A 72,089-nucleotide genomic window follows, 5' to 3' on the forward strand; every position below is an offset into this window, starting at 1 on the left:
GAAAGAGAAGGATCAAACAAGACACAAAACTAACAGAAAGCAAGATATAAAATGGCAATAGGGAACTCACAAGTATCAATAATTACACTAAATATAAACGGATTAAACTCACCAATAAAAAGGCACAGAGTAGCAGAATGGATTAAAAAAGAAAATCCAACTGTATGCTGCCTACAGGAAACTCATCTAAGTAACAAGGATAAAAACAAATTCAAAGTGAAAGGCTGGAAAACAATACTCCAAGCAAATAACATCCAAAAAAAAGCAGGTGTAGCAATACTCATATCGGATAATGCTGACTACAAGACAGGAAAAGTACTCAGAGACAAAAATGGCCATTTCATAATGGCTAAGGGGACACTGAATCAAGAAGACATAACAATTCTTAATATATATGCACCAAACCAAGGAGCACCAAAATATATAAGACAGCTACTTATTGATCTTAAAACAAAAACTGACAAAAATACAATCATACTTGGAGACCTCAATACACCGCTGATGGCTCTAGATCGGTCATCCAAACAGAGAATCAACAAAGACATAGTGGCCTTAAACAAAACACTAGAGCACCTGGATATGATAGACATCTACAGGACATTTCATCCCAAAGTGACTGAGTATACATTTTTCTACAGTGTACATGGATCATTCTCAAGAATTGACCATATGTTGGGCCACAAAAACAACATCAGCAAATTCAGAAAAATTGAGGTTGTACCAAGCATATTTTCTGATCATAAAGCCTTGAAACTAGAATTCAACTGCAAAAAAGAGGAAAAAAAATCCCACAAAAATGTGGAAACTAAACAACATACTTTTAAAAAATGAATGGGTCAAAGAAGAAATAAGTGCAGAGATCAAAAGATATATACAGACTAATGAAAATGACAATACGACATATCAGAATCTATGGGATGCAGCAAAAGCAGTGATAAGAGGGAAGTTCATATCGCTTCAGGCATATATGAACAAACAAGAGAGAGCCCAAGTGAACCACTTAACTTCTCACCTTAAGGAACTAGAAAAAGAAGAACAAAGACAACCCAAAACCAGCCGAAGAAAGGAGATAATAAAAATCAGAGCAGAAATAAATGAATTAGAGAACAGAAAAACTATAGAAAAAATTAATAGAACAAGGAGCTGGTTCTTTGAAAAGATCAACAAAATTGACAAACCCTTGGCAAGACTTACCAAGGAAAAAAGAGAAAGAACTCATATAAACAAAATCCAAAATGAAAGAGGAGAAATCACCACGGACACCGTAGATATACAAAGAATTATTGTAGAATACTATGAAAAACTTTATGCCACTAAATTCAACAACCTAGAAAAAATGGATAAATTCCTAGAAAAATACAACCTTCCTAGACTGAGTCAAGAAGAAGCAGAAAGCCTAAACAGACCTATCAGTAGAGAAGAAATAGAAAAAACCATTAAAAACCTCCCCAAAAATAAAAGTCCAGGCCCTGACGGCTATACCAGCGAATTTTATCAAACATTCAAAGAAGACTTGGTTCCTATTCTACTCAAAGTCTTCCAAAAAATTGAAGAAGAAGCAATACTTCCAAACACATTTTATGAGGCCAACATAACCCTCATACCAAAACCAGGCAAGGATGGCACAAAAAAAGAAAACTACAGACCAATATCTCTAATGAATACAGATGCTAAAATACTAAACAAAATACTAGCAAATCGAATACAACAACATATTAAAAAAATAATACATCATGATCAAGTGGGATTCATCCCAGAATCTCAAGGATGGTTCAACATACGTAAAACGGTTAATGTAATACACCATATCAACAAAACAAAGAACAAAAACCACATGATCTTATCAATAGATGCAGAAAAGGCTTTCGATAAAATACAACACAATTTTATGTTTAAGACTCTCAACAAAATGGGTATAGAAGGAAAATATCTCAACATGATAAAGGCCATATATGATAAACCATCAGCTAACATCATATTAAATGGAACTAAACTGAAGGCTTTCCCCCTTAAATCAGGAACAAGACAGGGTTGTCCACTCTCTCCACTCTTATTTAATGTGGTACTAGAGGTTCTAGCCACAGCAATCAGACAAGACATAGAAATAAAAGGCATCCATATCGGAAAAGAAGAAGTAAAGGTATCACTTTTTGCAGATGATATGATCCTATACATCGAAAACCCCAAAGAATCCACAAAAAGACTACTAGAAACAATAAGCCAATACAGTAAGGTCGCAGGATACAAAATTAACATACAGAAGTCAATAGCCTTTCTATATGCCAACAATGAAACAACTGGGAAGGAACTCAAAAGAATAATCCCCTTCACGATTGCAACAAAAAAATAAAATACTTAGGAATAAACATAACAAAGAATGTAAAGGACTTATATAATGAAAACTATAAACCATTGTTAAGGGAAATTGAAAAAGATATAATGAGATGGAAGAATATACCTTGTTCTTGGCTAGGAAGAATAAATATAATCAAGATGGCTATATTACCCAAAGCAATATACAAATTTAATGCAATTCCCATCAAACTTCCAATGACATTTTTTAAAGAAATAGAGCAAAAAATCATCAGATTTATATGGAACTATAAAAAACCCCGAATAGCCAAAGCAATCCTAAAGAAAAAGAATGAAGCTGGGGGCATAACAATACCTGACTTCAAACTCTATTATAGGGCCACGACAATCAAAACAGCATGGTATTGGCAGAAAAATAGACACTCAGACCAATGGAACAGAATAGAAAGTCCAGAAATAAAACCACATATATATAGTCAAATAATTTTTGATAAAGGGGCCAACAACACACAATGGAGAAAAGAAAGCCTCTTCAATAAATGGTGCTGGGAAAACTGGAAAGCCACATGCAAAAGAATGAAACTGGACTACAGTCTCTCCCCCTGTACAAAAATTAACTCAAAATGGATCAAAGATCTAAACATAAGACCTGAAACAATTAAGTACATAGAAGAAGACATAGGTACTCAACTCATGGACCTGGGTTTTAAAGAGCATTTTATGAATTTGACTCCACAGGCAAGAGAAGTGAAGGCAAAAATTAATGAATGGGACTACATCAGACTAGGAAGTTTTTGCTCAGCAAGAGAAACTGATAACAAAATAAACAGAAAGCCAACTAAATGGGAAATGATATTTTCAAACAACAGCTCAGATAAGGGTTTAATATCCAAAATATACAAAGAACTCATAAAACTCAACAACAAACAAACAAACGATCCAATAAAAAAATGGGAAGAGGATATGAATAGACACTTCTCCCAGGAAGAAATACAAATGGCCAACAGATATATGAAAAGATGCTCATCTTCTTTAGCTATTAGAGAAATGCAAATCAAAACAGCAATGAGATACCACCTCACACCTGTTCGATTAGCTGTTATTAGCAAGTCAGGTAATAGCAAATGTTGGAGAGGCTGTGGAGAAAAAGGAACCCTCATCCACTGTTGGTGGGAATGTAAAGTAGTACAACCATTATGGAAGAAAGTATGGTGGTTCCTCAAAAAACTGAAAATAGAACTACCTTATGACCCAGCAATTCCTCTACTGGGTATATATCCCCAAAACTCAGAAACATTGATACATAAAGACACATGCAGCCCTATGTTTATTGCAGCATTGTTCACAGTGGCCAGGACATGGAAACAACCAAAAAGCCCATCAATAGATGACTGGATAAAGAAGATGTGGCACATATACACTATGGAATACTACTCAGCCATAAGAAATGATGACATCGGAACATTTACAGCAAAATGGTGGGATCTTGATAACATGATACGAAGCGAAATAAGTAAATCAGAAAAAAACAGGAACTGTATTATTCCATACGTAGGTGGGACATAATAGTGAAACTAAGAGACATTGATAAGAGTGTGGTGGTTACGGGGGGGAGGGGGAATGGGAGAGGGAAAGGGGGAGGGGGAGGGGCACAGAGAGAACAAGATAGAGGGTGACGGAGGACAATCTGACTTTGGGTGGTGGGTATGCAACATAATTGAACGACAAGATAACCTGGACTTGTTATCTTTGAATATATGTATCCTGATTTATTGATGTCACCCCATTGAAAAAATAAAATTATAAAAAAAAAAAAAAAGAAGTGCTTGTAAACTGTTAAATTTTCTATCTATTAATAGTGTATAAAATTTGACTTTTAATATTTCATTATGTCTCATTATTCCTGATGCTGTTGGATTATATGGCACATGAAAATTTTAATCTATATTATTTATAGCAGCAAAAGATTGTACTCAGCTGGCTGTAAAATGAGTTCTATGATTTTAGAAGTTGCAAAGAATGTTTTCCACATATTTAATGTCTTAATTATAGTGGCTGTTGATGGTTGTTTTGCTGCCAAGGTGAACATTATTCCTGTATGTACGTCAATGATGGTACATGCAAACTTTTGTTGGAAAGGTCATGACAAGGGTCCAATAAAATCAATTTGGGCTTGAAAATTTGGTATTTGGGGTCTAACCCTGGTGGCTCTGTTGTCTAGAATGTATATATATTTTTACAGGTTATACATCTATTAATGCCTCCTTTTATGTCTTCTATTTTTGCCTTTAAATTTCAGGTTCTAAACTATTCCATCATTGCTGTTTGTCTTGGATGTCCTAATTGTATATGAATTTCCTTTGTAAACCCTGGCAAAAAATCTATGTATTCCTCTTGAATTTCACATTTATCTCTTTCCCTTTTTAACTTGATTGTAGGTATTGGAGGTATTTTATTATCTTCATCTTTTTCTAACTTTAACTTTATTCCACATGTTTTTTTGCTGTATCCTTAATATTAATTTCTTTGGCCTGACCTGTGGTGGCACAGTGGATAAAGCGTCGACCTGGAAATGCTGAGGTCGCCGGTTCGAAACCCTGAGCTTGCCTGGTCAAGGCACATATGGGAGTTGATGCTTCCTGCTCCTCCCCCCTGTCTCCCTCTCTCCTCTCTCTCTCTCTCTCTCTCTCTCTCTCTCTCTCTCTCCCTCCTCTAAAAATGAAGAAATAAAATAAAAAAATTTAAAAAAAAATATTAATTTCTTTGCCTACCTTAATTCCTCTTGCTAGCTTATTTGCTATTTGATTCCCTAGTGTGGTTGGAGAATTATCTGTGGCATGAGCTGATATGTGGGTTACATAGAGCTTTATGTGTAATGTTAATTCATCTAGTTTCTCCCAGTGTTCTCTGGACCAGAGGTCCCTTCCATTAATTTGTCAATTATTTTGTTTCCATAATTCCTTATATTCCTGTTATTCCCTCATATACTGCTGTTGAATCAGTAAAAACATACTTTGGGTAGCCCCCTCTTCATAGCATATTCCACTGCCAGAGGACTCCTATTAGCTCTGCATGTTGAGCCATGTCAGTCTTACCTTCCCTTGTGAGTGAGTGCTTTATTTTTCACCGGACTGAAAGCTGCTGCTCTCTATTTGGTTGAGTCATGGGCTATGGAGGCTGATCTGTCTGTAAACCAGGCATTTTTCAATGAGGGTCTATATTTAGGCCTTATCACCCCTAGATCCTTGGGTACTCTTTGGTTCTTGACAATCTGTTTTGGGGGGATCTTCAGTTTGGAGACCTCTTCTGTGAGAAGGGCTGGTTCGCCAGTGCTCGTTATTTCTCTGGAGTTTATGTACCATTTCCATGCCAGTACGTTCTCCTCAATTTGGTTGACATTTTAAGCCATGCTTTGAGGGACAGTAAGGATCTATTAATGGTTTTTGTCTTGTTAGTGGCTCTGTATGGAGAAGCACTGCATATAGTACCAATATATGTTTTTCATAGGGTGAATATTTATTGTGGCAGTATGGGAATCTTTGGGACCAGAAACCTACTGGTGTTCTTTGTTTATCACTTGGTCCTTTTTTATATAGGCCCTAACATCCGTGAGTTCCAGTGAATATTATATCTAATGTGATTGTGTCTCTTGGTTTTGGTGCTGCTAATTTTTGATGATGCTCTAAATATTCTAATAATTGTTCTAATGCTTCTTGTTGCTTTTTCTTCTATGTAAAATCTATTGCCTTCCTAGTCACTTTATATATTGGCTCTGGTAATACTGATAAGAATGGGATGTAATTTCTCCAGTATGCAAATAATCCCATTAACTGTAGTGACTCCTTTTTATTGCTGGGGGCCTTAATGCTAAGTATACTGTTTACTACCTTTTCTGGTATTTTCCTATCATCTGAGCTCTATTGAATTCTTAAAAATTTTACTTCTATTCCTGGGTGTTGTGATTTTTCTGGATTTATTGTCCAGCCTCTCCTTTCAATTGTGCTACCAGTTTGTTTAAATATTTCTGGAGGTTTGTTTTTTTTTTTTACTATATATTATTATATCATTAATATATTTAATAAGTTTGGATTGGTAATCCTTTGGATTTATGCTAGATGCTAATAAGTTATGGGCAATTGTTGGTGAATTTTTGTATTCTTGTGGCAGCCTTTTCAATTGATACTGCTTTCTTTGCCATGTGAAAGTTGTAATTGGTCTGGAATCTTCATGAATGGGTATTGCAAAACACATATCTGAGAGACCAATTGCTGCCATAAATTTTGGGTTGTTCTTTGTAAAATGTTAATTACTTCTTGTGCATCAGGTAAAGTTTCATCTATACTAGGAGAATATTTTCGATCTTTCTATAGTCTGTGGTAATTCTATAGGTTCCATTTGGCTTTTTTACTGGCCACACTGGACTATAATATAAATATGTGATCTTCCTACCTCAGTTATGTCTTCATCTATTAATTTAATTTTGGCCTCTGTCACCTCTTGATGTCCACCTTTTAATGGGTATTGTGGGGTAAAGGAGGCTCTTAAAGGTTGTGGTGAAAATATGAGTTTTATTTGCAACTGTGATAAATTTGTTTGAAATTTATGTTATCTTGGTGTATATATTTTAATTCTAATAAATTTTTACACTTAAATCATAATAATTTATTCTAATAGCTTTTACAAAATTCTTTATGAAAATTATACATATATAGGAAGTACAGTATAATTTAACAACTTATATTCTAATTAAAACATTGTTGTAAAGCATATCTGTGACCAATTTCATGAAGCATTATAAGAAAAACAGAATCTTATATATGCAATTTTATATATATTGTTCCTACAAAATACAGGCTTGAGACCTACCTTAGGGGAAAATCAATCCCTAAACTAAATTCCACCTCTGGCCAGTGGGTGACACCAAAGCACATTTGAGACTGTTTTAACACCAGGAAAAGAGAAAACAGTTTCTCAAAACAGAAAATACATGCAGTTAATTCAGCTCCATTGGCCTAATAAGGAATTTCATATTTTAATAAAGATTACAAAGAAAATAGTTTTCTTAAGGTCAAATTCTTTATCATCACTGATATTTTGCCTTTTTTCCCCATATAGGAGTATCTTTCTATCATCTTTTTTCCCATAACCTACATATTGACAGTGCCTGTAAGGGATTGTTTTTTTGAGGAGTTGTATGAATTTTATTTTATTTTTTATCTTATTTTTATTAATTTTAATGCAGTGACATTGATAAATCAGGGTATATATGTTCCGAGAAAACATTTCAGATTATTTTCACCTTTGATTATGCTGCATACCCTTCACCCAAAGTCAAATCATCCTCTGTCACCTTCTATCTGGTTTTCTTTGTGCCCTTACCCTCCCCCACCCCCTCCCTCTCCTTCCTCGCCCCCTCCCCACCCTTCCACCCTACTCCCTGTTACCATCACATTCTTGTCCATGTCTCTGAGGTAATATATCCATTCCTATAATATTTTGAAAATTTGGGTTTACATACAAAGTTACTTCCTTTTTTAATCCTTTATAATATATAATTCCATTTCTTGCTGCTATTAATGAATCTTCTGCTATTTCTTCAACTCCAATTAATCTTTTAAAATTTTATATTTCCCTTAATAAGAAGACTTGGGAACCTGTGTCTATGAGGAATTTTGTTTGAAAATTTTTACCACTATCTGGAATTTTTTTTCAAGGGTAATTAATATAAGGTCTGTTATCTTCTGGTTTATGTATAGTTGTACTGCTTAATTTCTTTGCCATTGCTTGTATTTGCCCTCCTTGTTGTTCCTTGGGGGGCCATTTCCAATTTTTTTTTACTGTATTTGCTAAAATGGGTTATCTATATTTTCATTTTGATCAGAGAAAAAATTATTCTTATTGTTTCTCCAATTCTGGTTTTGATTTTTCTGTTTTTCCCTAAGTTATTTTGATTTTGTTGATTAAATGAATTATTTTTTTTCCAATAAGGGCTTTGGTTTGTTAAATAGTTGGGGTTTCCCTGTTTAATAGGGCCCCTGTATGATTATTTAAAGTTATTATTATTTTTATTATTTATTCTCTTATATTGGAACCTATTTGTGTTTCTTCTCCCTAGGTTTGGCATGGCTGTGTAATATGTAAATTGATTTTTCATTTAAGTCCTTATGTAATTGTATCCTTTCTCTAATGTCCTCTGCTGTGGATGTCATTTGTAACAAGTTTTGTAAAGGTATTTTATAATTTGGGGGAGCTCCAGGTATGAGTGCTCTGATAATTCCTGATGTATTTTTATTTTCCCATGGGTTTTCTAAATGATCTTCATATATAGTTAGTAAATGTACTAGCTTTCTTAACTGAATCTTTAAATATCTTATTTTTGTCCATCTAGCTGTTATTGCTCCTGATGTTAGGTCTATTGTAGAATATGATGTTTTCCATGCTTTCCTAACCCAGTTTCATAATAATTCTATTCTGTTCTTATTTTTGTCTACTAGCAATCCAAGTTGATGTTTAATTTTGGGGTTTTTAATTGCATCTATAACTGCTTTTAATTCATCTGTGAATAGAATTGTTGTATTTCCTCCCTGTTCATAAATTTTTATTAGCCAGTCTACATCTGTATTATTTTTGTGAATTAATGTTTTTCTTAAATCTGCTAGCTCTGTTCAGGTGTATGGATTAAATTCAATAGTTTCCTCATTATTAGCATCTTCTTGTTTAATAGTTTTTTTTTTCTTATTACTCTTGGGTCTGCTTTGACTCTTGCTAATACTTTCCCTGCTAATTCCTTGCCTTTGTGTCTATCTGCATTTATTTGTTTGATGGTTTGAAGGAGAAATTCTGTAATTTCCTTTCCTTCTGCCCTCTCTACAATAGGTTTTAAGTCATTTGGGTTTTTAAGGTTGCATGAGATATTTTCTGCGACTGGAATCGTAAACCTTTTCCTTAGGAAGTCCTCTGTCATCTTCCAAGGACTTTCTGAAGTGGTGTTATAGGGGTTCTATTTTTTCTTAAAAATTTTTCTAAAGAAAGTTCTAATCTTTTCCATTTTCCTTCTAAGTGTTAATTCCTACTCTGTATCTTTCCAATGGGTAAAACATTTTTGGATTATGTGTGGATTTGTGAAACTAGTTTACTCTATACTCCCTCCAGCACTTTCTTAGGCCTTTAGTTAGCTTTAGCTTTAAGCAATATAATATTTTATGAATTTGCTCTGGAGCTTATTTTGTAGATCTTCTTTTCAATAATTTTTATAATTTGTGGACTTTAGAACAGTTTTAGAGTTGTCTATTCAAGAGTGACAACCATCTGCTGAGTCCACCTTGAGATATTCTCTTTTCCTAGTATAGGTGGGTCAGTAAAAATCCCTGAATAGGTCAGACCCAGAGATGGAAGAGGTTTCCCTCAGCTTGCAGCAGATGGCTACTAAACCATATGAAGTTTATGAACATCCCTTTACTTCTGCCTTCTGGTTTTAAGCCAGAAATTTCTAATTGAGACTGCCTTTTTAAGGTTGAGTGACAACTATGCCAGTTTTCCCAGTGGAGCCCAAGCTCTATGTCAATGAGGCATTCTTGATTTGACTTCCCTGTGCAGTGGGGCACTCCTGCTTGTCAGCAGGGCTGTTTGCCTCTTTGAGACTACTCTTGAGGTGGCTATGAGGATACTAATGATAAGTGCCAACACTAACTGCCACCAGAAGAAAGACATGACTGACACAGAGTTAGTTGCAATAATTACACAGGCAATTACAAATCCTTTAGGCATGCCTGGGTACAGCTTAAGGGGGCTCTGATAATGTGCTCCTCTTGACTGTTTTGGGTCAGAGCTCAGAGTGACATGGAGACAGACCACATCAATGTTGGAGTCTGGGTAACTACTTCAGCGGGGGGCCACTCAGCTTTAGTACATTTTCTGGCCAACACCTTCTAACAGGTGTCAATCTACAGGCTTTTCACCTCAAATCACCTTTTTTGGAGTTCCTCACAGAGAATCCCCTCTATGTCAATCTACTGAAATGTTTACATCAAACCACTTTTTAAGATGTTCTTATTTAGAGTAACTTACAAAATTAATGTAAATAACACCAAACCACTTCTTATCTAGGTAAAATTTCACACACATACTAACTGGGCCCTGTTTGAAAGTCAGAGTCTCTTCACATCAGAGAAATGGTGCCATAAGGAGTGATACCAATAAATTTCCCCCCAAATTCAACAAGATCTTCAACCAGAGACAGAAAAATCTATCCTTGGAGCCTCCAGAAGTTCCACACTAAACGTGAAGGTATGATTGAGCAAAAAATTGACTAAGTATATAATCAACTCCGAAGGAAATAAGGAGGAAGAAACACTCTGCTTTCCTCACTAACCTGAATAAGGGCTGCTTTCACTGGGAACTGAGAGTATAGGAACTAAGGCGGGCATAGGAGGTGAATAGAACCAGACTGCAGCACAAATGTCTGAACCAGGCTGTGGCATAGACATCCAAGCCAAGAAAAAACTGTGCTTGTGGTAACCCAGTCAAGACAAGCTAATGTTAGCGCCAAATCCAGACAAAGACACTTGGCACAGCCATCCGCCCCAATCTCCTGGAAAGTGTGCACAGATAGTGGGTGAGAGATTTCTCCTCGAGCCCTGGGAGTAGGTGCCCGTGTTACCAGAGGGGCAGGGTCAGAGGCCTATGTGTGGGCTGTAACCAGAATCTCAGGGTTGCCACTGCACCCCAAAAAGCAGTGCATGAAAAAGGAGGGAGCTGGAGCAAAATTTCTTATGCTCAAACTTTTCTGTGCAGGCAGGGTGCATCATTCAGAGTGAGAGTTATCTGGCCTCATATCCTGGTCAGCGAGCATGGAGAGTGGGTGCCCGTGTTCCTGGACAGAGGGTCAGAGTCAGAGGCCTTTCTGTGGGCCAAAACCGGAGTCTTGAGGTCACCCCTGCACCCCAAAAAAAAGCACACGGTGAGTAAATGGGAGCAAAATTCCCTATGCTGAAATTTTACATGCAGGCAGGGTGCCTCACTGGGAGTGAGAGGCAGCTGGCCGGATATCTTGGCTGCCAAGAGCAGATAGTGAGCAAGAGATTCCCCCAGGAGTGGGCACCCATGTTCCCAGACAGAGGGGCAGAGTCAGAGGTCTTTGTGTGGGCCAAAGCCCTGCCTGATTATACTAGCAGCTCTGACTGACAGAGCCTTACCTAGAGTCCTGTGCTGAGTGGGAATAGGGTGGGGATTTGCCAGGTCTTTGAGCCTCTTACTCTCCAGGCAGAGGCAGCAGCAACCCCATAGCTGGATCATCAGGCTACTAATTCAGAAAGGAAAGACTGGGAGAGAGGCTCAAGGAACATGGACTCTTTCATTGGCAGAGCCTGCAAATGCTAATCAGCCTCAACTGCCAATGAGACTGAAGCCCAATATTTGACATCACCATAGAGACTTATCAGCTGCAAACCTATACCTAAGTGTGCCACAGGAGCAGAACCTGGGGTACAAAGTCACTGACCAGGAAGAGGGAGAGAAAAGAAAAAGCAAAAAGGTAACCTCTCAAAATCAAGAATAATCCACAGTCTTTATAACCTATCCCATTTTATTATATTTGTTCCTTTATTTCTCTTATCTTCTTGTCTCAATTATTTTCTTCCTCTTCCAATTTGGTCATTTAATTCTCTGCTCCTCTTACTCTCTCCTTTCCTTGAACTACACTACCCATAAGTGTTACATCTCCCATTATTTTTTCTTTCCTCTTCCTTTCTCTCTATGAGGGTTACCCTCCAAAACCCTTAACTCTCTCATTCTCTCTCCTTTTTTTTTGTATTTTTCTGAAGTTGGAAATGGGGAGGCAGTCAGACAGACTCCAGCATGCGCCAGGATCCGCCTGGCATGCCCACCAGGGGCAATGCTCTGCCCATCTGGGGTGTCACTCTGCCGCAATCAGAGTCATTCTAGCTCCTGAGGCAGAGGTCGCAGAGCCATCCTCAGCACCCGGGTAAACTTTGTTCCAATGGAGCATTAGCTGCAGAAGGAAAAGAGAGAGACAGAGAGAAAGGAGAGGGGGAGGGGTGGAGAAGCAGATGGGCGCTTCTCCTGTGTGCCCTGGCTGAGAATCAAACCCAGGACTCCCGCACACCAGGCTGATGCTCTACCACTGAGCCAACCGGCCAGGGCCTCTTTCTCTCCTTTTATTCTTTTTTTCTTTTTGTGTTTACCTCTTTCTTTTTTTCCTCTCCCTCTATATTAGTTTCTTCTTTTCTCCTTTTACTTTTCCTCTCATTTAATCCTCAATCATGAAAAAATTACTTTATCTGGGATTCAAATTTTTCTTTGTGGTGCTCTGGGGTTTTTTTACTTCACTTTTTTAACTCACTAGTAGTGCTCCCAACCCTGGCTCTCCATTTTATCTAGTTCTTGCTCCACTACATACAGTAGTAATTTTTTTAATTTTTTCCCCTTTTTCCTGTTTCACTCTTATTCCTCTCATATCTCTTAGTCAACCATGACCTAAAATCATTTTATTCTTGACCCAAATTTTTTTCTTTTCTGCATTTTGTGGGTCCATAAACCCTTTTTGCCCCTTTATCAGTTCTACCCAACTCAGGCTCTCCATTATATGTAGTTTTTGTTCTATTTAGCACAATATACTTCACAGTTCACAAGATTTTCACAAGAAGGAAGGGAGAGGAGAGGAGAGGAAAAAAAAGAAGGGGAAAATAATAATTGTTTAAATTCATTTTTATTTTTATTTTTTAACTTTTTATTCTTTATTAATTCTCATTAATACTATCAACAAAACTACCCTCAGATGCCATTAAAGAAAAAGAAATTGAATATCATGGATACAAAAGACAGAGAGGTACCACAGATAGATGAGGAAAAATCTATGGAGAAAAAATTTAATATATTAAAACCTTGAAGCTAAATGACAGAGAATTTAAAATAGAAATTCTAAAAATACTCAGAAATATACAAAAAAACACAGAAAGGCAATTAAAAGCTCAAAACAAAACTCAATGAACACAAAGAATATATTACCAAGGAAATTGAAACTATAAAAACAAACCAAACAGAGATGAAAAACTCAACTGACAAGCTGAATAATGAGGTAACCAGCTTTGCTAATAATAGAACAGGCCAGATAGAAGGTAGGATTAGTGAAATAAAAGACAAGCAACTTGAGGCACAACAGAGAGAAGAAGAAAGAGACCCAAAAATTTTTAAAAAATGAGAAAGTCCTACAGGAATTTTTTGACTCCATCAAAAAGAGTAACATAAAAAACTAGGTATATCAGAGGGAGAAGAGAGAGAAAATGGAATGTAGAACATATTCAAACAAATAATAGATGAGAACTTCCCAAGTCTGTGGAAAAAACTAAAGCCTCAAATTCAAGAAGCAAACAGAACTCTGAGTTTTCTTAACCACAACAAACCTACTCCAAGGCACATCATAATGAAATTGGCACAAACCAATGACAAAGAAAAAATTCTCAAGGCAGCCAGGGAAAAGAAGAATACAACATATAAAGGAAGGCCCATTAGATTATCATCAGATTTCTCAACAGAAACTCTACAAGCTAGAAGACAGTGCACTCCAATATTTAAAGTCCTGATAGAGAGGAACTTTCAGCCATGAATACTATACCCACCAAAGCTATCCTTCAAATATGAAGGAGAAATAAAAATATTCACAGATACAGAAAAGATGAGAAAATTTATCATCAGAAAACCAACACTCCAGAAATTACTAAGGGGGATTTTCCACCAGATAATAAGAACACAACAAACAAAACCACAAGTAAAAGCTCCACCAAGAACACAATAAAACCAAATTTAAACTGTGACAACAAAAAAAAGGAGGGGAAGGAGAGGATGGAGGTTAACAGTAGTAAAGGTCGATGGAGTGCAAAAGTACTCACAAGATAGTGTACTACAATGAACAGGGTAGGAACCCTTTTCTTTACTTAATGGTAACCACCCTTAAAAAAACCACCACAGAAGCACATGATTTAAAAAAGATAGCAACAGAGGAAAGATGTATGGAATACAACCAAATAAAAACAAAAGATAGAAAAATGAAAGAGAAGAATCAAACAAGACAGAAAACTAACAGAAAGCAATGTATAAAATGGCAATAGGGAACCCACAAGTGTCAATAATTACACTAAATGTAAATGGATTAAACTCACCAATAAAAAGGCACAGAGTAGCAGAATGGATTAAAAAAGAAAATCCAATTGTATGCTGCCTACAAGAAACTCATCTAAGCAACAAGGGTAAAAAAAAATTCAAAGTGAAAGTCTGGAAAACAATACTCCAAGCAAATAAAATCCAAAAAAAAGCAGGCAGAGCAATACTCATATCTGATAATGCTGACTACAAGATAGCAAAAGTACTCAAAGACAAAAATGGTCATTTCATAATGATTAAGGGGATGCTGAATCAAGAAGACATAACAATTCTTAATATATATGTTCCAAACCAAGGAGCACCAACATATATAAAACAGCTACTTATTGACCTTAAAACAAAGACTGACAAAAATACAATCATATTTGGAGACCTCAATACACCACTGACAGCTCTAGATCAGTCATCAAAACAGAGAATCAATAAAGAAATATTGGCCTTAAAACGCTACAGCACCTGGAAATAATAAACATCTACAGGACATTTCATCACAAAGTGACAGAGTATACATTTTTCTCCAGTGTACATGAATCATTCTCAAGAATTGACCATATACATGAATCATTCTCAAGAATTGACCATATGTTGGGCCACAAAAACAACATCAGCAAATTCAGAAAAATCGAAGAAGTACCAAGCATATTTTCTGATCACAAAGCCTTGAAACTAGAATTCAACTGCAAAAAAGAGGAAAAAAACCCACAAAAATGTGAAAACTAAACAACATACTTTTAAAAAATGAATGGGTCAAAGAAGAAATAAGTGCAGAGATCAAAAGATGTATACAGACTAATGAAAATGACAATACAACATATCAGAATCTATGGGATGCTGCAAAAGCAGTGATAAGAGGGAAGTTCATATCACTTCAGTCTTATATGAACAAACAAGAGAGAGCCCAAGTGAACCACTTAACTTCACACCTTAAGGAACTAGAAAAAAAAGAACAAAGACAACCCAAACCAGCCGAAGAAAGGAGATAATAAAAACCTAAGCAGAAATAAATGAAATAGAGACCAGAAAAACTATAGAAAAAATTAATAGAACAAGGAGCTGGTTCTTTGAAAAAATCAACAAAATTGAAAAACCCTTGGCAAGACTTACCAAGGAAAAAAGAGAAAGAACTCATATAAACAAAATCCAAAATGAAAGAGGAGAAATCACCACGGACATTATAGATATACAAAGAATTATTACAGAATACTATGAAAAACTTTATGCCACTATATTCAACAATCTAGAAGAAATGGATAAATTCCTAGAACAACACAACCTTCCTAGATTGAATCATGAAGAAGCAGAAAGCCTAAATATACCAATTAGCAGGGAGGAAATAAAAAAAACTATTAAAAACCTTCCAAGGCCCAGACGGTTATACTAGTGAATTCTATCAAACATTCAAAGAAGACTTGGTTCTTATTCTACTCAAAGTCTTCCAAAGAATTAAAGAAGATGCTATACTTCCGAACACATTTTATGAGGCAAACATAACCCTTATACCAAAACCAGGCAAGGATGGCACAAAAAAAGAAAACTACAGACCAATATCTCTAATGAATACAGATGCTAAAATACTAAACAAAATACTAGCAAATTGAATACAACATATTAAAAAAAATACATCATGATCAAGTGGGATTCATCCCAGAATCTCAAGGATGGTTCAACCGTAAAACGGTTAATGTAAGAGACCATATCAAAAAAACAAAGAACAAAAACCACATGATCTTATCAATAGATGCAGAAAAGGCTTTTGATAAAATACAACACAATTTTATGTTTAAGACTCTCAACAAAATGGGTATAGAAGGAAAATATCTCAACATGATAAAGGCCATATATGATAAACCATCAGCCAACATCATATTAAACGGCCTAAAACTGAGGATTTTCTACCTTAAATCAGGAACAAGACAGGGTTGTCCACTCTCTCCACTCTTATTTCATGTGGTGCTCTCTAGCAGAGAGCAATTAGACAAGACAAAGAAATTAAAGGCATCCATATCGGAAAAGAAAAAGTAAAGGTATCACTTTTTGCAGATGATATGATCCTATACATCAAAAACCCCAAAGAATCCACAAAAAGACTACTAGAAACAATAAGCCAATACAGTAAGGTCACAGGATACAAAATTAACATACAGAAGTCCATAGCCTTTCTATATGCCAACACTGAAACATTTAAGAATGAACTCAGAAAAATAATCCCCTTCACGATTGCAACAAAAAAAATAAAATACCTAGGACTAAATATAACAAAGAATGTAATAAATGTATTTCACTTATGTAATGAAAAATACAAACCATTGTTAAGGGAAATCGAAAAAGATACAATGAGATAGAATAATATTCCTTGCTCTTGGATAGGCAGAATAAACGTAATCAAAATGGCCATATTACCTAAAGCAATATACAAATTCAATGCAATTCCCAGCAAAATTCCAATGACATTTTTTAAAGAAATAAAACAAAAAATCATCAGATTTATATGTAACTATAAAAAACCCCTAATAGCCAAAGCAATCCTAAAGAAAAAGAACAAAGCTAGAGGCATTACAATACCTGACTGCAAACTAAATTATAGAGCCACGACAATAAAAACAGCATGGTATTGGCAGAAAAATAGACATTCAGACCAATGGAACAGAATAGAAAGTCCAGAAATAAAACCACATATATATGGTCAAATAATTTTTGATAAAGGAACCAACAACACACAATGGAGAAAAGAAAGCCTCTTCAACAAATGGTGCTAGAAAAACTGGAAAGCCACATGCAAAAGAATAAAACTCAACTACAGTTTATCTCCTTGTACTAAAATTAATTCAAAATGGATCAAAGACCTAAATATAAGACCTGAAACAATGAAGTACATAGAAGAAGACATAGGTTTTAAACCCATGGACCTTGGTTTTAAAGAGCATTTTATGAATTTGACTCCAAAGGCAAGGGAAGTGAAGGCAAAAATAAATGAATGGGACTACATCAGACTAAAAAGTTTTTGCTCAGCAAGAGAAACTAACAACAAAATAAACAGACAGCCAACTAAATGGGAAAAGATATTTTCAAACAAAAGCTCAGATAAGGGCCTAATATCCAAAATTTACAAAGAACTCATAAAACTCAACAACAAACAAACAATCAAATAAAAAAATGGGAAGAGGACATGAACAGACACTTCTTTCAGGAAGAAATACAAATGGCCAACAGATATATGAAAAGATGCTCATCCTCATTAGTTATTAGAGAAATGCAAATCAAAACGGCAATGAGATACCACCTCACACCTGTTAGATTAGCTGTTATTAGCAAGACAGGTAATAGCAAATGTTGGAGAGGCTGTGGAGAAAAAGGAACCCTCATCCACTGTTGGTGGGAATGTAAAGTAGTACAACCATTATGGAAGAAAGTATGGTGGTTCCTCAAAAAACTGAAAATAGAACTACCTTATGACCCAGTAATCCCTCTACTGGGTATATACCCCCAAATCTCAGAAACATTGATATGTAAAGACACATGCAGCCCCATGTTCGTTGCAGCATTGTTCACAGTGGCCAAGACATGGAAACAACCAAAAAGCCCTTCAATAGAAGACTGGATAAAGAAGATATGGCATACTACTCAGCCATAAGAAATGATGACATCGGATCATTTACAACAAAATGGTGGGATCTTGATAACATTATACGAAGTGAAATAAGCAAATCAGAAAAAACAAGAACTACATTATTCTATATGTAGGTGGAACATAAAAACGAGACTGAGAGACATATATAAGAGTGTGGTGGTTACAAGGATGGGGGAGGGAGAGGAAAAGGGGGAGGGGGAGGGGCACAAAGAAAACTAGATAGAAGGTGACAGAGGACAATCTGACTTTGGGTGATGGGTATGCAACATATTTGATTGATAAGATAATCTGGACATGTTTTCTTTGAACATATGTACCCTGATTTATTTATGTCACCCTAGTAAAATAAAAAGAAAAAGAAAAAAAAAAGTCAGTCTATTTTATACATTACAGAATTATGGCACAAAGCCACTATATTAATTCCTATCCAAATGGCATAAATTTATTTAATTTTAATAATTATTTTAATATCATTTTAATTATTTTTACATAACTCATATTTTTATATTTCTATATATTTAATTACTACAAACTTATATTACTACAACACTATTACTGAACACTTTGTGTGCTAAGCTCTTTACAGGTACAATTCTTATTAAGTCCTCACAGTGTTGAAACAACTTTAAAGTTAATACTCTTTCTGCACTTAAAAGGTAATATACATGTTCTATTATTGGATTTCCTAAACTGGTTAAACTGACAATGCTCCTGCATATGGAGCAAAAGCATTTACTGTATTTTGTCAAACCTTTCGAATTATGTGTATTTCTTACAATCTTTAAAGTCAAGGTATTATTAAAGTGTACTCAGCAAATACTTTAAGATCAATTTAAAAAAATTTAAAAGGGGGGAGTCATATCCTGAAACTCTTACAGGTCTACTGTATCATGCTTTTTACTGAAAAAATTTTTAATTTCCTTTGAATGCTGATGAATAGGAGACACTAAATCTTTTTCTCCTGCAAACTACTACCTTCTTTTATTTGATCCAGCTAATAACACTGTTTTGTCTTTTTCCAAATAGCTCCAGATATATGGAAAAGATTTATATAGGCATATGGGGATCCTCAAACCCCTCAGCGAGATCTTCTGAGCATGGCTTTAAGGATACCAAGAGGCAGAAAAAGCCCAATAGAGATCAGGGGAACTACCAGCTTTTAGGATATGCCATTAAAGGCTCCAATGCCTCAAAGGGGTCTCATAGGATGCCATCTGGATCCTGCTTCAATAGTGGAAAGGAAGGTCATTGAGTTAAAGACTGCCAGACTTACATGCCTCTGCTGTGAGGAAACAGGGACACTGGAAGGTAGGCTTCCCCCTCGCTCCTCTAAGGGAGGGTTCAGTCTCTTCCAGCCCTGCTCCAGCCACCTATGACCTAACCTTGCCCAGAATGCTGGGGTTTGTCACTGAAGGCTGAAGATGCCCAGGGCCATCGGCCCCATCTACGACACTGTGGACGAGCCTAGGGTATTTCTTCCAAGAAGCAGGTAAACTGGTCTCATTTGCACAAGGGCCACTTAACTATGTCTTGCCTGAATAGTCAGGTTTTATATTCTTCCTTCGAAGATCTCTTGTGGGTGTTGATAGTCCTATTTTCTGATGCTTTGTTTAATATATAGTGTTTCCTTTATTCCTCCTACCTCAATGCCCCACTCATATTTCAGGCTGGGACATACTCCTAATTTAGAGCTCTCTTTTCCCCTTTTGCCAAATTCTATTATGAATCTACCTTTGCCACCCAGCTTAGTGTATCCCAAGGTTCTCTTTACCAAGCCACAGTTGCAGAGCTCCAGGGAAAAGCAACCTGGTCTCATCTCTCCAGGCAGAGGAGAACAGAAGCTCCATCTCCACACATGCTGCAGATGGCTTTTCCAGTCTACCTGAATCATTACCAGCTAGAAGCAGTGGTCATTGGGACTTGGACATGAGCTGCAAATTATAGAATTGTGACAACAATTTCAGTGCCATGCAAACTTTTCCTGGATGTGGACTTGTCCTGGACTCCTGCTCCTTGTGACAGCTCCTAACAGACTGAACTGGGGTTGGGTTGCATTTTTCAGGGATTTGGCATGGTAATGGTGCCAACTTGGACTTGGTAAACATGTTAAGGACACTACTCTTTTATGGATTCTTGCTGTATTGGCCAAGAGTTTGCTTAAAGGCTTTAATCACTGTAAAAAAAAAAAAAAAAAAAGAAGAAGACTGGATAAAGAAGATGTGGCACATATACACAATGCTATACTATTCAGCCATAAGAATGATGACATTGGATCACTTACAACAAAATGGTGAGATCTTGATAACATTATACAGAGTGAAATAAATAAAACAGAAAAGGCAAGAACTGCAGGATTCCATACATTGGTGGGACATAAAAATGAGACTAAGAGACATGGAGAAGAGTGTGGTGGTTACAGGGGTGGAGGGAGGGAAGGAGGGAGAAGGGGAGGTGGTGGGGGAGGTGCACAAAGAAAACTAGATAGAAGGTGATGGAGGACAATCTGACTTTGGGTGATGGATATGCAACAGAATTGAATGACAAGATAACCTGGACATGTTTTCTTTGAATATATGTACCCTGATTTATGATGTCACCCCATTAAAATTAATAAAAATGTATTTATAAAAAAGGGTAATATACACACACAGTTCATCTTTATCACTATACTATGTAGCAATTATCTTTAAAAGGGGGGTGACAAAAATACAATTATAGACTGTATAAGTAAAAAATGATTATGGAACATGACTAAATTTTAATCAGAGAAAAATTTACATTTTTTTGATCAAATAAAGTCAACATAAACTCTAAGAAAAGTATAACAAAATCAAACCAAGAAAAGAATAAAGATCAAAGAAAATTGTGAGAATTAGAACACTTTTAAAGAACAGAATAAATGACTTCAAGAACTGGATCACTAAAATGACCAATAAAAGACTCAAATTTACAGCCAGATTAATAACAAATAAGGAAATAAACTTCGCTATTCAATATTATACAAGAAAGAGAAATAACCACAGATTTTTGTAAAATTTTAATGCTATGTAATTTTAAATGAGTACATTTTTAAAATATGCATTGAAAAGACATATTTCTAAGAAAATATCACAATTGCACAAATGATTCAAGAAGAGGTGAGAAATACGACCTGCTTAGTAGCATGGGAGAAATTAGGCTTCTTAAAACAACAACTCCTAAAAAGCCTTAATTTCATACAGAGTAAAGGATTGGAAAAAATGGAACAGAAAGTGAAGATAACACACAGAAGTAAATTGGCTTTAAGGTTAAATAGTTCTGACAGATAAGAAAGGTGTACTATAAGTTGCATTTGTAAAGGCAGAAAAAATTAAAACAGAGGGCTTCCTACCTAAAAGTATAGAAAGAAGAGAATAGATTGTGTGCTAAAGAATTTAACTTTGCCCAAAGAAACATCTGGGCTTTGACCTCAGCTACTGGAAGAGCACCTTTAAGCCCTTGAGATATTTATAATGCCTGATAAAAGAAACTTTGATTACCTGGGGCCTTGGACCACATGCTAAAGATATAATTTATAGTGGGGGCTTTGGTCACAGGGTTATCAGCTCAACACCAGGAGGAGCTGAGATACATCAGTTACATGGACAATGAACCATGTCTACATTATAAAGTTACAATAAATATTCTGGACATCACAGCTCAAGTATGTCTCACAGGTTAGCAATATTCTACACATCACACATCTTTGCTGAGAAAAGTTAACTATGTCCAGAATTCCATTGGAGAAGACAACTGGAAGCTCCACACCTGGAACTCTCCTAGATTATGCCCATGCATCTTTCCCTTTGATGATTAACCTTCATCCTTTCACTATAATAATGTAAGTGGTAGTCTAATGTTTTTAAGTGACTTCTAGTGAAATATCTAATCCAACTGGGTAGTCATGAGAAACCCTAAACTTGCAACTAGTGTCAGAGTTGAGGGTAATTCTATTCTGGATACCGCCAAATTCATAGTTGTTGTCAGAAGTAAGGAGGGATTTGTGGTTCCTTCCAAACTTCACAGTTGGCGTCACAAATGAGATTCACTAGAATGACCCTGACTCATTAAAACATGTGATTTTGGAAGAGGAAGAATGAGGGAATGCGGGTTTACAAACTTTTGATTCCTGACCAACTAACTACCTTGTCACTCATGGTATGTAACTGCCATTACTAAAGGTAAAAGTTACCATCAGAATTTATTATAGAAATGGTACACCCAATTCCCTAGGAGCTAATTTACTGGATAAATAAGGAAATGCAAATTAATAAGAAACTAATTATACAATTTCTCTGGTTATTGTTATTCATAGTAACTAAAATGAAAGAGTGTGTTGGGACAGATCCTGATACTGGACATAGCTCAGATTTCAGTCAGTCTGAGCTACAGCCTCTAGCTTCCAGGTCACTCCAAGGAAAAAGTATACTAAGAAAACAGATAGCACCTCTATGAACTCAGGCCACATGAAAATAGTCCAGTTCCTCAGAAAATAGTCCTGTAAAACATGAAGAATTTGACTCCCTTTTTGGACTCATGCTCCCTGAAGAAAAACATTTACTAAAATATTGTGAGAATGATCAGAAGCAGTACCACTGGTTTTGAATGCTACAGAATAGAAGAGCAATGTCTGAGTTGATGAAGAAATCACTGCTCACTAGTGAACACCCACATATATAGGATTATACACAATTTAGAAACACAGCAGGTCACCCTTGAGGGGACAGCCAGCCTGGTGGACTGAAAAAAGCCCCTGTAAAAGCTGTTTACCCTGAGACAGGTGATTGGCCTTTTCCAATATATGGCAAGTGGAATTCCCCAGAAGAAGGGGCTGATATATTTCTTATGCAAGCCATGCTGATTCAGCATTATGTAGATCTGGACATTCACCGACTGATTATTACTTTACTTGAGTCACAATACTGCAATAAAGAAGAATGTTTTTGCATGAGTGCTCCCATGTAACCTTACTGCTCCAAAATTTAGCCTTATCAATCTGAGAAGCCTAATCAGATTTATTGTTTCAGCTTCCCTTTAGGGGCCTTACAAATGCTAAGAAAATTAGAGAAGTTTGTGAGAAAATAAGGAAAAGATAAAGTGGAGAGTCAACAGATTTGTCCCAGCAGGATGAAAACTTTAAAGATGGCTTCTTAAAAATGGAATGAATAGAGCAGACATTGCTGGTGTTGAAACAAAGGTCTTAATACAGCACTACTGAAGGTCAGGTGGACCATTGAAAGTTACTGCCCCAACATTAAAGGGCCCTAAACAACTCTGTTATACTGGAGGAATTTAAAAAACCATAGGGCAGGCCTGACCTGTGGTGGCGCAGTGGGATAAAGCGTCGACCTGGAACACTGAGGTTGCCGGTTCGAAACCTTGGGCTTGCCTGGTCAAGGCACATATGGGAGTTTATGCTTCCTGCTCCTCCTCCTTCTCTCTCTCCCCTCTCTCTAAAAATCAATAAATAAAATATTTTTAAAAAACCAGAGGGCAAAGATGACAATGTGAAACATGACCTTAAATTGCCTGGAGTGATTATCCTCCTATGGATTAATCAAGTTGAAGACTGAAGCAGAGGCCAGAGACTTCTGCCTCAACCCTTAAATGAAGAACCAAGGCAATAAGTCCTTGTGTGAGTAAATAGCCAGTAGGAAATATTTCTGGGACTCCTTAACATGGGAACCCAATGCATGGTGGCTGAAGTCCTAATGGGTGCTAAGTTAAATAGAGGTGGCAAGTGAGACAATGGTTGATAGGATTAAGGTGAAAGTTTGGGTGAGAGCTGGAATGTCTGAACAGACTTTAAGTGAAGTGGTTACATTTCTTTTCATGACTATATCATTGAAATGGTACTGTAAAACAGAATGCATATAATTTCATCTGAAGGCCATTCATCTGAGACATTCTAAATGGAAATCACTAAAATGTCTGAACTGACAGAAATTAACCTGAGACAATATATGCTACCTGGTGGATAAAATGAGATCACCACTTTAATTAACAAAGTAGAAGCTAACATGCTGGTACCAGTGAGTTCTCTGTACAACAATCTTGTGTAGCCTGTGAAAAAGTGGGTGGCTCATTAAGACTAATAGTAGCTTGAGTAATATAGTGCCACCATAGCACCAGCATGGTGAAACTGGTATTATTCCTTCCTTCCTTTGTCCATCCCTCTTCCCCCTCCCCCTTTTTTTGGAGAAAGACAGGAACACTAAGCTGTTCCTCTATGTGGCCTGCCAGGGAATCAAATTGGCAAACTCTGCTCCAGGACAATGCTTCAACCAACTGAGTTGTCTGGTCAAGGCTTAATTTTCATTGATTTTTAGATAGACAGAAAGAGGAAGGGAGAAATAGGGGAGGAGGAAGGGAAGCATTTGTTGTTCCACTCAGTTGTGCATTTTTTGGTTGCTTCCCATGTGTGCCCCGACTGGGGATCAAACCTACCACCTTGTTGTTTTGGGACAATGCTCTTAACCAACTGAGCTAACTGTCCAGGACCTATACTGTTATGGTTTCAATAGTACAAAAATCATATGCCAGGCTAAAGGAGCATATTAGTCAATGATTTATCTTCCAAATTTCTTCTTCACTGCCTTAATCTTAAAAAAATGCCAACAGCAATTTTCCATTTTGTGGAACAATCCCAATTTATACTTACTACACTGTCATAGGGTTATTTCAATTTACCAGATTACTAGTATAATTTGGTTAGAAGGAACTTAGACTTGATGCAGGTCCTGAGTATAATATACTATACTAGCCATATCATTATATTATCAGAAACTAAAGATAAAGTTAAGACTGATTTAAATAAATGGTGGCACATGAACAGAGGTTGTTTATAAATATAGCAAAGGTTCAAGAACCTGCCCAAAAAATTCTCAGGAATAACCTAGGCAGGAGCCACCCTTGGCATTCCACAGCTAGAGAAAAAAAATTGTTTTTGCAACCTACCTCTAGAACTTAACAAAAAGCCAAACATTTAGTTGGTATATTTGAATTCTGAAGGACACATATTCCACATCTGGTAATATTACTAGTACTAATCAATACAACCACTCAAAAAGGTGGGGGGACAGTCCATGTCTAAACTGAAAAATGTAGCCTCTTTCTCCCAATGCTTTTGGACCCCTATGATTGACACTTAGACATAATTTTGGAAATGTCAGCAATGTGGATAATGCAGGCTGAAGTTCATGTAAAAGCCTGAGAGCTACTTAGCAACAACCACTGGGATTCTGGACAAGAAAATTTCTGAATGTTGTTTAAAATATACATCATTTAAGAAAAAGTTATAGTACTGACTTTTTTGAGACTGATTAATTGAGACTGATCCTATAAGTGAAGAACATCAAATAACCCTGAAACCTGAAATACTTATTACGTTTTGAGTGATGGAGGAACACCCTAATAAGGCAGGCAGTATTCAGTGGAGTTCCTTACAATGTGCAGGAACATGTAACCAGGAGGATGCAAAGTCATATTCATGGTATTTATGAACCGATGGCTAGCCTCCCTTCCCTTAAGTAGGACCTTGGAAGCACCTGAGGAGCTGCTCAATCCTATGATCACACAGGTGGGGGTCCCATAAACAGCTATTAACCAACAGAATGCTGCTTTGCTTATGGATATTTCCAAGGTGAAGGGACAGCACTGTGTTTAGAAAGCTACCACTCAGCCCTGGCCAATTGGCTCAGCAGTAGAGAGTCAGCCTGGCATGTGGAAGTCCCAGATTTGATTCTCGGTCAGGGCACAAAGAAGTTTTCATCTTCTTCTCTACCCTTTGCCTTCTCTTTTCTCTTCCTCTCTCTCTTTTCCCCTCCCACAGCCAAGGCTCCACTGGAGCAAAGTTAGCCTGGGCACTGAGGATGGCTTCATGGCCTCAGCCTCAGGTGCTAGATTGCCTTCGATTGCAGCAGAGCAATGCCTCAGATGGGCAAAGAATCACCCTCTGGGGGGCATGCCAAGTGGATTTAGGTTGTGCACATGCAGGAGTTTGTCTGTCTGCTTTCTTCCACTTCTCACTTTAGAAAAATACAAAATAAATAAATAAATGCTACCACTCTAAATAAAGAAAGAAATAGCAAGTCATATCAATGAGCAGAATTGCATCCTGTCATCCCCTATATCTGGGTTTTTACTGAACTCTGCAGTTGGTGTCAGAAGGGAGGGTGGTGTCTTGTGAAATGTTTTCTGACTTCATACATATGATGAAGAAGAGACTCTAAAAAAACTCAATAAAGTATGCTATATTTAACACTTTAAACCTTGTTAATGGGGGTCCACTAAAGGTGCTTTAAAACAGGGTGGGGAGGAAAACTATACCTTAGCAAAAAATCCTGGTAGCAATGTGGACAGAATGAATTTAACAAAGTAAACCTCAAAGTAAAAAAATTAATTATAAATGTGCTACAGTGAAGCTACCAAGGTTTTTAATTCCAATGACATGGGTTCTGCAATAATCTATCCAGAAAATGTATAAAATGTAGACTAAAGAAAAGGGAGAAAACAGTCAAGATATAACTAGTGAGATACCTGAAGATGGCAGCAGAGTAGGCAGATGCACAGACTTCCAGCTCACACCACCAAACTGGATCACAAATTAATTTAGGAACAATCAGCATGAAAAACCAACTCGAGACTACAAAAACAGTTTTCAAAAACTAAGGAGCAAAAAAGAAGCCACACTGAGCCTGGTAGGGAGCTCCAAGAAGCAGTGAGTCACTCCTGCTTACAGGAACTAAGGGGATATAAGACTGAGAGACCAGGAGGGCTCTCATTCCACAAAACAAAGTAAAAATTTGGCTCACAGCCACATGCCTGAAGACCTGTGAACAAAGTATGTTGAAAGGGCTGTCTTATCTTCCAAAAGAAAAAGGGGAGAGGGAGAGACAGATGGTGATGGGCAGAGGAATGCATGGGAAAACCTGAGATGACTCATCCAGTGCTAGAGGCGGCCATAGCTGGGGGAGGTGTTGATTCTTCCAAATAACACAAGACTAAAGTGGTCTGGGTCACTCAAATCAAAATAAATTTTCAGCTCCAATTAGTGCAACAAGACAGCTGAAAACAAAAAGAGGGGAGGAGGGACAGTAACTCAGGTCACCATGGAGATCTGAGATACACCTACCCCTACTGAAGCAGAGAAAGCACCCTGCCCCCAAGAGAGTAACTACCAGATCATGTCTTCAGAGTCTCAGGTAACATCCAGCAAATCCCTGGATACAGTTTCAAATAAGCCCCCTGCTGAGATCAGTAAATAAGACTACCACCTAGATAATTGAGAAGAAAACAAACAAATCAAGACTTCAAAGTGGTTCTAATAGAAAAGCCAAACCCGACAGTGGATTACAAACAACAGCTGATACCAACCCAAGAACATGTAGAAATAACACAACTGAAAATTGGAGGCAGACAACATCAAACCAAGACTCAACCGGCTCTATAAACAACACACCCAAACACACAGGCATAATAAAAAAACAGAGAAGTGCAATCCAAATGAAACCACAAGAGAAATCTCCAGAAAAGAAACTGAGTGATATAGAAATAACCAAACTACCAGATGCTGAGTTTAAAATAATAATTGTTAGGATGCTTAGAAATCTTAGAAAAACAATGTACGGTCATTACAAACACCTAAATTAAAAAAATAGCAAGTAAAAAAATGACATTGAAATATTAAAAAAAAGTAATCGAAGGTAACAAATACAATATCAGCAATGAAGGCAACAATGGAAGGAATTAAAAGCAGAATGGATGAAGCTGAAGATTGAATCAGCGACTTGGAGGACAAGATGAACAAAAGTAAGGAAGCAGAGCAGAAAAAAAAGAGACTCAAAAAGTCTGAGGAAACTCTAAGAGAGCTCTCTGACAACATGAAGAGAAATAACATTCACATTATAGGGGTTCCTAAAGAAGAAGAGAAAGAACAAGGGATAGAAACTTTATGCAATCAAATCATAGCTGAAAATTTCCCTAAATTGATGCAAGGAAAGGTCTCACAAGTGCAAGAAGCAAAGAGAACTCCATTAAAGAGAAACCCAAAGAAACCTACACCAAGACATATCATAATTAAAATATAAAGCAAAGCGATAAATAGAAAATATTAAAAGCTGCTAGTGAAAATATTAAAAGCTGCTATCACCTACAAAGGAGCCCCCATAAGGATGACATCCAACTTCTCAACAGAAACACTTGAGTCCAGAAGGGAATGGCAAGAAATATTGAAAGTAATGCAGAACAAGAACCTACAACCAAAAAAAAAAAACAACCCAAAAAGAAACCTATAACCAAGACTACTTTATCCAGCAAAGCTATCATTTAACACTGAAGAAGAAATAAAAAGCATCCAAGACAAAAAGAAAAACTCAAACAATTCATTACAACAAAATCAATGCTGCAGAAAATGTTAAGGGGCCTGTAGTAAACAGATCAAAGTGGGAAAAGAATATAGCAAAAGAGGAATACAGCTTTAAGAATAAAATGGCAATACACAAATACATATCAATAATCAACTTAAATGTAAATGGATTAAATGACCCAATCAAAAGACATAGGATAGCTGCTTGGATAAGAAAACAGGACCCATATGCAAGCTGTCTAGAAGAGACACACCTTAAAACAAAACAGGCACATAGACTGAAAGTAAAAGGTTGGAAAGAAATATTTCATGCAAATGGAAATAAAGAAAAAGCTGGGGTAGCAATACTTATATCAGACAAAATGGACTTTTAAACCAAGGCTATAGTAAGTGATAAAGAAGGTCACTACATAGCTTCTAACAGACTGAACTGGGGTTGGGTTGCCCTTTTCAGGGATTTGGCATGGAGATGGGGCCAACTTGGACTTGGTGAACATGTTAAGGACATTACTCTTTTATGGATTCTTGCTGTATCGGCCAAGAGTTTGCTTAAAGGCTTTAATCACTGTAAAAAAAAATAGAAGACTAGATAAAGAAGATGTGGCACATATACACTATGGTATACTATTCAGCCATAAGAAATGATGATATCAGATCACTTACAACAAAATGGTGGGATCTTGATAACATTATACAGAGTGAAATAAGTAAATCAGAATAAAAACAAGAACTGCAGGATTCCATACATTGGTGGGACATAAAAACGAGACTAAGAGACATTGAGAAGAGTGTGGTGGTTACGGGGGGCAGGGGGAGGGAAGGAGGGAGAGGGGGAGGGGAAGGGGTACAAAGAAAACAAGATAGAAGGTGACGGAGGACAATCTCTCTTTGGGTGATAGGTATGCAACAGAATTGAATGACAAGATAACCTGGATATGTTTTCTTTGAATATATGTACCCTGATTTATTGATGTCACCCCATTAAAATAAAAATTTATTTATTAAAAAAAAGAAGGTCACTACATAATGATAAAGGGAGCAATCCAACAGGAAGATATAATGATCATAAATATCTATGCACTTAATTAGGAGCACCTAAATATATAAAGCAGACTTTGATGGATATGAAGGGTGAGATCAACAGCAGTACTATAATAGTAGGAGATTTCAATACCCCACTAACATCAATAGATAGATCCCCAATAAAGAAAATTATCAAAGAAACAGCAGACTTAAAGAACACACTAAATCAACTTGATTTAATAGATATCTTCAGAACCTTTCACCCTAAAGCAGCAGAATATATATTCTTTTCAAGTGCTCATGGTACATTCATTAGAATAGACCACATGTTAGGACACAAAAGCAGTCTCAACAAATATAAGAAGATTGAAATCATATCAAGCATTTTCTCTAATCAAAATGGCATGATACTAGAAATCAATCACAACAGAAAAACTGAAAAATACTTAAATACATAAAAACTAAATAGCATGTTATTGAATAACAAATGGCTTAACAATAAAATCAAAGAAGAAATAAAATAATTTCTAAAAACCAATGATAATTAACATAGAACAACTAAAAATTTATGGGACACAGCTAAAGCAGTCCTGAGAGGGAAGTTCATAGCACTACAGGCATTCCTTAAAAAGCTCAAATAAACAACCTAACCCTACATCTAAGAGAATTAGAAAAAGAAGAGCAATTGAGGCCCAGAGGTAGTAGAAGGAAGGAAATAATAAAGATCAGAGTGGAAATAAATGACATAGAGGCTAAAGAAACAATACAAAAGATCAATAAAACCAAGAGCTGGTTCCTTGAAAGGATAAAAAAGATTGATGAACCTTTCACGAGACTCACCAAGAGAAGAAGAGAGAGGACTCAAACAAATAAAATTAGAAATCAGAGTGGAGAAATAACAACCGACACAACAGAAATAAAAAATATTGTAAGAAAATAGTATGAAAAACTGTATGCCAAAAAATTAAACAACCTAGGTGAAGTGGACAAATTTCATGAAACATATAATCTTTCAAAAATCAGCACACCTAAACAGACCAATTACAACAAAAGAGATCAAAACAGTTATCAAAAAAAACAAACAAAAAAAACCCAAAAGCCTTAGGCCTAATGGCTTCACTGGCAAATTCAACCAAATATTCAAGAAAGAACTAACTTCTATTCTTCTTAAGCTATTTGAAAAAATTCAAGAGGAAGAAACATTTCCAAGTTCCTTTTATGAGGTGAGCATAATTTTGATTCCAAAACCATGCAAAGACAACACAAAGAAAGAAAATTATAGGCCATATTCCTGATGAATTTATATGCTAAAATCCTCAACAAAATATTAGCAAGCCAAATCCAGCAATACATAAAAAAATCATACATCATGATCAAGTGGAATTTATTTTGGGGGGGCAAGGATGGTACAACATTTGTAAATATATTATTGTGATTCACCACATAAACAAAAGGAAGGAGAAAAACCACATGATAATATCAATAGATGTCGAAAAAGCATTGATAAAATACAGCACCGATTTATGATCAAAATTCTTAGCAAAGTGGGAATACAGGGAACATACCTCAACATGATAAAGGCCATCTATGACAAACCCACAGTCAACATCATAATTAATGGACAAAAATGAAAAGCAATTCCCCTAAAATCAGGAAGAAGGCACAGATGCCCCCTTTCACCACTCTTATTCAACATAGTAGTAGAAGTCCTAGCTACAGCAATCAGACAAGAAGAAAAAATAAAAGGCATCCAAATTGGAAAAAAAAAAGTAAAACTATCATTATTTGCAGATGATATGATATTGTTTATAGAAAACCCTAAAGTCTCAGTCAAAAAACTTCTGGACCTAATAAACAAATTAAGCAAAGAGGCAGGATATAAAATTAATACACAGAAATTAGAGGCATTTTTATACAAGAAAAATGAACTGTCAGAAAGAGAAATTAAAAAAATAATCCCCTTCACTATTGCAAAAAACAAACAAACAAAAAACAAAAAACTAAGTACCTAGGAGTTAATTTAACCAAAAAGGTTAAAGACCTGTACTTAGAAAATTATAAAATATTGATTAAAAAATCAAGAAAGACACAAACAAATGGAAGCATATACTGTGCTCATGGTTAGAAAGAATAAACATAATTAAAATTTCTATATTACCCAAAGCAATTTATAAATTCAATGCAATACCAATTAAAATACCAATAACATACTTCAAAGATATAGAACACATATTCCAAATATTTATATGGAACAAAAAAACCCACACAAATAGAATCAACAGTCTTGAAAAAGAAGAATAAAGTGGGAGGTATCACACTTCCTGATATCAAGTTATACTCCAAGGCCATTGTACTCAAAACAGTTTGGTACTGACATAAGAACAGGCATATAGATCAATGGAACAGAACAGAGAACCCAGAAATAAACCCACATCTTTATGGACAATTGATATTCGACAAAGGAAGTAAGAGGATACCGTGGAGTAAACATAGGCAGTAGGCTCACCAACATCTATCACAGCAATATATTTGCTGATTTATCTCCACAGGCAAATGAAATAAAAGACAAGATAAACAAATGGGACTATGTCAAACTAAAGAACTTTTTTTGCACAGCTAAAGTTAACAGAATAAAAAGACAAAGCACACAATGGGAGAACATATTCGACAATACATCTTATAAGGGATAAATAACAAAAATCTATAAAAAACTTGTAAAACTCAACACCAGAAAGACAAACAATCCAATCAAAAAATGGGCACAAGAAATGAATAGACATTTCTTCAAAGACGGCCAAAAGGCAGATGAAAATATGTTTAACATCACTAATCATTAGAGAAATGCAAATTAAAACCACAATGAGATACCACCTCATACCAGTGCTGACAAGGATGTGGAGAAAGAGAACCCTCTTGCACTGCTGGTGGGAATGCAGACTGCTGCAGTCACTGTGGAAAACAGTATGGAGATTCCTCAAAAAATTAGAAATAGACCTGCCCTTTGACCCAGCCATCTCACTTTTAGGAATATATCCCAAGGACACCATATCACCAACTGAAAAAAAGAAATGCTCCCCCATGTTTATGGCAGCATTTTTCACAGTAGTGAAGATCTGGAAATAGCCCAAGTGGATTATTAGCAGATGAGTGGATTAAAAAGATGTTGTACATATATACCATGGAATACTATGGGGCTATGAAAATGATTTGCAACAATATGGAGGGACCTGAAAACTATTATGTTGAATAAAATAAGCCAGGCAGAGAAAGAAAAATATTATATGACCACACTCATTTGAGGAATTCACGGAATAAAGAGAATTGGGGAATTAAATTGAGACAGAAGGGGACCAAAGGGACCAGAGGAAAAGAGGACAGAGGGAAAGGGGATGATAGAATGGGATAAACCTGAAGGGAAGGGGGAAGGGCGCTGTAGGGAGGAAAGCAAGGGAGATGTTAAGGCAAATACGAGGGAGGGGGAATGCATTTGGGGTGACCCTAAAATCTATGTAAACATAATTAATTAAATAAAAAATATAAGCTATTACATTCTGGGGTGCTAGTAATAATCTGCTTTTTAATTTGGATGATGAGTACATGGGTAGGTTTAGTTCGTGAAAATTTATTGAACTGAATAGGTCTCTGTATTGATGTTATACTTTAATAAAAAGTAGAAAACTTAAAAAAGAGATAATTAGGACTTGGATAGAGATGGCCAAGGAAAATGATAAAGAAATGGGAAGAATCATGGCTAGAGTTTGACAGAGGGGAGACTTAAGCTATTCTTTCATAAGAAAAAGAATATCATATTCCAGTGTTCTTTTCTACTTTTTACCATCAATTTTAAATGCCATAAAAAATTTATGATTTCTCAAAGATCTGCCTGAAGCTGTGAGAAAGGTAATCTAATGTGATATATATAGATTATTATAAAACAATCAATGTAAAATTTGGCTTGAAGTGAAGACAGCCACAAGATTAGTAACCTCAAGTAAAATATTAGCCAGCATGTAGGTAAGATGAAATATTGTGAAACAAATTAAGGACACAAAAATTTAAAACATATTTTTAAACAAATGTTCTGTAGAACAGTAACAGCAGCCTTGAAAAAAACAAAGGGAATAACCTTTGAGAGATTTCACATACTGTATTCTATATTCTATATACCATATGGGAGAAATAAGCAGATAAGCTAAAATAGATCTGGGGTCTGACCACCTGTGTTCAAATCCTGGCTCTACCACCTACAGTAAAACCTTGTACAGAATACTAAAGCTTTCTGGGCATAGACTCCCTCTCCTGTAAAACTGTTACGATACTGGTGCCAACACTTCATGGGTAGTTGGTGCAAAGTAAACCCAACATGTAGCATTCATAAAAGTACCTACCACAAACTATGGACTATATTTGTGTCTTAGAATTCTAAATGAATTCCAATGACTAAGAATTTAAAAGCTCCAAGATATCTTAAAGTTAAGAAACATGTTGTGAGACTGATGCAACCTAACCTACTCTTTTATAACAGGAGATTCATAAAACCTAGTTCCACCAATTCAGCAGAAGAGTTGTTAAGAAAAACACTTTTAAAAATGCTGTCTGGATAGGCAAGACCATCTTCTTAACTGTAAGAAATTGATGGCACAGCAACTGTGACATTTGCTAGAGGATTTTGTTATACAACTGACTAGAAATTTCAGTACTTTTCCAGAACAGTTAGGATGTAATAGACTAGTGATAACTCCTACTGAACTCTGAGAGTATAATAGGGCTAAAATACTTAGCTATTTATTATAGAATTAGTAACTATTTAGTTAGAGGCTCACATGTCTAGTTTTTTCTGAAAATTGTAACATCTAACATGAAATCAGTTTATGTGTGCTTTAACATTAAGATGGGTACCATTGATCCTTATCTATGAAAATATTACCCTTTTAAGATGACAGTGCATAGCCTAGATACCACAGTACTTGAAAATAATGTGCATTTTAAACAATGCAGAGCAAAGAAATAAATTCCATTCTTACAAACACAAATCTATATGATACATTTTTAACAAATCATAAAACTATTACATATAAATGTGGAAAACATTAAATAATTTATTAAAAACATATTTTAATTGAAGAAATATACAAATTGAGAATTAAAATGTTAGGAACAAAGAAAATTATAAAATATTTGTTTTAGGAAAAATAAGAACTTTTAAATAACATTATAAGAAGTTTTTATATTTTTGATAAGCAATTAAGACTTCTGTACCTATGTTCTTTGTGTTTCAATAACTGACATTTTCTACATGTCAGTCTATCACATGTTTCACAGAAAAGTTTCAACTCTTCCTGTTTGTGTACAGGGCAAAAAACAGGGCCCTGACCAGATGCTACAACAGACTCTGTAGTAAAATAAAACATACACTTTTAATCTAAACAAAACTTTGTATAAGTTTCTAAATTCTTGTTGATACTGATATCCAAAGCTTATAAAGAATATGCAGAAATGCTACAGGGGCAAAAGAGGGAGATTAACAGTAATTATTAAAACTGCTTCTATCTTACCTGAGCCATCTTGTTTCCTCCTGATCAAGTGATCTTTAGTGAATTTTACTCTTTGATGTGCTTCAATACATGTCTTACATAGCTACTCTCCACATTCTACACAAAAGCCAACTGCACTTGCACTGGCTTCACAATTAATACATACCTAAAAGAATAAATGTTAATCTACATTAAATTTAAAAAATACATAGCCACAAAGTAAAAAAGATAAAAACTTTCTAACTTGCTTCCAAATACACTAATTCATTGTATGTAGAATAAAATTATTTTATTATCCATTTATCTTTAATGAAATCATTTTTCTTCCAGATCAAATGTTTAAGTGGGTAAGTTTCAAAGTTTCAACTCAAAATCTATACAAGATTTCAATTTTTCAGTAATGATCTTTTGCCTCATTTATACAGATCTGAGAGGGTATATAATAAAGATATCCTTTCTGTTCCGTTTGAAAGATAAAACTGTAGCAAAGCTAGCTTAATTTATATAACAATCCAAATATGTTTTTCTAATACTTTACATTTTAATGTTAAGATAGGAATATTAAAAAATTGAGAAGCATACCTGTACTAATTTCTCATCAGAACTGCTAGGAGCTTCAGAAGTATCTTTCACAAAATAGTTATCCACAAGGTCTATCTGTCTGCATTCTTGGCAGCATACTGGGCACCATATTACACCAAGTACAACACAAAACAACAACATTAAGAAATATTTTTCAGGACAAAATAAAAAAAATTGTGCATGATGCCCATATAAAAACTACTCATTCAATATGTCACAGACAAGACCAAAGAAACAAGCATTAAGAGTTGAGTAAAATAATACGAGTTATTGCATTTGGAAAAAGTATCCTATTTATAAGGAGAAAACAAGCATCAATATGCCAAAAATTTAAAGGTATGGTTGGCTGAATAATGGTCCCAAAAGATATCTAGGTCCTATTCCTTGGAAAACCTGTGTCACACCTGTGTCACTTTAAGGCTTGAGATGAGAACACTGTCCTGGATTATTTGATGGCCCATAATGTCTTCAGTGATTTTAAGGGAAGCAAAGGAAGATTAGTTACAAAAAGAGAGAAAACAACTGATTCTGGAAGCTTTGAAGATGGAGCCATGAGCCAAGAAATATGAGTAGTCACTATTAACTGAAAAAGACAAAGAAAAGAAACAGATTCTTTTCCTCAGAGCTGCCAGAAGAAAAAGCCAGAACTGCAGACACTTTGACTCTGCAAGACATTCTGACTTTAACCTAGTAAAACTGAATCCAGTCTTCAGCCTCCAAAACAGTGAGAGAATAAAATGTATTGTATTAAGACCCCATGTTTATGGCAATTTTATTACAACAGCAATAGAAATACATACTCGATCACTTATAAATTTTGACTAGGTTTAGAATTATCTGAATTTATGCAAGTGTGGGAGATCCTTTGTGCCTTAACCTGCTAATGTGCTGGCATCTATAAAAACAGACAAACCTGCTGAAGTAACACACACAAATTAAAGACCACTGTCAACACAGCAAACTAATCAATATGCGTCAGCCATAAAATTGAGAATATAGCATAAATGACACAATCCTTGCTTTCAAGAAAGGGTTCAAAATTGGTACATAATTTTTACCTTTTATAACCATGCAAAACTATAGGAAGCATTATATATAGAGTTGGATGTTAATAGAGAACCCAAGAGTTGTGAGTACACAAACTATAGAAACTTATACTACTTATACTACAATAATTCTAATAAAAAACTGGAAGCATAAATAAAGTGTGATACTAAAGGTAGGAATATTAGCCTGACCAGGCGGTGGCGCAGTTAATAGAGCATCAGACTGGGATGCGGAAGACCCAGGTTTGAGACCCCGAGGTTGCCAGCTTGAATGTGGGCTCATCTGGTTTGAGCAGAGCTCACCAGCTTGGAACCGAGGTTGCTGGCTCCAGCAAGAGGTTACTCAGTCTCTGCAGGCCCATGGTCAAGGCACATATGAGTAAGCAATCAATGAACAACTAAGGAGGGGTTGGGAACCTTTTTGGCTGAGAGAGCCATGAACGCCACATATTTTAAAATGTAATTTCATAAGAAACATACAATGACCCGTGTACATTATGCATTATTCAATAAAAATTTGGTGTTGTCCCGGAAGACAGCTGTAATTGGCTCCAGCCACCCACAACCATGAACATGAGCGGTAGGAAATGAATGGATTGTAATACATGAGAATGTTTTATATTTTTAACGTTATTTTTTTTTATTAAAGATTTGTCTATGAGCCAGATGCAGCCATCAAAAGAGCCACATCTAGCTCACAAGACATAGGTTCCCGACCCCTGAGTTAAGGTGTCCCAATGCGCAACAAAAAACTAATAATTAATGCTTTTCATCTCTCCATTCCTGTCTCTCTGTCCCTCTTTATCCCTCTCTCTGACTCTCTTTTTTACTCTATAAAAAAAGAAAAAGAAAAAAGGTAGAAATATCAGTCTCCCGGGTCCTGGCCGGTTGGCTCAGTGGTAGAGCGTCGGCCTGGCGTGCGGAAGTCCCGGGTTTGATTCCCGGCCAGGGCACACAGGAGAAGCGCCCATCTGCTTCTCCACCCCTCCCCCTCTCCTTCCTCTCTGTCTCTCTCTTCCCCTCCCACAGCCAAAGCTCCATTGGAGCAAAAGATGGCCCAGGTGCTGGGGATGGCTCCTTGGCCTCTGCCTCAGGTGCTAGAATGGCTCTGGTCACAACAGAGTGACGCCCCAGATGGGCAGAGCATTGCCCCCTCGTGGGCATGCCGGGTGCATCCCGGTCAGGCGCATCTAGGAGTCTGTCTGACTGCCTCCCGGTTTCCAGCTTCGGAAAAATACAAAAAAAAAAAAAAAGAATATCAGTCTCCCAGTAGACACAAGTACATTGTTAAAACAAACTCAATTTTTAAAATTAATTTTAATGGGGTGACATTAATAAATCAAGATACATATGTTCAGAGAAATCATCTCTAGGTTATTTTGATATTTAATTATGTTGCATACCCATCACCCAAAGTCAAATTGACTTTTGTCACATTCTATTTGGGTTTTTTTTTGCCCCTCTCTTTCCTCCCCTGCACCTCCCCCCCCCCAGTAACCACCACAATCTTGTCCATGTCTCTTAGTCTCATTTTCATGTCCCACCTATGTATGGAATCATGCAGTTCTTAGTTTTTTTCTGATTTACTTATTTCACTCTGTATAATGTTAACAAGATCCATCCATCTTGTTGTAAATGATCCAATGTCACCATTTGTTATGGCTGAGTAGTATTCCATAGTGTATATGTATTACATCTTTATCCAGTCATCTATTGAAGGGTATTTTGGTTGTTTCCATGTCTTGGCGACTGTGAACAATGCTAAAATAAATATGGGGCTGCATATATCTTTATATATCAATGTTTTTGAGTTTAAGTGTTATATACCCAGTAGAGAGATTGTTAGGTCATATGGTAGTTCTATTTTTAGTTTTTTGAGAACCACCATACTTTCTTTCATATGGTTGTATTACTTTACATTTCCACTAACAGTGGATGAGGGTTCCTTTTTCTCCACAGCCTCTCCAACACTTGCTATTATCTGTCCTGTTGATAATAGCTAATCTAACAAGTGTGAGGTGGTATCTCATTGCAGTTTTGATTTGCATTTCTCTAATAACTAATGAAGAAGAGCATCTTTTCATGTATCTGTTGGCCATTTGTATTTCTTCCTTGGAGAAGTGTCTGTTCATGTCCTCTTCCCATTTTTTTATTTGATTGTTTGTTTCTTTGTTATTGAGTTTTATGAGTTTTTTGTATATTTTGGATATTAGGCCCTTATCTGAGCTGTTGTTTGAAAATATCATCTCCCATTTAGTTGGCCGTCTGATTGTTTTGTTGTCAGTTTCTCTTGCTATGCAAAAACTTCTTAGTCTGACGTGATCCCATTTATTTATCTTTGCCTTCACTTCCCTTACCTTTGGAGTCAAATTCATAAAATACTCTTTAAAACCAAGGTCCATGAGTTTAGTACCTATGTTTTCTTCTATCTACTTTATTGTTGTAGGTCTTCTATTTAGGTCTTTGATCCATTCTGAATTAATTTTAGTACAAGGGTACAAACTGTAGTCGAGTTTCATTCTTTTGCACGTGGCCTTCTAGTTTTTCTAGCACCATTTGTTGAAGAGGCTTTCTTTTCTCCATTGTGTGTTGTTGGCCACTTTATCAAAAATTATTTGACCATATATATGTGGTTTTATTTCTGGGCTTTGTATTCTGTTTCATTGGTCTGACTGTCTATTTTTCTGCCAATACCATGCTTCTTTGACTGCTGTGGATCTATAATATAATTTGAAGTCAGGTATTGTAATGCCCCCAGCTTCTTTCTTTTTCCTTAGGATTGCTTTGGCTTTGGGGTTTTTTTTATAGTTTCATATAAATCTGATGATTTTTTGTTCTATTTCTTTAAAAAATGTCATTGGAATTTTGATGGGAATTGCATTAAATTTGTATATTGCTTTGGGTAATGTGGTCATTTTGATTATATTTATTATTCCTATCCAAGAACAAAGAATATTTTTTCATTTCATTGTATCTTTTTCGATTTCCCTTAACAATGCTTTGTAGTTTTCATTATGTAGGTCCTTTATATTCTTTGTTATGTTTATTTCTAAGTATTTTATCTTTTTTGTTGCAACCGTGAAGGGTATTTTTTTTTTAGTTCATTTTCTGATGTTTCGTTGTTGGCATATAAAAAGGCATATTTTGTATATTAATTTTGTATCCTGTGACCTTACTGTATTGGTTTATTGTTTCTAGTAATCTTTTTGTGGAGTTTTTGGGGGTTTTGATGTATAGGATTATATCATCTGCAAAAAGTGAAACCTTTACTTTTTCTTTTCTAATATGAATGCCTTTTATTTCTTTATCTTGTCTGATTGCTCTGGCTAGAACTTCTAGCACCATGTTAAATAAGAGTGGAGAGAGTGGACAACCTTGTCTTGTTCCTGATTTAAGGGGGAAAGTCCTCAGTTTTTTGCCATTTAATATGATGTTAGCTGATGGTTTCTCATACATGGTCTTTATCATGTTGAGATATTTTCTTTCTATACTCATTTAGTTGAGTAGTGTTTTAAACATAAAATTGCATTGTATTTTATAAAGTGACTTTTCTGCATTTATTGATAAAATGATGTGGTTTTTGTTCTTTGTTTTGTTGATTTGGTGTATTACATTAACTGCTTTATGTATATTGAACTCTCCTTGAGATTCTGGGATAATTCCCACTTGGACATGATGTATTACTCTTTTATATATTGTTGTGTTCGATTTTCTAGTATTTTGTTTAGTATTTTAGCATCTGTATTCATTAGAGATATTGGTATGTAGTTTTCTTTTTTTGCGGTCCTTGCCAGGTTTTGGTATGAGGGTTATGTTGGCCTCATAAAACGTGTTTGGAAATATTGCTTCTTCTTCAATTCTTTGGAAGTCTTTGAGTAGAATAGAAACTAAGTCTTCTTTGAATGTTTGATAGAATTCACTAGTATAGCCATCTGGCCTTGGACTTTTATTTTGGAGGAAGCTTTTAATAGTTTTTTCTATTTTCTCCCTGCTTGTTGGTCTGTTTAGGGTTTCTTCTTTTTCATGACTCAGGCAGATTGTATTTTTTAAGAATTTATCCATTTCTTCTAGATTATTGAATTTTGTGGCATATACTTTGTCATAGTATTCTACAATAATTCTTTGTATATCTATGATATCTGTGCTGATTTCTCCTCTTTCATTTTGGATTTTGTTTATGGGAGTCCTTTCTCTTTTTTTCTTGGTGAGTCTTGCCAAGGGTTAGTCAATTTTGTTGATCTTTTCAAAGAACCAGCTCCCTGTTCTATTAATTTTTTCTATAGATTTTTTTGTTCTTTATTTTTTTATTTATTTCTACTCTGATTTTAATTATTTCCTTTCTTTTTCTGGTTTTTGGTTGTCTTTGTTCTTTTTCTAGTTCCTTAAGATGTGAAGTAAAGTGGTTTACTTGGGTTCTCTTTTGTTTGTTCATATAGTCCTATAGTGAAATGAACTTCCCTCTTATTACTGCTTTTGCTGCATCCCAGAGATTTTGATATGTCATATTGTTATTTTCCTTTATCTGTATGTATCTTTTTATCTCTGTGTTTATTTCTTCTTTGACCCACTCATTTTTTAAAAGTATGTTGTTTAGTTTCCACATTTTAGTGGGGGTTTTTTTTACCTCTTTTTTGCAGTTGAATTTTAGTTTCAAGGCTTTATATTAAAAAATATGCTTGGGGCCCTGGCCGGTTGGCTCAGCGGTAGAGCGTCGGCCTAGCGTGCGGAGGACCCGGGTTCGATTCCTGGCCAGGGCACATAGGAGAAGCGCCCATTTGCTTCTCCACCCCTCCGCCGCGCTTTCCTCACTGTCTCTCTCTTCCCCTCCCGCAGCCAAGGCTCCATTGGAGCAAAGATGGCCCGGGCGCTGGGCATGGCTCTGTGGCCTCTGCCTCAGGCGCTAGAGTGGCTCTGGTCGCAATATGGCGACGCCCAGGATGGGCAGAGCATCGCCCCCTGGGGGGCAGAGCACCGCCCCTGGTGGGCGTGCCGGGTGGATCCCGGTCGGGCGCATGCGGGAGTCTGTCTGACTGTCTCTCCCTGTTTCCAGCTTCAGAAAAATGAAAAAAAAAAATATGCTTGGTATAATTTCAATTTTTCTGCATTTGCTGAAGTTATTTTTGTGGTCCAACATATGGTCAATTCTTGAGAATGTTCCATGTACACTAGAGAAAAATGTATACTCTGTCACTTTGGGATTAAATGTCCTGTAGATGTCTATCATATCCAATGACTCTAGTGTTTTGTTTAAGGCCAATATTTCTTTATTGATTTTCTGTTTGGATGAACAATCTAGAGCTGTCAGCATTGTACTGAGGTCTCCATGTATGACTGTAGTTTTTAGGTCAGTCAGTAGCTGTCATATGTTTTGGTGCTCCTAGGTTTGATGCATATATACTAAGAAGTGTTATGTCTTCTTGATTCAGTGTCCTCTTAATCATTATAAAATGACCATTTTTGTCTCTGATTACTTTTGCTGTCTTGTAGTCAGCATTGTTAGATATGAGTATTGCTACACCTGCTTTTTTTGGATGTAATTTGCTTGGAGTATTGTTTTCCAGCCTTTCACTTTGAATTTCTTTTTGTCATTGTTGCTTAGATGTGTTTCTTGTAGGCAGTATACAGTTGGATTTTCTTTTTTATCCATTCTGCTACTCTGTGTCTTTTTATTGGTGAGTTCAATCCATTTACATTTAGTGTAATTGTTGACACTTGAGGGTTTCCTATTGCCATTTTATATACTGCTTTCTGAAGTTTTGTATCTTGTTTGATTCTTCTCATTTGTTTTTTTATTATTTTTTTGTTTGGTTGTAATCTATACTTCTTTCCTCTGTTACCATTTTTTCAAGTCATGTGCTTCTGAGGTGGTTTTTTCAGGGGTGGTTACCATTAAATAATGAAAAGTGTACCTACCATGTTCATTGTAGTACACTATCTTATGAGTGCTTCTGTACTCCATCATCCTTTGCTACTGTTAATCTTCATCCTCTCCCCCCTTTTTTTGTTTTTGTTGTCACAGTTTAAATTTGGTTTTATTATGTTCTTGGTAGAGCTTTTACTTGTGGTTTTGTTTTGTTTTGTTCTTTGGAAAACCCCCTTTAGTATTTCCTGAAGTGGGGGTTTTCTGATGATAAATTTCTTCATCTTTTCTGTATCTTTTTATGATTTTATTTCTCTTTCATATTTAAAGGATAGCTTTGATGGGAATAGTATTTTTGGCTGGAACTCTCTTTCAGAACTTTAAATATTGGGGTCCACTATCTTCTAGCTTGTAAATTCTCTGGTGAGATATCTGATGATAATGTAATAGGCCTTCCTTTATATATTGTGTTCTTTTCCCTGGCTGCCTTGAAAACTTTTTCTTTGTCATTGGATTCTGCCAATTTCATTATGATGTGCCTTAAAGTAAGTTTGTTGGGGTTAAGATAACTTGGTGTTCTGTTTATTTCTTGAATTCGGGGCTTTAGTTCTTTCCTCAGGCTTGGAAATTTCTCATCTTTTTGAATATGTTCTCCATTTCATTTTCTCTCTCTTCTCCTTCTGATATGCCTATTATTCTTATGTTACTCTTTTTGATGGAGTCAGAAAATTTCTGTAGGGCTTTCTCTTTTTCTTAAGTTCATGAGTCTTTCTCATCTTTTCTCTGTTGTGCCTCAAGTTGCCTGTCTTCTATGTCACTAATCCTCTCTTCTCTCTTCTATCTGGTATGTTCTATTAGCTAAGCTTGTTACCTTATTTTTCAGTTCATGAATTTAGTTTTTCATCTCTTTTTTATTTGTTTTCATAGTTTTGATTTTCTTGGTAATATTGCAATATATTATTTCTGTTCATTGAGTTGTTTTTTGAGCTCTCTAAATTGCCTTTCTGTGTTATCTTGTATATCTCTGAGTATTTTTAGGATTTTTATTTTAATTTCTTTCATTTAACTCCAATGTTTCCAATCTATTAAAATATTTATCTATAGATTTTTCCTCATCTATCTGTGCTACATCTCTGTCTTTTGTATACATGATATTCGATTTTTTTTCTTAATGACATCTGAGGGTTGTTTTGCTAATAATACTAAGAAAAATTAATAAAGAATAAAAATTTAAAATATAGATAATAAAAAATAATTTAAAAAACATTATTATTTCTTTTTTTTCTTCTCTGAGAAAATACCATAAAAAAACTGAGAATTGTGTTGTGCTAAATGAAACAAAAACTACCTAGAATCGAGGGCCTGAGTTGGGGAAAAGTGACAAAGGGGAAAAAATAAAATAGAGACCCAATAAATGCAAAAAAGAAAAAAATTGGGATCAAGATTAAAATAATTTGCTTGTAAATGACAGTCAAATGAGAGATATAGTGAAAGAGATAAAAAGAAAAGAGAAAGAAAAAATACTATTGTATTAAATGGAACAAAAACTACATAGAATGGAGAGCTGGGGTTGGGGGAATGCTAATGAGTTAAAAAGCAAAGTAAAAAGCACAGAAAATGCAAAAAATAAAAAATTTGAATCCAAAAGAAAATAATTTGTTTGTGAGTGAGGAGTGAATGAGAGGAAAAGTGAAAGAGAAAAGAAGAAACTAAGAGAGAGAAAGAAAAAAAAGAATGAAAAAAGAAGCAAAATAAGGAGAGTTCAGGTTTTTGTAGTGTTACCTTCATAGAGAGAAAGTAAAAAAAAAAAGGGAAATGTAACACCTATGCATAATGTAGTTCAAGATGAAGAGAAAAGAATAAATGAGCAGAGGATAAAAGGACCAAGGTGAAAGAAAAAATAAAGATAAGATAATGAAAGAAACAAAAAAAGTGGAAAAAGTTATAAAGACTGTGGATTATTCTTTATTTCAAGAGGTTATCTTCTTCCTTTTTCTTTCTTCTTGCTCTTTCTGGTCTGTGGCACTGTACCCCAGGCTATGCCCCTGTGGCATGCTTAGGTAGATATTGGCATATGATATGGCACTATAGTGATGACATATATATGGCCTCAGTCTCGTTGGTAGTTGGGGCTTGTTAGCGTTTGCAGGCTTCAACAATGGGTGAGTCCATTTTCCCAGAGCCTGTTTCCAAGTCTCTCCTTCCTGAATTAGCCAACTGGTGATCTAGCTATGAGGTTGCCCCTGCCACTGCCTGGAGTATAAGAGGCCCTAAGAGCTGGCAAATCTCCACTCTATCCCCACTTAGTGAAGGGCTCTGGGTAAGGCTCTGTCACTCAGAGCCACCAGCATAATCAGGCTGAGAGCCAACTGCTCTCAACATGTGTTTCTATGAGCCTCTAGGCATGTCTAGTATGCCTCAGAACTCTGTAGGACCACTCTCCCCAGGCTTTTTGCACTTTGTAACCTGTATTGTCTAGCAGGAAGATGCCCTAGTCGCTGCCTGCAGATCAAGAGGTCTTAAAAGCTACCAAGTCCCTCCTTTAGTGCTTAAGCAGGTAGGGGGGCATGTTGACTTCTGTTCAGGCTCCTTTCTAAGGTTCCCCAGGTATATCTAGTTAAATTTGCTTTAGTGTTTCATGGGATTGCTCTCATGCAGACTTCTTCTTTGTTAAAAAGCCTACAGTCTAGCCTGTCCAACTTCTACAGTGTTCTCTGAGGTCTATTACACAGGAATGTATTTTTCACCCTGTATCTGCTGGCAGGAAGTTGCCCCAGCCACTACGTGCACAGCAAGGAGCCCTAAAAAATATCACGTCTCTTCACTTAGATCACTGAGAAAGAAGACCTTGTCAGCCAGAGCCACTGCTGGCATAATCCTGTTGAGCAGTGAGCAGAATGTGGGCTCAGCTAATTTCAGTGATTGGATCTGCGGATCTGCTCCAGAGACTGTCTGCAATCTGCCTGCATACCCCTAATTTTGTATTCCTTCTTCTCTGGGAATGTGCTTTGTTGCCTTGGTGGAGGTGCCCCAACCACCCAGAGAGGTCCGGGCATAGGGAAGTCCACTTCCGCGCACTCCTCATGTGCTGTTGTTCGGGGGGCAGAGATTACACTGAGACTCTGGTCCCAGCCCATGCAGAAAGCTACTGTTGACTTTTTCTAACCCTGCCCCTCTGTCCAGAAACACAGGTGTTCATGCCCGGGACACTAGGAGGAACCACTTGCACACTGTCCACACTCAATGACCAGGATATCAGGGGTAATGAAGGCCACTGCTCGCCCGCCTTTGTTGGGGTCTGGTGCTGGCATTAGCTCGTGTGGGCTGAGATGCTGCAGGCATACTCTTTCCTCAGCTTGAACGTCTCTGTCCCAGCCTAGTTCTTTCCACACCTCCAGTTCTCTCAGTTTCAAGTGAAAGCAGCCCTTGCCAGGTCAGTGAGGAAGCAGAGTGTTCCATTCTCCATCTTATTTCCTTCAGGGTCAATTATATCTATAACCACCTTTTCACCCAATCATACCTTTGTGTGTGGGACTTACAGAGGTTCCTGAGATCATTTTTCTGTCTCTAGTTGTAGAACTTGTTGAAATTTTGGGGAGAGGTATTGGGAGTGTTCCTCACAGTGCCATTTCTCTGATGTCACCCTCAAACTTATAATTATATATATATAAATAAAATGCTATTTTTATAATACAAAATGCATACAAAGATCTTGCTCAAAAAATACAAAAAAAACAATTTTTCAAATGAAGAAACTATATGGTGAGGAGAAATTGGGCAAAGTATAAATACTTTTACATTTAAGATGACCTGAGTTAAAAATCTTTCAAGAAATAGAGAGTACAACCTGATCTGTGGTGGTGCAATGAATAGGCATTGACCCTGAATGCTGAGGTTGCAATTTGAAACCCCAAGGTCGCCAGCTTGACCATGGGGTGATCAACAAGACCCAAACACTGGCTTGAACCCAAAGGTCATGGTCTTAAAGCCCAAAGTTGCTAGGGGCTTGAGGCCCTTCTTCCTCCCTCACCCACCCATCCTCATGCAGGCAAATACAAGAATCAATCAACGTGGAACGAAAATGAAAAAATGACAACTCGATGTTTCTCTCTCTCTCCCTTCCTATCTTTAAAAAAAAGAAAAGAAAAGAAAGAGTACAATATAACTATAAAGGAAATAAGTATAAGTAATTGCAGAAGCAAAAATATGCGAGCCATTAACCTCTTACAGTAAATCAGGTAAATTTTCACTGAAGAGACGGTACTTAAATACAGTCTTGAAGAATTAACATGCACTTACTAATATGAAATCGTTTATTTGGCTTGCCTATGTTCCTCAAACCCTTCACATTTCTAAGGAAAGTTGTCAATACCAGCCCTTGACAAGTTTCTGGAAGATGACTTCTGAACTCTTGGAATTTTATACCTAATTACTTCTTGGCCTTTTGCCTAAACTCAACTGTAGTATGTGTAAAATATTACACCCGGTAAGAATGTTTCTATATGCCTGAGGTCTTGGGACATGCTGTATTCAGTTAGATCTCTGGGGTGATTTAAGTTCAAGGAGATAGTGTCAGTTCTGTGGAGGCTGAACCCTAATGTGACTTACCACTCCCCCAAAAAAAGACCATAGATATGAAGGCTCGGGTGAGTTTTCCTTGTTGGGAATACTGCTATAAATTGTCCCCACATTTTACTAATAGAATTAAGCATCTTCATGTGCAACTCTACTGAAAGGAGATACTTGAAAGCTTATTTCTGCTTCCTCTTGGACTTCACACCATGCACCATTTCTCTTTGCTAATTTCAATATTTGTCCTTTCACTGTAATAAAACACAACTATGAGCATAACAGTTTTCTGAATACAGTGAGTCCTAGCCAATAATTGAGACTGAGGGTGGACCGGGGACCCCTAACTCAACTAAGAAAAAAAATACAGCATGTAAACCAAGAAAAGCAGAGGTAAAATTTTCAAATAAAAGAATTGAGTCTATAATAAATAAAAATATAATTAAATATACATCTCCAGGCCCTGGCCGGTTGGCTCAGCGGTAGAGCATCGGCCTAGTGTGCGGAGGACCCGGGTTCGATTCCCAGCCAGGGCACACAGGAGAAGCGCCCATTTGCTTCTCCACCCCTCCGCCGCGCTTTCCTCTCTGTCTCTCTCTTCCCCTCCCGCAGCCAAGGCTCCATTGGAGCAAAGATGGCCCGGGCGCTGGGGATGGCTCTGTGGCCTCTCCCTCAGGCGCTAGAGTGGCTCTGGTCGCAATATGGCGATGCCCAGGATGGGCAGAGCATCACCCCCTGGTGGGCAGAGCGTCGCCCCTGGTGGGCGTGCCGGGTGAATCCCGGTCGGGCGCATGCGGGAGTCTGTCTGACTGTCTCTCCCCGTTTCCAGCTTCAGAAAAATACAAAAAAAATAAAAATAAAAAAATAATATACATCTCCATATATCATACATATACATGTATATATACATATACATAAATGGAAAAAGCTAAGAAATTTGCAACATCTAAATTAAGGAATAATTTTGTTGAAAAATACAAATGATGAAAAGACAGTCTGTTCTGAGCATAAAAACACCCAATATTACAAAAGTATCCATTTTACCTATATAAATGAGTAACTTGATAAAAGTAATATCAGGTGTTTTGGAAGTTTTAAACTTAATAAGATGATTCTCAGAGTTTTTACATTTTTACATCCATTTGGCAAGCTGACATCACTGTAAATGACAACAAAAATTCATCTTTTTCTCATTTCAATTTCCTATTGAAGTAACATTACGGAATTTAGAAGATGCACAATACTCAAAACAATTCAGGTAGAAAAGGGGGCAAGGCACACAAATCAGAATTTAAGTAATTTCAAGAAGTTTACATGCAAAAGAATATCTGAATATTGCAGAAGAAACCCAACTAGAGTACACAAGGAGTGGCAGAATACATCTTAGAAAGACTCTTATTTGCCATAAAGATTTTTATAAAGAAGCTAAATTCAGAAATTTGAGGCATGAAATGAAGTCCCAAAGAGACACAAGGGAAAGAAAGTACAGTCTGTAAACATTAGCTAATCCTACTTTTTTTTAATTTAGTGAGAAGAGGGGAGGTAGAGACAGACTCCTGCATTCACTGTGATCAGAATCCACCCAGCAAGATCACTAGGGGCAATGCTCTGCACATACAGGGCCTTTGCTACATTGCAACTGGAGCCATTTTTTAGTGCCTCAGGCAGAAACCAAGGAGCCATCCTCAGCTCCTGGGGACAACTCACTTTAATCAAGCAGAAGGGGAGGAGAAAAAGTGAAGTGAGAGGGGGAGATGTGGAGAAGAAGATGGGTGCTTCTCCTGTGTGCCCTGACCTGGAATTGAACTAAATGTCTGTATGCCGGGTCAATGCTCTACTGTGCCAACCAGCCAGGGTCACCATTTGCATTTATAAATAAGTATACCATTGTAATAAGTATAGATCAGATGAATTTGCCCTTAACTTAACCTATCTCAGTTTGCCAGTTTTCATGGTTAAGTTTTGATAATTATATAAAAATGAAACCCCAAATCCAAAACCAAAGTTTCTGACCAGTTTTATGTATAAAGTCCCTAATAACTGATTCCTTTACTTCAAAGCTCAAGTTTTGAGAGTTCCATTCATGCCTATTACATTAATTTCTTTTAACTGCCAATTCACTAAAATGTATTATTATGGAAAAGGATAGTGAGGAAGACTGTTTTTTGAAAGACAGAGAGAAGGAGGCAGTGAGGGAGAGAGAGGGAGGGAGAGAGAAAGGAAGAGAGAAATGAGAAGCATCAATTTGTAATTGTAGCACTTTGGTCATTTATTGATTACTTCTCATATGTGCATTGATGGGGGGGCTACAGCAGAGCGAGTGATCCCTTGCTCAAGCCAGCAAACTTAGGCTTAAGTCATTGACATCTGGGCTCAAGCTGGAGACAATGGGATCATATCAATGATCCCATGATCAAGCTGGTGATGCACTCAAGGCAACTACTTTGGTGTTTCAAACCTGGACCCTCAGTATCCAGGTCAACACTCTATCCACTGTGCCACCACCAGTTAGGCAGAAGACTCTTCTTAACAGACCAAAACACACAAATCTACAAACTACTTTATCTCCACTGTGTTAAAAAAATTATTTTCAGTAAATTTACTGGTGGCTTTTCATTCAAGATGGACAACTAAGCAGATGTGGAAAGACCATCTGACCTCTAACTCAAACACAGAAATGTCTACTATATAACAAATGATAGTTAAACAAATATATAATTAAATCTGCTTCCAAGGAGGCAAAGTTTCAAAGTTCCAAAAACAAAAGGAAAACTCACAGCCCAAGTGGTGAGGCACTGATGTCAGTGGATCACTAGGGTTATCGGTACTACTGTTGGAAATAGGACAAAGCTTTAAAGGTAAAACTAAACTCCCTTCATAAGCCACAGGGCAGGCTAAAATCCTTGTCATCCCTGCTGTCATTCACAAGAAGTCAGAATGCCAAACAAGCTTCATGTATAGATATATAATGAAAGTTTCTATTATCAGCATAGTACAAAGAAACTGATCTTGACTAGTAAGAAGCTGATCTACAAGCTTCCAAGCACATAAACTTGGAGAAATTTGGAAGAGTGACACAGCACACCTAGAGGGTATAAAATAGCTACACCTTTTCTCACACACCTTGCCTTATGCTCCTCTCCATCTGGCTGTTCCTGAGTCACATCCTTTTCAACAAACAGGTAAAGTTCATGTAGGGATACAACCTCCAGCCCTGAATCTTTATATCCTGGCACCAGTTTTCCTGAGACTCGGAAACACTGACTGGAAAACTGGGAGTATATCTAACATAACCAGAAAGAACCCAAGTAACCTAGCCCATAATTCTAGTCATTTTTCCCAAGGCTGAAGTCAACACTTCTGTTTAATATTTTACGTTATTTAAAATTCATCTTTAATCAACTCAGAACTCCAAACAAAATGTCCACAAAGCAGAAGTCATTAGCTATGCCTCATATCTCTTTTGCTTCTTGTATTGCCTATTTAAGTGAATTCACAGTCATTCAACAACAACCAAAAGAAAAAATAATAAGCAAGCAGCTTTTCTAAAACCATATACAAACACAAAACCATCTCATTAAAACACCTCCAAACCCAAGGTACAAGTGGGGTTTCCACTGAGAATAAGTTTGTAAATAAAACTACAATGCTAATGAAGAAACCACTATTATTAGAGTGATTCAACAAACACAACAACCTAACCAGTAACAAGTAACAATTCAACAAGTAACAACCTAAATCACAGAAATAAAGTAGTCTGAAAAAGACTTCAAATATGTGTAAAATGTTCAGGATTATGAAAGAATAATCTATGAAAGTTGGTAGATATGAAAAAGAATCAAAAAAATATTCTCATTGAATAAACTCAAAACACAGGTTAAATAGTAAGCAAGAGATAAATGAAAATAAAATTATCAAGGTAGAAGATAGATATGAAGAAATTATATAGAATTTGGCACAGAGATAAGAAGAGATGAAAACTACAAAGGAAGTTAAAGAACTGAATGAGAAACTCCAGCCTATGTCAAATAGAAGTTCTAAAAATTCATGACAAAAAAATGAGGCAAAGATGCTATTTAAAAAATAATGGCCAAAATTTTCACAACTGAAGAAATAAGTCCTCAAATTGTAATTCAAGTTTTAAGCAGAATAATTAAAAATAAATCCACACCTAAACAAAACAAAGATGGAGCAAAACCCCTACTAGCAAATAACTGCTAGTATTAAAATAAAATCAAGACTAACAGATGACGTCAGAGAAATGGCGTGGTAGGAAGCGATACCGATAAATCTCCCCAAAAACTCAACAAGATCTTCAACCAGAAACAGAAAAACCTATCCTTGGAGCCTTTAGATCAGGGGTCATCAAACTTTTTATAAAAACTGCCCACTTTTGCAGTGCTGGTTAACCTGGTCCCTACCATGCAACCAAACAGCGCCACGATTGGCCCACCATGAAAGCTGGAACGCCCACTAGTGGGCGGTAGTGACCAGGTCTACCAGCACTGCAAAAGTGGGTGGTTTTTATAAAAAGTTTGACGACCCCTGCTTTAGATGTTTTGCAACACACCTGAAGGTATGGTCGAGTGAAAGATTGGCTAGATATAAGGTCAAACCCCAGGGGAAATAGGGAGTAAGAAATGCTCCGCCTTCCTCGCTAACCAAAACAGGGCTGCTTTCACTGAGAACTGAGAATATAGAAACTAAGGCGGGCAAAGGGAGGAATAGATCCAGGCCACAGTACAAATGGCCAAACCAGGCTGTGGCACAGAGATCCAAGCTGAGGAAAAACCTGGGCAATTCAAGCTAACATACGCGCCAAACTCAGACAAAAGACAAGCGGGGTAGCCATTTTCCCCATCTCCTGGTCGGCGCACATGGATAGTGGGCGAGAGATTCCTACGAACACCTCAGGGGTGGGCGCCACCCATGCTAACCCACAGAGAGGCAGAGTCAGAGGCCTTTGTGTGAGCCAAAAGTGGAATCTCCGAACCGCCCCAGCGTCCTGAAAAAGCCACACACGGGAACGGAGCTAGAGCCAATTCCAATGCTGGAACATTTCCATGCGGGCGGAGGGCTTTCTTGGAGTGAGAGACGGCTGGCCTGATATACAGGTCGGTGTGCACGGAGAGTGGCAGGAGATTCCTCTGAACACCTCAGGGGTGGGTGCCCATGTTTTCCTACAGAGGGGCAGAGTCAGAGGCCTGTGAGTGGGCCAGGAGCGGAATCTCCGAACCGCCCCAGCACCCTGAGGGGGCCGCACACTGAAAGAGAGTGAGAGCCAATTCTAATGCTGGAACTTTTCCGTGCGGGCAGGAGTTTCACTCAAAGTGTGATGCGGCTGGTCTGACATCCTGGTCAGCGCACACAAAGAGTGAGCAAGAGATTCCTCCAAACACCTCAGGAGGGGACACCTGTGTTATCCCACAGAGGGGCAGAGTTAGAAATCTCTGAGCGGGTGGAAGCCTCGCCTGATTATGCTAGCAGCTCTGACTGACTGAGCCTTACTCAGAGCCCTGAGCGGAGTGGGAATAGAGTAGGGAGTTGCCAGCTCTTTGAGCCTCTTACTATCCAGGCAGAGGCAGCAGCAACCCCATAACTGGATTATCAGACTTCTAATTGTGGAAGGAAAGACTAGGAGAGAGGATCCAGGAACACATACCCTCTCACTGTCGGAGCCTATAAACGCTAATGAGCCTCAACTGCCAATGAGACTGAAGCCCAATACATGACATCGCCATAGAGAATTATCAACTGCAAACCTCTACCAGAGCGTGCCACAGGGGCAGAACCCGAGGTACAAAGCCACCAACCAAGAAGAGAGACAGAAAAGAAAAAGCAAGAAGATAACCTCTCAAAATCAAGAATAATCCGCAGACTTTATAACCTATCCCATTTTATTATATTCGTTCATCTGTGTTATCTTCATTCTTGATTTTTTTTTTCCTCTTCCAATTTGGTAGTTTAATTCTCTGTCAGTCTTACTCTCGCCTCTCTTTTAACTACACTATCCATAAGTGTTACATCTGCCATTATCTTTTCTCTCCTCTTCCTTTCTCTCTATGAGGGCTGCACTCCAAACCCCTAACTCTCTCTCCCTCTCTCCTCCTTTTTCTTTTTTCTTCTTTTAGTGGCTCTGTCTTTTCTCTCTCTCTCTCTCTCTCTCTCTCTTTTCTCCCTCTATATTAGTCTCTTCCTTTCTCCTTTACATCTCCTCTCATTCAAACCTCAATAACGAACAAATTATCTTATCTGGGACTCAAACTTATGTTTGGGGCATTTTGGGGGGTTTTTACTTTACCTTTTCAACTCATTAGCAGTGCTCCCATCCCTGGCTCTCTATCTTATCTAGTTCTTGTTCCACTAAATACAATAGTAATTTTTTAATTTTCCCCCTCTTTTTCCTGTTTCCCTCTTATTCCTCTCATCATAACTCTTAGTCAGCCAACACCTAAAAGCAAATCATTTTATTCTTGACCCAAATTTTTTCCTTATTTGCTTTTTGTGGGTCTATACCGCCCCCCCTTTATATATATATAAATTTTTTTCTTTTTCTGTTTTTCTTTCTACTTTACCCCTTTATTACTTCTCCCCAATTCAGGCCCTCCATTACAGGTATTGTTTGTTCTATTTAGTACAATATAATTCACAGTTCACCACAAGATTTTCTCAAGAAAGAGGGGAGAGGAGAGGAGAGGAAAAAAGGAGGGGAAGGAATAATTCCCTTTTTTCTCAAATTTTTATTTTATTTTATTTTTCTTTATTTAATGATTAAATTTTTTTTAAAAAACCCTCAATTTTTTATTTTTATTTTTTTAACTTTTTATTCTTTATTAAATTTTATTAATACTATCAACAAAACCACCCTCAGAGTGGATGACGTCAGAGTAATGGCAGGGTAGGAAGCGATACCGATAAATCTCCCCCAAAACTCAACAAGATCTTCAACCAGAAACAGAAAAACCTATCCTTGGAGCCTCCAGATGTTTTGCAATACACCCGAAGGTATGGTCGAGTGAAAAATGGGCTAAATATATAACCAAACCCCGAAGGAAATAGGGAGTAAGAAATGCTCCGCCTTCCTCACTAACCTAAACAGGGCGGCTTTCTCTGGGGTCTGTGAATATAGAAACTGAGGCGGGCAAAGGGGGTCAATAGATCCAGGCCACAGCACAAACAGCCAAACCAGGCTGTGGCACGGAGATCCAAGCCGAGGAAAAACTGTTCCTGTGGCAACCCGGGCAATACAAGCTAATACTCGTGCCAAACCCAGACAAAGAAAGACAAGCGGGGCAGCCATTTTCCTCAATCCCCTGGTCGGTGCACGCAGATAGTGGGCGAGAGATTCCTTCCAAAGCCCTGGGAGTGGGTGCCCATGTTGTCCCACAGAGAGGCAGAGTCTGAGGCCTTTGTGTGGGCTGAAAGCAGAATCTCTGGGCAGCCCCAGCACTCTGGGAAAGCTGAGCATGGGAGGGAGCAAGAACTAATTCCAACGGTGGAACTTTTCCATGCTGGTAGGGGTTTCACTCAGAGGGAAACATGGCCGGCCTGAGTATCCTGGACTGTGCACGCAAATAGTGAGCGAGAGATTCCTCCAAGTACCTCGGCAGTGCGCGCCTGTGTTATCGCACAGAGGGGCAGAGTCAGGGGCCTTTGTGTGCGCCAAAGCGGAATCTCAGGCCACCCCAGCACCTTGCAAAAGCCACGCACGGGGATGGAGCGAGAGCCAATTCCAACGCTGGAACTTTTCCATGTGGTTGGGGGTTTCATTCAGAGCGTGAGACTGCCGGCCTGATATCCTGGTCTGCGCGCAGATAGTGAGTGAGAGTTTCCTCCAAGCGCCCCAGGAGTGGGCGCCCGCCTGTGTTATCAGACAGAGTGGCAGAGCCAGAGGTCTTTGAGTGGGCAGAAGCCCCGCCTGATTATGCTAGCAGCTCTGACTGACTGAGCCTTACCCAGAGCCCTGTACTGAGTGGGAATAGAGTGGGGAGTTGCCAGCTCTTTGAGCCTCTTACTATCCAGGCAGAGGCAGCAGCAACCCCATAGCTGGATTATCAGGCTACAAATTGAGGAAGGAAAGACTAGGAGAAAGGCCCCAGGAACACGAACTCTCTCACTGTCAGACCCTATAAATGCTAATGAGCCTCGACTGTCAACAAGAATAAAGCACAATACATGACATCGCCATAGAGACTTATCAACTGCAAACTTCTACCTGAGTGTGCCAAAGGGGCAGAACCTGGGGTACAGAGTCACCGACCAGGAAGAGGGAGAGAAAAGAAAAAGCAAGAAGAAAACCTCTCAAAATCAAGAATAATCCACAGACTTTATAACCTATCCCATTTTATTATATTTGTTCGTTAGTTTCTCTTATCTTCATTCTTGATATTTTTTTTTCCTCCTATAATTTGGCCGATTAACTATCTGCTAGTCTTACTCTCTCCTCTCCTTGAACTACACTACCCATAAGTGTTACATCTCCCATTATCTTTTCCTTCCTCTTCCTTTCTCTCTATGAGGGTTGCACTCCAAAACCCTTAACTCTCTCTCTCTCTCCTCTTTTCTCTTTTTTCTTCTTTTAGTGGTTCCCTCTTTTTTTCTCTCTCTCTCTTTCTTTTCTCCCTCTATATTAGTTTCTTCCTTTCTCCTTTACATCTCCTCTCATTCAAACCTCAATAACAAAAAAATTATCTTATCTGGGACTCAAACTTATGTTTGTGGCATTTTGGGGGTTTTTTACTTCACCTTTTTAACGCACTAGCAGTGCTCCCATCCCTGGCTCTCCATTTTATCTAGTTCTTGTTCCACTAAATACAATAGTAATTTTTTAATTTGTCCCCCCATTTTCCTGTTTCCCTCTTATTCCTCGCATCATAACTCTTAGTCAACCAACACCTAAAAGCAAATCATTTTATTCTTGACCCAAATTTTTTCCTTACTTGCTTTTTGTGGGTAGATACCCCCTTCTTTTTTCTTTTTTTTTTTTTGCCCCTTTATTACTTTTAAATTCAGGCCCTCCATTACAGGCATTGTCTGTTATAATTAACAGTTCACCACAAGATTTTCTCAAGAAAGAGGGGAGAGGAGAGGACAGGAAAAATGGATGGGGGGGAATAATTTCCTTTTTTAAATTTTTTATTTTATTTTATTTTTCTTTATTTCATTATTAATTTTTTTAAAAAAACAACTCTTCAATTTTTTATTTTTTAACTTTTTATTCTTTATTAAATCTCATTAATACTATCAACAAAACCACCCTCAGATGCCATTAAGGAAGAGAAAATCGAATATCATGGATACAAAAGAAAGAGAGGTAGCACAGATAAATGAGGAAAAATCTATAGAGAAAAAATTTAATATATTGAAAACCTTGGAGCTAAATGACAAAGAATTCAAGAGAGAAATCCTAAAAATCTTCCAAGATATTCAAGAAAACACAGAAAAGCAATTTAGGGAGCTCAGAAAACAACTCAATGAACACAAAGAATATATTTCCAAGGAAATTGAAACTATAAAAACAAATCAAACAGAGATGAAAAACTCAATTCAGGAGTTGAAAAATGAAGTAACAAGCTTAGCTAATAGAACAGGTCAGATATAAGAGAGGATTAGTGAAATAGAAGACAAGCAACTTGAGGCACAACAGAGAGAAGAAAGAGACTCAAAAATTAAAAAAAATAAGATAGCCCTACAAGAATTCTCGGACTCCATCAAAAAGAATAACATAAGAATAATAGGTATATCAGAGGGAGAAGAGAGAGAAAATGGAATGGAGAACATAAACAAATAATAGATGAGAACTTCCCAAGCCTATGGAAAGAACTAAAGCCTCAAGTTCAAGAAGCAAACAGAACTCCGAGTTTTCTTAACCCCAACAAACCTACTCCAAGGCATATCATAATGAAATTGGCACAAACCAACTGCAAAGAAAAAATTCTCAAGGCAGCCAGGGAAAAGAAGAATACAACATATAATGGAAGGCCCATTAGATTATCATCAGATTTCTCAGCAGAAACTCTACAAGCTAGAAGAGAGTGGACCCCAATATTTAAAGTCCTGAAAGAGAGGAACTTTCAGCCATGAATACTATACCCATCAAAGCTATTCTTCAAATATGAATGAGAAATAAAAACATTCACAGATACAGAAAGATGAGGGAATTTATCATCAGAAAACTCCCACTCCAGGCAATACTAAAGGGGGTTCTCCAATCAGATACAAAGAACAAAAAAAAAAACACACAACAAAGCCACAAGTAAAAGCTCCAAGAAGAACACAATAAAACCAACTTTAAACTGTGACAACAACAAAGAAAAAGGGGGAGAGAAGATGGAGATTAAGAGTAGCAAAGGACGATGGAGTGAAAAAGTACTCACAAAATAGTTTGCTACAATGAACAGGGTAGGAACCCTTTTCATTAATTAATGGTAACCACCATTGAAAAAACCACCACAGATGCACATGATTTAAAAAAGATAGCAATAGAGTAAAGATGTATGGAATACAACCAAATAAAAACAAAAGATAGAAAAACAAAAGAGAAGGATCAAACAAGACACAAAACTAACAGAAAGCAAGATATAAAATGGCAATAGGGAACTCACAAGTGTCAATAATTACACTAAATGTAAATGGATTAAACTCACCCAATAAAAAGGCACAGAGTAGCAGAATGGATTAAAAAAGAAAATCCAACTGTATGCTGCCTACAGGAAACTCATCTAAGTAACAAGTATAAAAACAAATTCAAAGTGAAAGCTGGAAAACAATACTCCAAGCAAATAACATCCAAAAAAAGCAGGTGTAGCAATACTCATATCTGATAATGCTGACTACAAGACAGCAAAAGTACTCAGAGACAAAAATAGCCATTTCATAATGGCTAAGGGGACACTGAATCAAGAAGACATAACAATTCTTAATATATATGCACCAAACCAAGGAGCACCAAAATATATGACAGCTACTTATTGACCTTAAAACAAAAACTGACAAAATTACAATCATACTTGGAGACCTCAATACACTGCCGACGGCTCTAGATCGGTCATCCAAACAGAGAATCAACAAAGATATAATGGTGTTAAACAAAACACTAGAGCACCTGGATATGATAGACATCTACAGGACATTTCATTCCAAAGTGACTGAGTATACATTTTTCTCCAGTGTACATGGATCATTCTCAAGAATTGACCATATGTTGGGTCACAAAAACAACATCAGCAAATTCAGAAAAATCGAAGTTGTACCAAGCATATTTTCTGATCATAAAGCCTTGAAACTAGAATTCAACTGCAAAAAAGAGGGAAAAAATCCCACAAAAATGTGGAAACTAAACAACATACTTTTAAAAAATGAATGGGTCAAAGAAGAAATAATTGCAGAGATCAAAAGATATATACAGACTAATAAAAATGGCAATACAACATATCAGAATCTATGGGATGGGATGCAGCAAAAGCAGTGATAAGGGGGAAGTTCATATCACTTTAGGCATATATGAACAAACAAGAGAGAGCCCCAGTGAACCACTTAACTTCACACCTTAAGAAACTAGAAAAAGAAGAACAAAGACAACCCAAAACCAGCCGAAGAAAGAAGATAATAAAAATCAGAACAGAAATAAATGAAATAGAGAACAGAAAAACTATAGAAAAAATTAATAGAACAAGGAGCTGGTTCTTTGAAAAGATCAACAAAATTGACAAATCCTTGGCAAGACTTACCAAGGAAAAAAGAGAAAGAACTCATATAAACAAAATCCAAAATGAAAGAGGAAAAATCACCACGGACACCGTAGATATACAAAGAATTATTGTAGAATACTATGAAAAACTCTATGCCACTAAGTTCAACAACCTAGAAGAAATGGATAAATTCCTAGAACAATACAACCTTCCTAGACTGAGTCAAGAAGAAGCAGAAAGCCTAAACAGACCTATTAGTAGAGAAGAAATGGAAAAAACCATTAAAAACCTCCCCAAAAATAAAAGTCCAGGCCCTGACGGCTATACCAACAAATTTTATCAAACATTCAAAGAAGACTTGGTTCCTATTCTACTCAAAGTCTTCCAAAAAATTGAAGAAGCAATACTTCCAAACACATTTTATGAGGCAAACATAACCCTCATACCAAAACCAGGCAAGGATGGCACAAAAAAAGAAAACTACAGACCAATATCTCTAATGAATACAGATGCTAAAATACTAAACAAAATACTAGCAAATCGAATACAAAAACATATTAAAAAATAATACATCATGATCAAGTGGGATTCATCCCAGAATCTCAAGGATGGTTCAACATACGTAAAACGGTTAATGTAATACACCATATCAACAAAACAGAACAAAAACCACATGATCTTATCAATAGACACAGAAAAGTCTTTTGATAAAATACAACACAATTTTATGTTTAAGACTCTCAAAAAATGGGTATAGAAGAAAAATATCTCAACATTTTAAAGGCCATATATGATAAACCATCAGCTAACATCATACTAATTGGCACAAAACTTAAGGCTTTCCCCCTTAAATCAGGAACAAGACAGGGTTGTCCACTCTCTCCACTCTTATTTAATGTGGTACTAGTGGTTCTAGCCACAGCAATCAGACAAGACAAAGAAATAAAAGGCATCCATATCGGAAAAGAAGAAGTAAAGGTATCACTTTTGGCAGATGATATGATCCTATACATCGAAAACCCCAAAGAATCCACAAAAAGACTACTAGAAACAATAAGCCAATACAGTAAGGTCGCAGGATACAAAATTAACATACAGAAGTCAATAGCCTTTCTATATGCCAACAATGAAACAATTGAGAATGAACTCAAAAGAATAATCCCCTTCACGATTGGAACAAAAAAAAAATACTTAGGAATAAACATAGCAAAGAATGTAAAGGACTTATACAATGAAAAGTATAAACCGTTAAGGGAAATCAAAAAAGATATTATGAGATGGAAGAATATTCCTTGTCCTTGGTTAGGTAGAATAAATGTAATCAGGATGGCCATATTACCCAAAGCAATATACAAATTTAATGCAATTCCCATCAAAATTCCAATGACATTTTTTAAAGAAATGGAGCAAAAAATAATCAGATTTATATGGAACTATAAAAAACCCCAAATAGCCAAAGCAATCCTAAAGAAAAAGAATGACACTGGGGGCTTTACAAACCTGACTTCAAACTATATTATAGGGCCACGACAATTAAAACAGCATGGTATTGGCAGAAAAATAGACACTCAGACCAATGGAACAGAATAGAAAGCCCAGAAATAAAACCACATTGATATAGTCAAATAATTTTTGATAAAGGGGTCAACAACCCACAATGGAGAAAAGAAAGCCTCTTCAACAAATGGTGCTGGGAAAACTGGAAAGCCACATGCAAAAGAATGAAACTGGACTACAGTTTGTCCCCCTGTACTAAAATTAACTCAAAATGGATCAAAGATCTAAACATAAGACCTGAAACAATAAAGTACATAGAAAAAGACATAGGTACTAAACTCATGGACCTGGGCTTTAAAGAGCATTTTATGAATTTGACTTCACAGGCAAGAGAAGTGAAAGCAAAAATTAATGAATCGGACTACATCAGACTAAGCTTTTTCTAAGCAAGAGAAACTGATAACAAGATAAACAGACAGCCAACTAATTGGGAAATGATATTTTTAAACACCTGCTCAGATAAGGGCCTAATATCCAAAATATACAAAGAACTCATAAAATTCAACAACAAACAAACAATCCAATAAAAAAAATGGGAAGAGGATATGAACAGACACTTCTCCCAGGAAGAAATACAAATGGCCAACAGATATATGAAAAGATGCTCATTTTCTTTTGTTATTAGAGAAATGCAAATCAAAACTGCAATTAGATACCACCTCACACTTGTTAGATTAGCTATTATTAACAAGACAGGTTGTTGTTGCAAATGTTGGAGAGGTTGTGGAGAAAAAGGAACCCTCATACACTGTTGGTGGGAATGTAAAGTAGTACAACCATTATGGAAAAAAGCATGGTGGTTCCTCAAAAAACTGAAAATAGAACTACCTTATGACCCAGCAATCTCTCTACTGGGTATATACCCCCAAAACTCAGAAACATTGATTCGTAAAGACACATGCAGCCCCATGTTTATTGCAGCAATGTTTACTGTGGCCAGGACATGGAAACAACCAAAAAACCCATCAATAGATGACTGGAAAAAGAAGATGTGGCACATATACACTATGGAATACTACTCAGCCATAAGAAATGATGACATCGGATCATTTATAGCAAAATGTTGGGATCTTGATGACATTATACGGAGTGAAATAAGTAAATCAGAAAAAACCAGGAACTGCATTATTCCATACGTAGATGGGACATAAAAGTGAGACCAAGAGACATTGATAAGAGCGTGATGGTTACGGGGGGGGGTAATAGGGAGAGGGAAGGGGAGGGGGAGGGGCACAAAGAGAACTAGATAGAAGGTGACAGAGGACAATGTGACTTTGGGTGATGGGTATGAAACATAATTGAACGACAAGATAACCTGGACATGTTATCTTTGAATATATGTATCTTGATTTTCTGAGGTCACCCCATTTAAAAAATTAATTAATTAATTAAATAAAATAAATAAAATAAAATCAAGACTAACAGCAGAACTGGTTAGTAAAAAAATAAAACAGCAAAATAAATAGCAGGCAAAATCCAAGATGGTGGCAAAGTAGGTGTATGTTACACTCCCCTCCTGCCAGGAGTTACAACTAAATTTAAGGACAATCATTCTGAATAACCAACTCTAGACTAAATGAAGAGTAATCTTATAACCTCCTGAGACACAAAGGTCACAGTCTCACACCAGGCCCCCCATCCCAGATTTCCAGAGCCAGCAAGAGAAGTCCCCATAACTTTTGGTGTAAAAAAACAGGAGGGGTTGAGGCTGAGGTTGAGTATTGAGGCAGAGGGAAAAAGAGGGCTGCTGGTGTCCCAGACAGTTTCTCTTAAAGAGTCTGAACACCCCTAACACTTACTTAAACTCACACCTTCTGAGTTCCAGCACTGGGGCAGCTGCTAGAAAGGCACAAGAGACATAAGGGAAAGAAATGAATTGGACAGCATCAAGGCAAAAGCTGGAGAAACAGCCTTCTCCCAGGCAGAAGTGCTGGCAGAGATTATTATTGTTTCTTTGATAAACCCTTCCCCCACAGAGAGTCCAGCAGATGGCATATCTGAATCTCCACCAATATGTTCACAAGTTTGCCCTGCCCTGCTGATTTCCTGAGGCCATTCCACCCAATTTGTGGGCCCAGCCTAGGTGTTTCAAGTGGCTTCTCCATATGAATTTCCTGTCTTGGTTCATGCCTCAGATTTTTCTAAAATCTCAAACAGGCAGCACCTGGCCTCAGCATGCCTATACATCTTGCTAAGTACTGCCCCAGGTCCTGCACTAGTAGCAGCCAATGGTTTGCAGCTTGGTCTCTTGCCCAGACAACTCCAAGTCCAGCACAAGTAGCAGACATCTGCAAATCACTTTCTATTGTGTGTGTGTGTGACACAGATAGAGAGAGACAGAGAGAGGGACAGACAGAAAGGGAGAGAAATGAGAAACATCAACTCTTCATTGTGGCACCATACTTGTTCATTGATTGCTTTCTCATATGTGCTTTGACTGTGAGGCTACAGCAGACCAAGTGAACCCTGGCTCAAAGCAGCAACCTTGGGCTCAAGCTGGTGAGCTTGCTCAAATCAGATGAGCCTATGTTCAAGCTGTGGACCTTGAGGTTTCTAACCTGGGTCCTCCACATCCCGGTCTAATGCTGTATCCACTGCACCACCACCTGGTCAGGCTGCAAATCACTTTGCAGCTCATACCAGGTAGCCCTTGGGAAGAACACAGGTGGTGGCTGATTTGGCCTAAACCTCCCAGGGATCCCCAGGGACAGTACACCCAGTGGGCAGCTTCAGACCATATGGAAGCATTACCACCCAGCCACATTCACAAGTTACAAACTAAAGGGGGAGACTCAGCAGGCACCAGAGCCCTATTGATGTTACAGTAAGTCCTGCTCTGTTGGGTGGGCTTCTGCATAGCTGATCCTCCACAGTAGGAGGTCAGTGGCTGCAGTCAGTTCTTGCAGAAAATTAGATCTACCTGTGGGTAACTCCCTTCTCCACTGACATGCCAACAACAATCAAAGCTCAACTGTAAGATGGCATGACCTGTGATGGCACAGTGGATGAAGTGTCAACCTGGAATGCTGAGGTAGCTAGTTTGAAAACCCGGGCTTGCCTGGTCAAAGTACATATGGAAGTTGATGCTTCCTGCTCATCCCCTACCTTCTCTCTTTCTTTCTCTCTCCCCTCTCTAAAATGAATAAATTAAAAAAAATTTAAATAAATAAAAGCTCAACTATAAGAGGAGATTGTACACAGCCCACACAGAAGGGGGAGGTGCATCTGAGTGCCCAGCTTGGGTGATCAGGGAATCTGTGCATCTAGACCCTATAGAACACCTACTACATTAGGCTACTCTACCAATCCTGAAAGATATAGCAGCTCTACCTAATACAAAGAAACAAACAGGGAGGCTGCCAAAATGAAGAGACAAAGAAACATGTCCCAAATCAGAGAACAGAACAAAACTCCAGAAAAAGAATTAAATAAAATGAAGAGAAGCAATCTACTCAATACAGAGTACAAAACACTGGTCATTAGTATGCTCAATGAACTTAGAACTTCAAACATAAAAATGACCATTTTGAAGTAAAGGATACACTAACTGAAATTAAGAATAATTTACAGGCCCTGGCCGGTTGGCTCAGTGGTAAGTGTTGGCCTAGCGTGCAGAGGACCCGGGTTCGATTCCCGGCCAGGGCACACAGGAGAAGCGCCCATTTGCTTCTCCACCCCTCCGCCGCGCCTTCCTCTCTGTCTCTCTCTTCCCCTCCCGCAGCCAAGGCTCCATTGGAGCAAAGATGGCCCGGGCGCTGGGGATGGCTCCTTGGCCTCTGCCTCAGGCGCTAGAGTGGCTCTGGTCGCAACATGGCGATGCCCAGGATGGGCAGAGCATCGCCCCCTGGTGGGCAGAGCATCGCCCCTGGTGGGCGTGCCGGGTGGATCCCAGTCGGGCGCATGCGGGAGTCTGTCTGACTATCTCTCCCTGTTTCCAGCTTCAGAAAAATGCAAAAAATGCAAAAAAAAAAAAAAAAGAAAGAATAACTTACAGAGAATCAAAGTATAATAGATGAAGCTGAGACTCTAATTAGAGATTTAGAATATAAGGAAGCAAAAAATATCCAATCAGAACAGCAAAAATAATCCAAATAAATAAAGACTGTGTAAGGAGCCTCTGTGACAACTTCAAGTGTACTAACATTAGCATCATGAGGGTGCTGGAAAGAGAGGAGAAAGAAATTAAAAAGCTACTTGAAAAAATGACAGATAACTTCCCTAACTTGAGGAAGAAAATAGACAAATCCAGGAAACATAGCAAGTCCCAAACAAGATGAACCTAAAGAAGCCCACACCAAGACACATAATTAAAATGCACAAAATTAAAGAATAGAACAGAATCTTAAAAGCATCAAGAGAAAAGCTGTTAGTCATATAATAGTTCTGTTTTTAGTTTTTTGAGGAACAACCATACTTTCTTCCATAATGGTTGAATTACTTTACATTCTCACCAACAGTAGATGAGGATTCCTTTTTCTCCACAGCCTCTCCAACACTTGCTACTACCTGTCCAGTTGATAATAGCTAGTCTAACAGGTATGAGGTGGTATCTCATTGCAGTTTTGATTTGCATTTCTTTAATAACTAATGAAGATAAGCATCTTTTCATATATCTGTTGGTTATTTGTATTTCTTACTGGAAGAAGTGTCTGTTCAGGTCCTCTTTTCATTTTTTTTATTGGATTGTTTGTTTGTTGTTGATTTTTAGGAGTTCTTTGTATATTTTGGATATTAGGCCCTTATCTGAGCTGTTGTTTAAAAATATCATCTTCCATTTAGTTGGCTATCTGTTTGTTTTGTTATCAGTTTCTCTTGCTATGCAAAAGCTTCTTAGTCTGATATAGTCCCATTCATTTATTTTTGCCTTTACTTCCCTTGCCTTTGGAGTCAACATCATAAAATGCTCCTTAAAGCCAAGATCCATGAGCTTAGTACCTATGTTTTTTTCCATGTACTTTATTGTTTCAGAGCTTCTATTTAGGTCTTTGATCCATTTTGAATTAATTTTAGTACAAAGGAACAAACTATAGTCGAGTTTTATTCTTTTGCATGTGGCCTTCTAGTTTTCCTAGCAGCATTTGTTGAAGAGGTTTTCTTTTCTTCATTTTGTGTTGTTGGCCCCTATTTGAAAATTATTCCTCTCCTGGGTATATACCCCAAAACTCAAAAACGTTGGTACATAAAGACACATGCAGCCCCATGTTCATTGCAGCATTGTTCACAGTGGCCAAGACATGGCAACAACCAAAAAGCCCTTCAAAAGATAACTGGATAAAAAAGATGTGGTACATATATACTATGGAATACTACTAGTATAAGAAATTATGACATTGGATCATTTACAACAAAATGAATGGATCTTGATAACATTATATAGAGTTAAATAAGTAAATCAGAAGAAATTAAGAACTGCATGATTCCATACATAGGTGGGACATAAAAACGAGACTAAAAGACATGGACAACAATGTGGTGGTTACCCATGGTGGGGAGGGAGGAGAGGGAGGCAGAGGGGGAAGGGGAGGGGCACAAAGAAAACTAGATAGAAGGTGACGGAGGACAATTTGACTTTGGGTGGCAGGTATGCAACATAATTGAATGACAAGATAAGCTGGAGATGTTTTCTTTGAACATATGTACCCTGATTTATTAATGGCATCCCATTAAAACTAATAGAAAAAGAAAAGCACTTAGTTACCTACAAAGTAGCTTCCATAAGATTGTCAGCTGATTTCTCAACAGAAACTTTGCAGACCAGAAGGTATTGGCAAGAAATATTCAAAGTGATGAAAAGCAAGAATGTAAAACCAAGACTATTCAATTCAGCAAAGCTATAATTTAAAAACAGAGGACAGATAAAGAGTTTCCCAGAAAAGAAATAGCTAAGAGGTCATCAACAGTATTATATGAAATATTAAAGGGTCTTCTTTAAGAAGAAAAAGAAAGATGAAAATATAAAGAATAAATTAGCAATACATATCAACAGGTAAATCTAAAAAACAAAGTAAACAAACAAGCAGAATAGAAACAAACTGATAGATACAAAGAGCATTTTGATGGTTGCCAGATGAGAGGAGAGCTGAGAGAATGGGTGAAAAAGGTGAAGGGATTAAGAAGTATAAACTAGTTATTATAGAAGAATCATGGTGATGTCAAATACAGCATACAGAATATAGTCAATAATATTTTAATAACTATGTATGGTGTTAGAGAGGTACAAGATTTATCAGGATAATCACTTAGCAAGTAATGTAATGTCTAATCACTGGGGACTACACCTAAAACTAATATAATAATATATGTCAATTGTAAAAAATAAAAACAATTAATTTGAAAAAAATGCATATAAAGAAATAAAGAACACAGGTATGGATAAATTATATAGGTGAATATACAACACAGTATAGATCTATTATTTTTTTCTTTAACTGATTCAAAAAACTGCATAAAACAATAATAGTACAAAGGAGAAGACAAAAAATGGAGTTATAGTGGAGTAAGGGGATATCACCAAATCATAACTCAAATTGACAGAAATCAAAGTGTATCAAAAATGGTAAATACATGGAAGTTACTATAAAAGATTCTATTTTTTCCCTTACTTTTCTACACTTTCTTTAAAACCATAAGAGTTATAAATAATAAATATAATGGTATTGCTGGATTTATAACATATATACTGCTCACAAGAATTGGGGGATATGTAAAAATGAATATGAACCAATAAAAAAGCATTTGATTTTTTTAATTAAACAAGAACATCAAAAAAGCAAATGACAAGTCAAAGAAAGCTGTTTGATTACACAAATGACATGCAAAACCAACTGTTATTTTATTGGTGAAAATGCATTATACAAAAGTCTGAAATTAGTGGAGTATCTGCATGTTCCCTGATCCTCTAATTTTTGTGAACAGTATATAAACAGGCCAAAGTAGGGAGGAGGAAAGGAGCCATACTAAACAAAGTTTCTATATCTTACTGAAATCAAATCAGTATAACCTGAAATAGACTGTGATAAACTAATATACATAATATATACTGAAATTCCTACAGCAATTACTAACATTAACACTAAGAATTAAAAAAACACCAAAAAACCCCTTTAATAGAACACTAGAAAAGATCTATTTAATACAGCCCTGACCAGGTAGCTCAGTTTGGTTAGAGTACCATTCCAATAAAGCCTATGTTTCTGATTCCATCCCTGGTCTGGGCACATAAAAGAATCAATCAATGATTGCATGAATGAGTGGAGCAACAAGTCAATGTTTCTCTCTATCAAATCAGTCAATAAATTAATCTTTTTAAAGAAAGAAAACATCTAAGACATAAGATAAATAAGAACCAAGGAACAACAAAAAGATATCTGAGTTACATTAGAAAACAAACACAGATCTGATAGTATCAATAATAACAGTAAAGAATGAATTAAACACTCTATTCAAAAGGCAGAAGTTGCCGGACTAGGTATAAAAATATATTAATTATACACTTCTACAAGAAACACACTTTAGATCAAAGACACAAATAGGATGAAAAAAAAGATGGAAAAAATCTACTGCTCACAAAAATTAGAGGATATTTCAAAATGAATATGAAGCTATAAAATATCCCCTAATTTTTGTGAGCTGTGTATGTCATAGAGCCTGATCAGGTGGTGGTGCAGTGGATAGAGCATCGGACTGGGGTGTGAAGGACCCAGGTTCAAAACCCTGAAGTCGCCAGTTTGAGCACGTGCTCACCTGCTTGAGCGTGGGGTTGCCAGCTTGAGCATGGGATTATAAACATGACCCTATGGTCGTTCACTTGAGCCCAGTGGTCACTGGCTTGAGCAAGGGGTCACTTGCTCTGCTGTAGACCTCCTCCCCTCTCATTAAGGCACAGATGAGAAAGCAATCAAAAAACAACCAAGATGCTGCAGTGAAGAATTGATGCTTCTCATCTCTCTCCTTTTCTTCTGTCTGTCCCTCTCTGATCCTCTCTCTGTCTTTCTGTCCCCCCCCAAAAAAATGTCATGAAAATAGTAGCTACACTGGAGCTATACTGATATATGATAAGTTTTTAACAAAGAAAACTAAACATTTTATGATGATAAAAATGTCAATTTTCAAAAAGATGTAATTATAATCATATGGTACTCTTAACAAGACAGCTCCAAAATATATAAAGAAAAAACTGGTAGAATTAAGGAATACATAAAACAAAGCATGAACATAAATACAAGAGTGGAGGAAGAAACCATAGAAGCTCAGTATCTGTGAGACAATATCAAGTGGTTTAATATACAACCAACCCTTGAACAATTCAGGGTTAGAGGTATTAACTCTTGCACAGTTGAAAATCATATATAACTTTAGACTCTATGGCCCTTCGTATCCTCAGATTCAACCAACCAGATTCAAAATAGTATTTTCAATCCACAGTTAGACATCTTCAAAAGGAAATGTGAAAATACTATTTTCCACCCAGAGCTGGTTGAATCCATGGATATGAAACCTGTGAATAGGAAGGGCCAATTTGATTTATTGAAAATAAATCCACATATAAGTAGACCCATGCAATTAAAAACTGTGTTGTTCAAGCATCATCTGTATGTATAATTGGAGGAGTCCCAGAGGGAAAGAGACAAAAAATAATCAGAAAACTTTTTTTTTTGTATTTTTCTGAAGCTGGAAGCGGGGAGAGACAGTCAGACAGACTCCCGCATGCGCCCGACCGGGATCCACCCGGCATGCCCAGGGGCGACGCTCTGCCCACCAGGGGGCGATGCTCTGCCCCTCCGGGGCCTCGCTCTGTTGCGACCAGAGCCACTCTAGCGCCTGGGGCAGAGACCAAGGAGCCATCCCCAGCGCCCGGGCCATCTTTGCTCCAATGGAGCCTCGGCTGCGGGAGGGAAAGAGAGAGACAGAGAGGAAGGAGAGGGGGAGGGGTGGAGAAGCAAATGGGCACTTCTCCTGTGTGCCCTGGCCGGGAATCGAACCCGGGACCTCTGCATGCCAGGCCGATGCTCTACCACTGAGCCAGCCAGCCAGGGCCCAGAAAACTATTTTTTCAAATGGCCTTTTTTATCAACTAGAACAAAACAATAATCTAGAGATGTGAGGCTCTCAATAATGTCTGAGGATAATACCTCTAAACAAAACCATGCCAAAGCACATCATAAAATCAAACTACTAAAAACCAATAATAAAAAGTAAATCTTGGACGCAGAAAAGTAAAAAGCATTACATAAAAAAGAACAAAGATAACAATGACCTATCATCAGAACCTATGAAAACCAGAGATTAATGGAGTAACATCTTTAAAACAGTGAAAGCAAGAAAATCCACACACATGAATTATCAAACCAACCCAAGTGATAAACTTTGGGAGGAAAAAGTAACAGTAGAGATTGCAGATATCAGTAAATAAATATAAAATGAATGTTTAATGTAACAAAAACAAAATACCATTAATATAATGAAGGAAAAAATATAAAAATAATTTCAAAGAGAACAGTAATCTAGAAACAAAAACAACTAAATGATAAAAATTTAAAGTATTAAAATGAAAGGAGACCATGATAAAAATAAAAGTATACTGAAATTTTTCATATACTTTTTAAATGGGATTAAAAAAGAAAAACAAAAAGGAAATAATGATACAATTTAAGAGCTATTTATATATTTTCCAGGTTTTTAAAAATACATTGTTTGGCATGTCCTTAGACTACTGAGAAAACGTAATGTTGTATTTTGTTATCAAAACGAATAAAAAAACTTCCAATTTAAAAGGCAATAATTTTTACAATCCATATCCAGATTATGATCCAATAAAAAAATTTTAAAGTTAAAATACAAACTGAAATAGAGATTAGCATACCATTTGGAAAGAACTGCCATTTAAAAAAATCTAAATCAAGCTTTTTTTATGGAAAAGTAATGTTTAAATGACAGGCCAGCCAGCATTCTGTCATTATTTAAGTTCATCTAGAATGAGAGTATAGATGGGAAATCTCAATTCATTTCATAAAGCCCATTATTTTAATATTCAGAGTTGACAAAGACAATAGAAAAGAAAAAAAACTGCAGACCATTCTAATATTGATTCTATATTTCTAAATATAATGTGAGTAACTAACCTAGCAATCTGTCAAAAAAATATGATCAACCAAGCTTTACATCAAGAATTCAACTATTCAATAGCAGAAACATTAACAAAGTAATCCTATCAAAACAACTAAAGGAGAAAGCCATATGGTTATTATATAAATACTAAAATGGCATATGATAAAATTTAGATATTAATTAAAAGTCTGAGAAACTTAAATATGAAAAGAATTATTCCCCCCCCCCAAATCAAACAACATTCAAACCAGCCAAACATTTAAAACTTTTAAAGTCAGAAACCAAGCACCACTTATCAAAGAGGCAAATATAACAAAATAAATAATGACACAGACTCTGGAACCAGACCAATTAGGTTTCAATTCCAAGCCCAACCCCTTCTGAGTTATGTGGCTTTAGGTTAGTAGTTTCTTAACACTGGAGTCTCAATACAAATGGGGGTGATAATAATAGTACCTATCTTAAGATATGTTGAAAAACTGCATATGTTAATAACTGTAAAATTTGACACACAGTAAGTACTCAAAAAGTGTTAGCTATTATTAGTTACCATTTGTATCAAAAATTTTAGAACATCGCTTTGTAATTAATGGAACTTTTCACAATAAGAAAATGTGCTATATCTACACTGTCCAATATAGTAGCCAATACAATAGTTGTCAATTGAGCACTTGGAAAGGGGCTTTGAATGTACAAAAGAAAAAATAAACAGCTAGCCAACTTCAACTAATGAAAGAATGGAAAACAAATCCTGTTTTCAAAGCACAGATCTAAAACTGGACAAAACGGTCACATACTCACAACAGTGCTTACTCTATAAAAATCACTAGAATTTCAGGTAAAAACAGTGGGAGGCACTGGCCTTTCACCTGAGGATGATCTTATGATTCCCCACTTCCACCCCAACAGTCTGGTCTGCGAGGTTAATTTTACAAGAATTGGGACTGGCCATAAAAACTGCAGCTTAGACCCTGGCAGAGTAGCTCAACTGGTTGCAGCATTGTCCTGATATGCCAAAGTTGCAGGTCCAATCTACAGTCAGAGCACATACAAGAATCAATCAATGAATGCATAAATAAATAGAACAAAAAATTGATGTTTCTCTCTCTCTCCCCCCCTTCCTCTCTCTGAAATTAATAAACTTTCAAAAAACAAAAACAAAACAGCAGCTTTGCTACCATATTAGGTAGAATCAATTGCAGAAAAAGAGCAAATATGAAAACAGAAGCTTTAAAGACAGATATCTCAGAAAAAAACAGCTTTGCTGTCCTGAGGTTAGGATCACAGAGCAAGCAGCAGCCCCAAAAGAAAATTAATATGAGATATTGAAAAAGAGGACTAAAATAAATTTTCCATACATATCTGGCCAACTAAAAGAAAGACCCAAGATGCCTAACTAGGTGGTGGCATAGTGGATAGAGCGTCCGAACTGGGATGTGGAGGACCTAGGTTTGAAACCTTGAGGTTGCTGGCTTAAGCATGGGTTTACCTGGTTTGAGTGGGGCTCATCAGCTTGGGCCCAATGTTGTTGGCTTGAGCACAGTTTGCTGTGTCCCCCCTTCCTGGTCAGGGCACATATGAGAAAGCAATTAATGAGTGACTGGTGTGCTGTAATGAAG

Source organism: Saccopteryx bilineata, chromosome 3, assembly GCF_036850765.1.
Source record: "Saccopteryx bilineata isolate mSacBil1 chromosome 3, mSacBil1_pri_phased_curated, whole genome shotgun sequence".
NCBI lineage: Eukaryota > Metazoa > Chordata > Mammalia > Chiroptera > Emballonuridae > Saccopteryx > Saccopteryx bilineata.